The sequence below is a fragment of the Canis lupus genome, chromosome 35, assembly GCF_003254725.2.
Source record: "Canis lupus dingo isolate Sandy chromosome 35, ASM325472v2, whole genome shotgun sequence".
Lineage (NCBI taxonomy): Eukaryota > Metazoa > Chordata > Mammalia > Carnivora > Canidae > Canis > Canis lupus.
In genome coordinates, this window is record NC_064277.1 from 10,229,742 (window position 1) to 10,300,303 (window position 70,562).

The window sequence follows — 70,562 nt, forward strand, 5'->3', positions numbered from 1 at the left end:
GCAGCAAGATGGATTCAAGTTTGGGGTTAGGACTCGATGCGTGGGAAATACTGACTCGTCCCCACGCACAGGGCCCTGGGCCCACGCATCCCTCCACCGCCCGCACCAGCCCAGCAAGAAAGAGCGCGCCGGGGGGTCCCCGGGCCGGCAAGAGGCCGCTAAGCCTGCGCCCCGCACAGCTGTGCACCCCCTCTCTGCGAGCAGGAATTGCTGAGCCTCTTTTTTTTTTCTCTGCTACATATTTATAAAAGAGGGAGGGAGAAAAGGGAAGATTGAGAAAGAGATGGGTTAGAGTCTTGAGGACAGTGGGGGGGAAAAAAAGCACCAGAAAGGCAGAGGGATTGATTTAGAGAGTTGAGAGACCAAGGAGAGGAGGAGAGATGTTTATTTTCGAACGTTTCCTTCCTAGATTTAAAATGAGACACTGGAGGGTTCCCATTTCCCACTTATTTTACCGCGCCCTGCGCCGCTAAATCCCCAGCAGCACCAGCACCCAGCACCCAGCACCAGCACCCACACCAGCACACCAACACTAGCGCACCGCACTCGCGCCTCCCGCTCTGAGCCTGGCCAGCAGGGTCCACCCCCCCACCACCACCCTCCACCCGACGGGGCGACTTTCCGGTGGCCCGGAAAGTGCAAGAACAAAGAGCTGCCGCCTGGAGAGAGCGCCTCCAGCTCAGATCCAGCCTCCGGGCCCCCCGCCCTCAGAGTCGGACCTCGGGGCCGAGCCTGGCCGCGGAGGCCCCGGCCCCCTGGGCTGGGCGGGCGGGGGTTCAGGGCCGGGCGCCCCAGGACCGCCCCGCAGCCCTCTGCGGCCTGCTGGGCTTGCGGAGCGGTCAGCCCTGCGGAGCCTTTCCCAGGCCGGGAAGGGAGGTCCCCAGCCCAGGAAAGCGATCCATTTCCTCTAACCCTTTGCCCGGGAGCTGTCAGGTTAGCGCTGCCTCCTCGGCCACCCAGAGAAGAATGTGTTAAAAATCCTTTGCACGGGAGTCCTCCCCAGACCCAAATATAACCACCCTGTGGCATTCGCGGCGCCACCGCCCGTCCCTAACCTCGGCCACCTTCTCCCGTTGAAATATGCACATCGCTCTTCAATAATTTAGACACCTGGGAGACTGGACAAGTATAATTTTTTTTCCAAACACTGGAGCGTCCGGGTTGCCATCAATCATGCTTTTGTTTTATGTGAGATGGGCTTTGTGTGTTTAGCTGCCCGGCTCCCTCCGATTTGCATGCGGCTACTTAATGGGCATTTATGTTAGCTTTGAAGATCTGCTTAAAAATCTAAACCCAGAAAAGGGAGGGAGTGCACCCCCCCCCCTTGTGGTTCGGGTGAATTTGCCTCTGGGGCCCCTTCCTTTCAGGAGACCGGGCCCTGCGGGGCTCGATTACAGATGAATTTTGATTCCGAGGTGGGACCCGCAATGGAACGGAAAAGATATGCCCCCTTTCTCCCCTAAATCTCAAGGTTTCTTTCTAGCAAACAATGCTTCAGTCAGTATTTGCGTATGAGACAAGTAATTGTGCTCCAAATGCTTAAATAAATCATTGATGGGTGAAATTACACATGCTCACTTAAAGTGTAATGTGATTAAGAGATTATGAGATTGAAGCTAATATCTTGTCTCCCAGCTCCTGGCCCCAAATCTTGACATCAGAAATTCATCAACTACAACTGTCCTGAAATTTACAGATACAATAGGTGTCTCCGGACAGCGAGTCAAAAACCACCTCTTAAAAAAAAAAAAAATTAAAGAAATAAAAATAAAAAATAGGGACGCGTGTGCCTCCATATCCTACTGGTGGTGGTTTTGTAGTAAAAGGATGGAGAGAAAAAGACTGAGATGATGGGGCGGGGGGGGGGGGGCGCTTTTTTATCTCATTTTTAAAAAGTAAATGGCTGGGGTGTGGGGGGGCGGGGAGCACCGTGGCGGGCGCTACGTCTGCGAGCTGATTACCCCGTGTCTGGAAGCGGCTCCATTTCCCGCACGGTGGGTAAGTCCTTTATCGGGGGAAGCCCCGGCCTCGCCCGCAGCCATCCTCCGCCTCGAGGCGCGCGCTGGGCCGGGGCGCGGGAGCCGCTCGGCGACTCCGTAATGACCCGGGTTCGCCGCAGCTGCGCCCTGACCCTTTGTGATGGCGCAGATAGCGCTCGGATGAAATTATGTCCTTCTCCGGGTGTGAAATTACCATGTTTATTAATTGAGCCAGACATTAGCTTTACCTTTTCTTTTTAAGCCGTGCAAATTTGTGATTCAGGGCAAATGATTCCCCGACAGACGCTGCGCTGCGCACCCGACCCCTCCCGGCCCGCGCCCCCCTGCGCCCCCCCTGCACCCCCCGCCCCTGCGCCCGGGCGCCCCCCTCCCCCCAGCGTCCCGGGCAGTCGGGCGGGAGCTTCCGAGGTCCCCCAGCTGGAGAGCCCGGGGAGGCCGGGGAGCGAGCGGGCCTGAGTGCGAGAGCGCGCGTGTGCGCCAGTGCGCACGCGGGTTCTCTTTCCCTCCGCGGTTAGTGTTCTCCAACAATAATAATACCCCCGCCCCGAGTTGGACTGGAAGCCTTTCCCCCAGAATTCTTGATCAGTAAAACCCAAATCGTTTTCAAGACAAAGAGGCATCAATCAGCGACAAAGACAGATTTAACGTATTAAATCTTTATTAAAGTGAAGTCATTCTTATTGAAATGATGTATTGGGTGTTCAAAAAGATTGGACTCTTTTTTTTTTTTTTTTTTTTAATAATGGTGAAGATGGAGTTGGTGACGGAGAGCCGGCCCTGTGTCCCGCCCTCCTTGTGCTGGGCTGGGGTTGGGTGGGTTCCGGGGGGTTGGGGGGGCTCTGTCCGCGGTCTCACGCGCGGGGAACACCGCCTGGGGCCACCGACAGGGGCTGACAATGACTGGCCCTTCCTTCTGCCCGCCCCCACTCCGCTATCCCGCAGAACGAGTGCCCCCCACCCCCACCCAGGCCCCTCAAACTTCCTGCCTTTGTGACCACATTGGGGAAACTGAGGGAACGCACACACGGATGTCCCTAAGTTCTCAGAAGTGAGCGACCCCGGGGGCCTGGAGAGGAAGGTCCTAGGGTGTCCCCTGGTTCTTGAGAATAAGCCTCACGTCTCTTGCTAGCCTCAAGAAGGTCCTTGAGCCCCAAACCTGGAGGGGAAGGGGACCTGTGTTCGCGCAGCCCCTTCCCAGTGGGTCTCCACGTCCTTCCTTGCCTCTGGGCCGGGACCTCTTTCCCGCCTGGGCTGGACTCTCCGTTCAATCGGCCCTTCGGACCCCGGATCCCGTCAATGACTGGGGACCCCGGGACCAAAGGGAGTTCAGAGAGGAGTCCTCACTCCCCCAGGGAGAGCTGCCCTGAGTTTTGGGCGTTGCATGTGAAGTGGCTCAAATTCTTATCTCCCTAGGAGAGGTGGAAGGGGGAGGGGGATCTAAATAAAACCCAAGGCTGCTTCTCAGAAGGGCAGCCACAATTTTAACAAGATGTATTTGTGTCTCCACCTTCAGACACACAGACATCCACCCCACCGAAAATGCACTGTTGGAATCAATTTCCTTGGAATACTCCACTTTTTTTTTTTCTATCATATTTCAGCAATGGGCTGAATGCTATAGCCACTTGATTCAATTTAGTATTTGCATAACCAGGAGAAGAAGGTGCCTTTGCAGACTCAATGAATGGGCCTCTTGTTTGTTGTGTGTGTTGTGGGGTTGGACTTTTAAATACAGGTAGGGGAGGAGGGCAGTGGGAGGCCACATGTAGGACTGTGTCACTGCCCCCAAGGGTCAGAAACAGAGAAGTCACTGCTGGGATGGTAAGAGACTATTGTTCCCTGGCCCTCCCGATTTCCTCGCTCTTCCCTTATACCCACCCAGAGAATCCTCTACTTTCAAATATTCATGAATTGGATCTTTCTTTCGTTTGTTCCAAGCAGTCCTGCTTTTAAAGAGAAATTACTTTGGTAAACTGTTCGAAATAATTCAGTGGCAGGGAGAGATGGCAGTGCTGTTTTATACTCTGCACGTAGGAAAGGAACAAGCAGATTTTCAGGACAGTCTTCAGAAATAGAGCCAGTTTTAATAGGATCCCAACCAGCGCACTAATTAAATATTTCACAGGTTCCAAAGTTAATGTGCTAACATAAGGATTTTTTTTTCCCCACCAAGTCCTACAAATTGGCCTTCTGTAAAACCATCCCCCACCCCAAAGATCCCCTCCCATCCCCACCCACACACAAACACACTCCCTGCCACAAACTCCTACCCACCCGTTTTCTGAATGGCATTACAAAGAATTTTGTTAAAGAAAAGTCAGACTAATTGCTGCCAGAAGACCCGTCTCTTCGAGAAGTCTGGTTTTCATAAGCCAGATTCTGTAAGGGTTGTGGTTAAATCTAAGCCTAGTAGAAGGTTCTTAAGGTTTTCTCAGCAAAAGAGGAAAATACAAAGAAACACTAAGTTCAGCCAAAAAGCTCAGTGGGGAGAGGGGAGGAAGAAGATGGGGTGGGAGGGAAATTCAGGAGGGTCCCCTGAACTTTTGTTTCTTTCTAGATTCTTCTTGGAAGAGCTTTCTCCAAATGTACTAATACCCACTGAGACAGTTTTCCTAAGTAGCTCTAGCGGTGCATGGTCACACACCAGTGACTTGCCTCTCTTGATGTGGCTGGGAGTCATGCTAGAGAGTAGAACAAGGGACCTTCCAGCCCCAAGATTCTCGGAGGCAACCCCCTGCTCAGTCAGCTCCAGCCTTTCTCTCGAACCTCCTGACTCATTAGTAGCCAAAGACCCCTTCAGAAATATGCAGGTGGATCTCCCCCACTCTGCCTCCTAAGCCATGTTGCTGCAGGGGCAGTGCCAGTCCAGACATTCCTGCCAGCCCTCTCCCGGCTTCCCAGCAAGATGCTTCTCAGCCTTGAAACCGAGTTAGATGGCAGTGGTGTGTTGTAGGTGGGGTTTGGAGAGAGCAGTGTCTCTTTGAGTGTTTGAGAAAAGAAAACGCCCTCTAAGACTGGTCTCATTATCAACAAGCTGATTGAATTTTAGATTTTCCTCAACCTAACTCTCCTCTGTTCTGTTGTTCCGGAAGCTTTTATAGGCACAGCCCCAGGGATGGGAAGAAGCCCCCTGGAATTCATCATCAAAATGGTCCCCCCACCCCCAGGACACCTGGGTGGCTCAGCAGTTGGGCATCTGCCTTCAGCTCAGGGCGTGATCCCAGGATCCCAGATCTAGTCCCACAGCGAGCTCCTCCCAGGGAGCTTGCTTCTCCCTCTGTCTATGTCTCTGCCTCTCTCATGAATAAATCAATAAAAACTTTTTTAAAAAATGGGTCTCCCTCTAACAACCACCTTGATGCAGGTGACCCTGGAAACTAGAGGCACCAGCTTATGTCCTGCCATGCAGGAGGGAAACCCACTCAAATCCCAGCCTCCGAGAACTTCATGGGGTTCTCCAAGACCATTTTGGCTTGGAGAAATATCCTCAAAGCTCAGACTCATCACCCTCATGTTCCCTGATATTCCAGAAAACAGTTTCTTTCCCTGGAACCCATTACCTTGGGTCCTTCCAATTCAACTATTGAGAGTGTGCATGTGAGAAATAGAACATGCAAGAATGATGCTCATTGAGCACCAGTAGAGCGTCCCATCACTCCTTGCCATCCCTGTCTGTAGTATTTAACTTCTTTCTCCTCCCCAAGATTCCTTCTGAATTCCCTTCCCAACCCCCCATCTTACTGCAGGGATGACCAGAGGGGCTGAGGAGGTCTTGATGTTGGTGTCTTCTTTTGTTGTATAAATTACAAAAAGATCCTAATAGAAGTACACGAATGAAAACTTAAAAATCCCCTTTTGTCTCTTTCCCACTGACAATCCTCATGGTTTAGGTTTTGAAGGATTTTAAACATACTTTAGTGTTTCGTATAACCATAAGAAAGTAATTTCTTGCTCTCAAGATATAAAGCTACTTGGCTAAGAGATGTGTTTCATTTTCCAGTTTCCAGGATGAGTCAGGACAGCCTTGTCTCCAAAGTCCACCCCCCACAGCCTGACCATTTTAGAGGACACAAGGCAGCACGTTTCCGATCACCTATTAAAACTGTGCTCATGTAGGTCTGACAAAATAAACACCTGGACCTTGACATCAACAGCAAATTTGGCTCATCCACTTGGTTAATCCAGGAGACCGCAAGGATTTCATTTGACTTCAGCTATGGATCAAGGCTAGTGGGGTTGGCATGACTGGGTCCATATGAGTGGAAAGAACCTAACCTTTTCAAGCAGTTGATGGAGGGCTTCCTTCGCCTGGGCTTGTACAGAGCAAGGGGAAATCACCAGAAAGCCCCAGTGGTCTTTCATGCCATAAAGCCCACTGTATTTGAGACCATAGACCACATGGCCTGTCCATTAGCATTGCCTTTTTCCTCCTTGATCATCATGAAATAAATTGTTGCAAAGGGAAAACCACCTACGACCCTGAAATCAGTCTCAACATAGGGTGATTTGAGAGTTGAAGAACACTGTTCATTACTCTGACGTTCTCATTTTATAAACAAGCAGCAAAGCTGTGTTCCTATAATAGAACTACAATGTCTTCTGTTTGTGTATATTTGCATAATAATTGCTACACAAAATCAAACCTCAAGCTTCTCTTTTGCATTTGGCTTCATTATTATTTTTTTTTTCCTACAGCATCAAAGAAATTTTGTATATCTGCTTCTAAGGTCTTTTTTCCAGAGTTCATCTTTTCACTCCGTCGTTCCCTCTTTCTTTTTCTCCTAATCAATGAAAGCTTTTTCTCCCGGAGCTAGAAATCCAGTCAAACTATTAAACCAGGAGCGTGTGAGACTTCCATATTTCCCAAGAAGATATTACCATAAGGCAGAGATCTTCAGATTCAACTTTTATGTGTGCCTGTCCCTGGCAACAAAAGAGAGCTTCCATACACTTGTCCATGGGGACCGGTGCTGGGGGTCTTTCGCATAAAGAGACTAGCAGTAATATCCTTTAGACAGGGTGCTTCCCTGTTCTCTGCCCATTTCTGCTGAGCTTGTTTTTTGCCTTTTGCGCCCACTACGCTGCCCAAACACTCCACAGAGGCTGTCGATTTCTATAATTTCGAAGAAGAAAATAACTGAGATAAAACATGTTTTCTCTTTGAGTGTGACCTCTGACCTTTCCTTTCCAATACACCTGACACCAAGGCTTTAGGGAAAGACCTGTTTGGCTCTGGGATGCTGATGTTGCTTTTTTATGGGGGGGGGGGGTGTCCCTCTCTCTCTGTCTGTCTCTGTCTCTGTCTCTGTCTCCTCTCCCCCTTAGTCCCTCCCTCCCTCCCTCTTTTCCTCCCTCTCCCCCTCTCTGCCTTCTCTGAGGCCGAACTCAATGAAAAGTTGTTGCAATAATCGCAGCTCCCTGCCCCGCCAGGGCCGAGGCGGAACGCGCAGGGTGTTTTGTTAAATGCTCGCGTCGTTCGCAGGGGCTGGGACTTGATAAAAGGAGACAGTTTTCTGAAAAGATTTGATTGAAATGGCGTGTGCCAGGGCTGATGGGAGCCAGCGAGGGACAAAGCGCCGCGAATCCATGGACACTCGAGCAATTATGCCTCCACGCTGAAGGTGGATTAGCGCGCTGGAAAGAAGCATATGTTTGGCCCGGGGCGACACTTCCCCCCGGCTGAGCTTAGAGAATGAGAGCGCGGAGAGCGGCTGGACCCGGAATATCAACTATCTGCGAAGCCCCCCTCCCCAGCCCGGCCCAGCCAGTCTCCCCGCCCCCGCCCCGAAAAGTCGGAGCGCGTTTTTACAAAGGAGGAGGAGGAGGAGGAGGAGGAGGAGAGGGATGGGAGGAGGGAGGAGGGAGGAGGGGGGCAGGGGAGCTGAGAAGTGCAAATGGGCCTGGGATTGGCGAGAGGCGCCACCCAAGGCTTTTATCTAGGGTCATCCTAATGGGACTTCCAGGCTTGGGTGCTGGGACCCAGAGGAGGTCACTCAGAGTGCTCCCCCACGGAATTTCCCCCGCTAAGTAGTTCGGTCCGGGATGTTCGCTCCAACGGGTCTTGGAAGGTCAACCAAATTGTTGCAATAGAACAAGGTCCTAATGACTCCTTAAAGATGCGAGTGGCTAATGGTCAATGTCGCAGGCGGGCGGGAGGCGCTGGGCGGGCGACGTGGGTTCTCCGCGTCTGGGTGGGTCTAGGTGAAGGGAAGGCCCTCGGGAGAGGCGTCCGACACTGAGGTATTGGGTGAAATGGGTTGAGAGTGAGAAAAGCTGGGGAGGCCTGGTCCGAGAGAAAGGGGGCGGGTGCCGGGGTCGGAGTCCCACGCAGCTCTAGCAGCTTAGAGACCCAGGCCAAGGATGCTAACGCTGCGCGCTGCCTTGGGAGTCGTGGAGACCGAGAGAAAGTTTCCCAGATCCTGCCTCCAATCATTAATTAAAGCACCGCTCCCGTGAAAAAGGCCCTTAAAACTCTGACCCGGAGCCTCCCGGCTCCCGCTCGCTGCACCGACGAGCGCGCGCAGGGAGGCGGGAGGCGCAGGCAAGTCCCAACCCTCTTTCTCAGGGTTTTACTGCAGCTTAATTGGGTCTAACCCGATCGCGAACGCGGGTGGCCGCCGCCCAGGCCGCCCACAGCCCATTCCGGGGCTGCCCTCCCCGCCCCCTCGGGTCCCCACCCCCGCCTGCATCCAACCCCCGGCTGGGCTCGAACCTCCAGTCCCCGGTTCCACCGTCACCGCCCCCGCGTCCCACCTCCCACCTCCAACGCCAGACCTTCAAAATCATGTTGCCCATTGCTTCTGATCCCAAGAGGCGCACCAAGGCATTTGGGGGCGAATTTAGGTAGGAGGCGCCGGGGTCGGCGGGCGGGGTCCGAGGTGGACCCGGCGGGGCGCACCGAGGGGGTGCGGACCGTGCCGCCTCCTCCTGGGCGGGGGTCCTGGCGCCCGGAGCTGAGATCTGGCGCTGGGGACCGACTCCATGCTGTGGACAAAGGCGCAGCCCAGACTTGGGGGCTCCGAAAAAGACAGGGGGGGATCCTGAAATAGGATTCGGTAGCTGACAAAGCAGACGGAAATTTGATCCTAGCATTAACTCAGCGCCTTAGGGGGTTGGAAGAGAAAAGAAAAAAAAACCTCTTAAGCTATATTAGGTAAATTTAGTTTGGCCAAACAGTACAAATAAAAATATAAATAAATCTGTATACCTCGTTGTGTATATTTCCCCAGAACAGGCTGGATTCTGAAAGGGTGATGAGCGAGAACAATTCAAGAGAGAGCTCAGGAGCAGAAACGGGGGCCCAGGCTTCTTGACTTGAAAAAGTTGAGATTTGGGGTGGGCTACCGGGTGGGGCATGGTGGTACAGAGAGGCTGGACCACGGGACTCCACTTCAGTTTGAGGGCTTGGGTTTAGGATTGTTGTTGGAATTTAGCAGATATCATCTTAATTTCCATAGAAAAATCATCAGCAGAGAAAGCACAGCCTGGAATTGGGCCACTAAGGAAAAAAAATAAAAATAAAAAATAAAAAAAAAAGCCCCGTCCTGCTGTTGAAAATATTCCCACCTCTAAATGGAAGTTAGTATGGGAAGTCAAACTAATTCTGCGAAGTTTCCCCAAAGATGGTCATACTTGTTTTCACATCAAAGGCAGAGAGAAAAGGAAGGAAGAGGGAGTAAGAAAGATGGAAGGAAGGAAGGAAGGAAGGAAGGAAGGAAGGAAGGAAGGAAGGATGGAGGGAAGGAAGGAAGGAAAGGAAGGAAGGAAATCCATGTTACAAATATGCTCAAGTATATCCTCTATGGAAAGTTCATCTCACCTGCACTTGCTTCTCCTCTAACATAGATTTTTCCAGCAATATTCTAAGGGTTGCTTGTTTGGTTGAGAAAACATCTCTCTGTGAAAGCAAAGTTGGCTCTGTGCTGTCCTTTTCAGGCATCAAGGATGAAAAAGAAACAGTTTTACACATGAATCACTTTTAAAGTTAGTTGTAGGGCCCCTAGCTTCAGCCTACAGTCCCCTTCATTCTTCCTTTTCCTTTTGCAATCATGATCCTAAAGGGCAGAATTTTTTTTTTTTCAAACACAGGAGCCTCTCATGTATGTGACTTACATAGTTTCCCATCCCAATATCCTTCTCTCTTCCCAGTCTCGGTGGCCGTCCTGCTACCTCAATGGGGAACACCAGTTACTTCTTTGGAGGGAGCCTTCACTTGTGTTGGTGATTTGATTGAGAGTTTTTCTCATCTATGTCCACGTGGGCAAAGAGGAGTTTGGGCTACCACTTTTGTAGAAAGAAATCAATGTTACGTTCAATCATACAACCACTCTCTGTTTATAAATACTCCACCTCGAACTAATTCATCCCTGCCTTCAGAAACACAGTTGAGTAAACTGATCACTAATGGGGTTTTCCATCCTAACTCAGGGTTAACTTGGCAAATAAGGTTTCTAAAGACAGGCTTCTAAGAGGAACCCATAATAGAGTCAAACTTTTTCAGTTTCTCTCCCACAATATATCACAAGGAGGACAGTAGCGTGAAGGGTAGTAGTAACAATTGGAAACTGAGATGGAATGCCCGTGCAGCAATCAAGGTTATATTAAAAAAAGAAAAAGAATTGTTCATTGACATCCACAAGGAAAAATATCCCTGAGCACCCTAAGAGGTGACGCAGAGGTGTGAGAACTGCTATTACCTGGTGTGTTGTGTGGTTTCATTCTTCTGGGATGGGTGGTTGGGTGGTGTGAGGAGTTGACTTGGATTTGTCTGAGGTATGTGGGGCATTTTCTTCTTCTCCCCTCCTTGCATTTTAGATTTCTTTTTACCCCATGGCACTAAGCGATGGGGAAACATGGATGTGTTTCTTCAAATGCCCAACTTGGATAATCAAGTAAATTAAAGAACAAATTTCAGTACTCTTGCCTCAGGATCGCTGCCATCTCTGCACCTGTAACTCAAAGAAGGAAAATGCTGGTTATTTATGTTGTACTTTCTGCCTCTTGGATCTCTAGCGAGTTGACCTGGTTTTTATAGCCCTTTTACCCAAGCAATGAGGATTCTTCCCCTCACTTCACCTCCTCCATCCCTCCCCCCCACCCCAACCCTATAACTGAGTGGCTTAGGAGGAGATCTGTAACTGGGATGAGGCAGCTGTTGGCTTCATGCCGTCCTCTAACTTGATTATTCTTTGGACACGTTAGGCAAGCATTAGTGATTGATAATGACGCTAATTAACCCCTTTCCTTTCCAAACAGTAAACTGCTGCCAGCAGGATGCTACAAACAATAAATATAAAACACTGCATACATCAATATCTGTTTAAAGCACAACTTCATTTGGGCACATTTAACCATACTGTTTTCAGTTAACAATTTCGCTATTTATTCAAGCACTTCTCCAAAAGCCGGAGGGAGGAGGCAGGAGAGAGGGTTAAGGAAAGGAGCCTGCGGCTTTAAGACCACAAAATGCTGTCATACCTGTCAGCTGCAACAAAGTTAAGCTCTAATGAAAACCATGCGTAATTTTTTTTTTTAAATTTCAGGTCAATACTTTTTTAAAACTTAATTAATCCAGCTCTGTTCTTAACCTATTTAAACTTAACACAGGGCTGATGACCACATATGATTTTTTCTTTGTGGGGGAAGGCAGCCCTCCTACCTGACGTGGAATTATTACGAATTTACTTTTGATTGAGAAAGAAATGGGGAGACCCTGTTTCATAAAGCCTGGTGAAATTCAGATTTTTTCTTTTTTTTTGCAGGATTTGGGGAAACCAGGGCAAATTTGATCTGATTGTGCAGTCTAACATAACCTGAGTGGTAAAGAAATGTACATTAAATTTGGAATTTTGATAAATGAATATTCCTAGCAAGTGAATAAAATGTATTCAATTAACTAAAACCCTGTGCACTTCTGAACTGAAGTGGAATCGACTGTAATTGATTTATTTGAAACCAGAGGTTAAGGACTGAATTAGCTAAGTACAACTGGGTATTTCAAGCCACTGACTTCTCAAATGTCAAATCCCTTCTATTTTAAATATTATTTCAGCTGCGGGGCATTGCAGTCCTGATGGTAGTTCCATCAAGAACTCAAATTATATTAATATTCGATTTTGGGGAGGAATGGATTGGATTGTGATTTTTAAAGGGTGTTAGAGAATAGAAGCGGTAATAAAGGGGCATTGTGTTTTTATAAAAATTGGGTGTGGTAATTAGCATAGCCTAGCAAGCATCCTTATAATTCAAGTATGTATCCTAATTTGAGTTAATCCAAAGAGAATCGAGGTTGTTAGTATATAAACATGTGACCTGTCAAGTAACCACCATGTGCTTTTAAAAATACCCATGGCTCCCAACAGATCAAGTCAAAATCTACATAAGTCTCCAACTAGTCCCATAAACATTATTTTTTAATAAAAACCCCTCTACTCTTCTCACCCCTTAAAGATATATATAGCTTCTTTTACATTTTTGTAAAAAAGAAAGAGAGAAAAAGAAAGTCCCAATATCCTGATTCTCAAAACGTCCAACTACTCCGGCATAAAAATAAGTAATTCTGTGCATTTGGAAACCATTGTTTATTATGACCTTGTAATGTTCTAACCCACTATTTCCTTTCTATCTTTCTCAGGATGCAAGGATTATATTGGGTTCAGGTTTTCCAACATAACAAGCATCTGTAAATCCAGATATGAATGAATGGTATTTAATAAGATTGTTTTCGTTTTAAAATGAGTATTTATGTGTCGTTGGAGAAAGAGCAGCAATGTATGGCTGTTTATGAATGCTATTGTGCCTGAGGTTAGGATCCCCCACACAATCTGAGATGCAGCCAAGAAAAACAGCCCTGATAGACAATGCTTCACTTCACCTGCTACGATGCTGTGTGCATTTCATTTCTGTCAAGAGTATGTACAGTTAGGGTTCATTCGCCTCATTATTTTGTTACATCTACGTTACAGTTAACCAGTCTCTCTAGGAAATAATAAATAACCGCTTTAAAAAACAATTGCCGCGTGGCTTTCTGAGGATACACTTTCCATTTGAAATTTTTTTTTTTTTTTCAAAAACCCACCATTGTTATGAATTCTCTGGCTTTGGAAAATAGAATTTAGACTCCACCAACTCTCGTTCGTCTGTCGAGATTGATTTTACACAGCCTTCCAGAAGGAGATTAGAAAGCAAGAGGCTGCAAAATGGACACTGTCTAATGCTTTGCTTCCTTAGTCCTTCGGAATGTCAAACCGGATGAACAAATGTTAAATCTCCTCCAGTATGTACACCTAGACACTTTTTCTATGACCTTCCCTATAAACCTTCCAGTTAACTACCTCCATTCTCTTCTGAAAAAACCATTAGGAAGCCCCTTCACTTCCAAAGCAAAGTCTTTCCAAATCAGACTTTACAAAAGCTCTGAATTCGCCATTTTTATGTACAGGAAGTCCTCTCTGCTGTAAGAGCTAAGCATACGGCCCTGATACTGCAGAAGACATAGAGGAAAGGTCTGAGGAGGCAGGCTTCACAGCCCTCCCCCATCATCTCCACCCCACCTCAGAGGACACTTTATATTTCTGAAAGGTCCTAGGAGGAGCCCTGTGGTGATGGGAAAGGGTGGGTCGGCAGTTAGGGGGGTAGGCAGAAAAGATTCTGGGAATCAACAGAATTTCCCACTCACCTCTGCTACCTCAGGAGAGCCTAAGAACAGCACCTGTAGTGAACCCATCCCTAAATAAAATACTAAAAATAAGTGGGAGACAGTGTGCCCTCTCTTTCTCTGCTCCCCGTGCATTTCTGCCACCATTCCCTTTCTCCTCCCAGAAAACCAGTGCTAGATTTTGCTCATTTACAGGTCTTGGCCACTGAGAAGCCTGAGCTAGCAAGTGAAGGTTTAAGTGGGTATTTCCTTTGTGCTAATGAACTAACAATTCAAATTTCAGTTATCCTCTGAGACAGGTTCCAAAGTAGTTATGGGGGGCAGGGGTGGGGGTGGGGGACGTGTCTTCTGTTCTGTTCTCCATCTTCCTTGTCATCCTTAACGTTTGGTTCTGAAGGTTTTATACTGTGGTTTCCAAAACACAAACGAAAACCTAAAGGATCAACATAAATAAAATAAAACTTTATTTTTAATAATAAAATTAATGTTTCTAGTAAGGAAAAGATAGTATGTCATTCCTTTAGCAGTACAAACAATCTTTTATCCAAAAGAATACATTGGGTTTTATTGTGTCATTTGTCTGAATACAGACTCAGTGGAATATCTAAATGATACCCTGCTCTGAACTCCAAGTTGAAAGTAAGTTTTTATTATACTTGAGGGAAACAATGGGTTCAGCTGCTTATTGCAAGGAGCAATTGCCAAGGGAGAGTTAAACTCAATTACTGTAACCATACTGAATAAAAAATACTGCCAAGAACAAAAATACGCCTGGGTAAAGACAGCCACTGAATAAAAAAAAATCGACATAAAGCGTATCAAATATTTATTTATCTGGGTAACAAAGGACTATGATACATTGACAGGCATGGAAACTACTGCCAGCACAACTCAATACAATACAACTAGAACTGCTTCCAAAATGGCCAGTGAAAATACAGAATACCAGGTGGTCCCAAATGTTTGAAGTTCTTTGAACAAAAGAGAGAGAAAGAGAGAGACGAGTGGGGGGGGGATCCCTTACCCTTGGTTTAAAGACAATACTCATTTATTGCTCAAATGATGCTTTCAAGGGACGACAGTGGGATAAAATGAACTTTTTTTTTTTTTTCTCCCCACCATACATAGAAGGGTTATCAAACCACTCGAGTTTAAAAATCTTTCCGGGGTCCAAGATCACTTTTTTCTTTCACTTCAATGAAAAGCTAAATGTAATACTAATTATATATAAAATTTTATTTTACTTTTTTTTATTTTATTCGTTCAGCTGTTTCATTGTCGCCTTTAACATGCTACAACAGGGCTAAATTCATGAATCCCAGAGGGGAAAAAAAAATGAAAATCCCCCAAACCTTGAATTTCTAAAGAAGTACCATAAACCACATGAAGAACTAAGAGGGAAGATTCAAAACCCACTAAACAAGAGGTAAACGAGATCACCAGATAAATAAAAAAAAAAGAGGCTTAAAACAGACTCACCATATTTACAATTCCCATTAAATTACACATAAATAAATATATACAGAGACGTGAACACTGATTCCCTTATATAACTGTGAATCGTGTTGCCAGAGAAAGTTCAAGTTGGTCGCTTTACCTTGAAGAGGAAAAACTTCTACAACTGAAGACATGACATGGAGCTTCGTGTATTTGTGTTCAAGTTTATTCACAATACTGATAAAAATGTCATTTTTCCTTTTCGCCTTTTTTTTTTTTCTTTTTTAGTATGGCTACAATCTGAACTGAAGTGTGGAAGGGAAGGTGATGATTCAGTCCCATGAAGCTCATATAATCTTTTTTTAAAATTTTTATGTAATTTTTTTTTTTTTTTTTTTTAGAAAAAAAAAACCGTTTTCCATCTTTTTGTGGCGGTAGTCGTTGTGGAGTGGTCCTTGGGTTTTTTTTGTTTTGTTTTGTTTTCTTTAAAAAAAAAAAAAACTCGGTTCACAAACTTGGACAGAACTTTTCTTGGCTGGCTTCACGGCCTGTTCTGTTCTCTTAGGCTCCACAGGAGGGCAAAGGGGAGTCGGTGCCGACGGGGAGGTCGAGGCAGGGGCTGTCCCGCGGATGGTGGAGGGAGTCCCCCAGCGCTGGGGGACCGAGGGCTCGGTGGCGGCGGCGGCGGTGGCGGCGGCAGCAGCAGCAGCAGCGGGTGGGGAGGTGCCGACCCCGGGCTGTCACCTGCCTGCGCTGGTCGGTGGGTTGGAGGCCGGGCGGGTGGGCTCTGGCCGGGGCGGGGTGGAGGGGGGCGGCCTCACTTTCTGTGTTTCTCCTCTTTGTCACTGCTTTTGGCGCTGTTGTCCGTGTGGCTGTTAGGGTTGTTGCTGAGGTACATTTTGTCCATGGCTTTGAGGGCCTCGGTGAGATAGTTCTGCAGGGCCGTGACCGCGGCGCACACCGCGGGGCTGCCGAAGCCGTGCGAGATGAGGTTGAAATGGGTCAAGCAGCTCTGGATGCCCGGCTCCAGGATGGGGTTGGGCCTCGAGTTCCCCAGGGGGGATCGGTCCTGAGCCAGCAGGTCGGTGAACTCTTTGCATATCTGTCTGCAGCACAAGGGAGGCAGAGAGAGAGGAGGGGAGGGGGAGGAGGGGGGGCAGAGAGAGAGAGAGAGTTGAGGCTCCCCTGTGGGCAGCACCAGCAGCAAAGAGAAGAGCTTTCTCCCTGCAGTGGCCTACACCGGAACCGGGGAGCCCTGACCAGACCAGAGGCCCCAGACAGGGACTTGGGGGCTGGCCACATGTTGAAAGGCCCAGGCCCAGACACCCCTGGGGGCGGGGGGCACCGAGACATGGCTCTTTCCTTCCACGCAGGCCTTCCTACCTTCCCAAGTATCTCGCCCCACTCCTCACCGCTCAGCTACACCTAACTGCTAGCCCCCTCCTCTCTCACTCACACCAAACACCCCTGACACAGAAAAAGATTTCACACATTTAGAGGAGAAACAAAGGAGGAGAGGGAGAAGGAGTCAGAAACACCAGCATCTCGCCATGGCCAAAAGCATGCAGCCAGCAGCTGTCCTGTTCAAAGTGTTACAAAGACCCTCATCCTGCTCTCTTCTAGGGAGATCTCAGTTGGCGGGATGAAATCTCCGCTCATTCGCCTTCAAACCAGGTGGGATGCAGACAGAAAGGCAAACTCTTCTTGGGATTATTTTGCCTTTTAAAAAAAGGCACAAAAAACCTGTTACTTGGGGACAATTCAGATTGGGAGAGAGAGAGAGAGAGAGAGCTAGCAAGCAAGGGGCAGAGGGAGAGGGATCGAGGGAATCTTAAGCAGGCTCCAGGCCTCAGCCAGAAGCAGGGCTCGATCTCGATCTCAGGACCCGGAGATCTTAACCTAAGCTGAAAGACAGAGTGGGACACTTAACTGAGCTGCCCAGGCGCTCCTCAGGCTGATTTTTGAGAAGAAATACACACTTCAATGTCAATTTCCCATTCCAGCTCTTCTCTCTCTCTCTCTCTCTCTCTCCTAGGGAAACTGTGAATATGGGTGTGCTTAGGAAGCTAGGGGAAGAGGGAAAGTTGAAATCTCAGAAAAAGTCTTGAAAAGTCAGAAACACAGACAGGGGAGGCCTGTGCCCTGGAAGCTGTCTCAGAGTCTGGGAAGCAAGGACTGGCTGGGGCCTTCCTGAGGCAGGAGCAGCCTGGAGGGGGTGGGGGTGTTGGTATGAGGTGGGTAGGGAGGAGCGAGAGTGGGAGTACTGGCAGGCTGCCCACTGCAAGGCCAGCTGATGTCCCCAGGCCAGAAACTGTCCCGCCTAAGGCCTCAGCCTCTGCCCCTGGGTTCCAAGCCCTCCTGTGACATCGACTTTGATAATTAAGGGCTTCCAAACAAGCCTTTTAATTTCCAGAAAACATATCAAAACAGTCATTTTCTTTTCACACACCACCTGGAGAAGCCTATTCAGCCCAAGCACTGATGGGAATATAACTTGGGCCATTTTGAAACCTATTTGACATCTCGCCTGTAGGCTAAAACTTGTGGGCCGTGTGTGTGTGTGTGTGTGTGTGTGTGTGTGTGTGTATGACTTTCCAGGAGGGAGGGGAAAGGAAGGCAAGAAATGGGATAAGGGATTAAGGTTGAAACTAGGACAACTTCTGGCTTGCACATTTTGCAGGCCACTGCTTAATCCTTGCCCTCGAAGAACATATTGATAGGAGACAAAAAGTGATACAGGCAAGCCTGTTACCCACCTACGGACTCGATGATGGTCTTTCTAAAACAACATAGTCACCAATCCACACTCAGCACCAGATCCCCACAATACTCCACCCCCATGCACACTAATTTTTTTTTTTTTTTAACTGAGAAGGTGGAGCAGAAGAGAGGATAAGGGATGGAAACACACCACCAACCCCACCTCCACCTCTCCTTTAACATAGAGTGTGGATTCTAAAATTGTGTTGTTCACTTCGATTATTCACAACAAAGCTAATTAGCACCAAACGAAGAGGGGAGAAAAGTGAGACCAGAAATGATTTTGACTTTTGTTTCTCTTGACAGTAAGACACAGAGACCCCAGAGAGGTAAGGTAAATGCCTTACTTTGTAGCCAGGAGCATGTTTTTTCTTGTCACTTGCTCATTGGGATCGGAATGTTGTCGGTTGAGAAATTCAGCTACTGCTTTGGCAGGAAATTCGGTTTCGCACACGTACCCAAAGTCCCTGGCTAGGTGGACGGCTTCTCCTGGCAGGAGGCGAACGCAAGAGAATGAAAAGAGTTGAGGTCAGATTTTCCTCCCCACTCGCTTATTTTCTTAACCCAGATGTTGAAGAAAACACAAACTACTTGTTTTCTCGTTTCAGGCATTTTATTTCCTTTCCTGTAGAATCTGGCAGATGAATTTATCAAGGGAAAAAAAAAATGGTCACTTGTCCTAGAAGGCCAAGAAAATTTGAAAATGTAGATCCCATCCACCACCCTCCAGTCCCATCCCCCACCCAAGGACATTTCCCCAACTTCTCTTTTAAAACGTCCCTTGTATTCCAACCTCACACCTATCAACACGTTCATAAATGATATTCATAATTACTCGTTGAGCTTTTCTGCAAGGGAACCACTAAAGGTTTACATTTTAACTTGATCGCATATAATTATCTGTTCATCCAAACCGATTAACCAAGAGGATTTGAGGGTCACTCCACTGAGTCTGTCTGTGTTGTTGATTTTCGAATCTTTGGTTTTAATTTCCTGAACCAGTTGGTTTTTACTGCAGGGCTTCCTGCCATTAGCTCCAGCTCCGGAAAAACGCATGCGCCAATTAGAGCATCAAAGCCCTCTCTGCAGAGCTTGTTTCCATAAAATGGAGCGGATCACAAACAATAACAGTTCTCCAGAAACTGCCTCCCTGCTACAGGACTCAACCCCCAAGCTCATGCACACTCTCACACTACACCCGAAGCCACTACTACCGTTTCCTTTGCGCATAATTCTTTGGGGGCATGGAGAGTGGGTTCTGTATGCAACTGATGTGATTTTTGATGTAAAGCTACTGTAGTTGAGTTTCTGGCACCAAACAACTGCTTATTGTCTGACTGTTATGTTATCATCTTTAACATTTACACATGCCTCGTAGGATTCCTCCTCAAGTTTAGGGTTCTCAACTTTTTTTTTTTTTTTTTAGTTCTTTAGGAAGCTGGAACTCAAATCAGTTGTAGGGTATCTCCTCAAACGTAAGATGTAAATGAGATAAAACGCCTTCTCTAAATAGAAATGGTAGTTTTGACATCTACCTGATAATTTAAGTGTCTTTTTTTTTTTTTTAACCTATTGGCATAAGACATTTCCAACACAACACAAAGGAAAATGCAGGACAGCTTATACATTCGTTCCAACACATCTAAACTTCAGCTAATTTAGTATCAGAAAAAGTTAACAGGAATCTAGAGGAAGCAGGAATGTGACTGGATTCTGGTGACAGTGTATCTAGAGCATGGAGTGAGAACAGGGGTAGCTTTTGTTTTGAAGGATTGGGAAGCTTGTGTGTGTGTGTGTGTGTTAAAACTGCCATGAGAAACTTTTTGCAATGCTTCTATTTCTTTTTTTCTTTCCTGGCCAAACAATCCAAAATCTAAAATTGCTCACTTTTCTTCCCCTCCACTAGGGAAGCACAATTAAATAAGAGATAAGGGAGCATATGTTTGGAAAACAAAAAACCTAAAAGGGCATATAACCCTGAGCTTTCAGGACGGTCTTAAATCAGGATGCAGGTCAAAGATTCCCAAATTAATTCAGGAAGTAATGGTCACGCATTTCTCAAACGCAGATGTCAGAATAGCTTAAGTGATTTACTGCTGAGCTCTGTAGAGGAGACAGGAACTTGGAGAATATGCAGTTCTTAAATTTTCACTTTGTTTAGGTCAGGACTGGGCTAGGGAGTTGTAATTTTGTGGCAAAGGAGAAGAAGAAAGGAGGACAGGAGTAAGTGCAAATAGTTTTTTCACATGCAAGGATTCTGTTCACTTCCAGCTCTATTCTATGGAAAAAAATGAAACTGCCCAATCGACACAAAATACAACCAAACATCTAGCCACTAAGTATTATCCATTTTCCCAGAAGAAAGTTCCCTTCTAGTTAGCAAGTGGACTCGCTTACCCTCCACTAGTGATGTGAGCAGGGTGACATTGGCAGCTTTACGTCTCCCTGCTGGCAGATTTAATCCTATTTTGTCCAGTTTTTCTCTTAAAGATCTTCCTCCATTTTTAGACTTCGCCCTGTTTCACAAATATATGCAAGAAACGGATTTAGAAAACATTGGGTTGCTCTGTGTCACGTTATAGTCATTTTGACAACTTCCTAACATGTGCTTTTTAAAATTAAGAATCATAGCCCCGAGACACTTAAGGGAGGGAAACCTAGGAAGGAGCGGTACAGGAAGATCATAGGAGACAGATGCTAAACTGTAAAGCACCCCCTGTGCTCAGTTATTATTGCAGCTATTGGTGGCAGGTTGGAAGGTTTTGATTTCACAACTCTCTAAAGAAGAACCACAAACAAACAAACACAGTTCCCATCTCTAGGGTTTGAGGCATTTTTGAGTTCAACTGATTACTGTATATTTTCCCTGTTGTTACAATCACACAAATCCCAATGGGGTCTTTAAATTGTCTTTGCAAGAACCGCTGTTAGGTTGTTCAGAGTAACCAAAGTTATCATCGCTCTCACGTTTCTTGCTCTGGCTCTAGCCCCAATGGGAAATTCATTTTACCAACTGTTTACATGCCACGTCACTAGCCTAACTGGAAATGTCACACGCGGGTATCAGGCTTTAAAAATTCTCACTGACTTCAGAAACAATGGAGGTGGTTCTAAATAGATGTCTAAATAGGCTCCCATCATCAGAAAGTGGTTAAGATAAATTGTTTAAATAAAACAGCAAATTAATTAATTTCAGATTTTATTCCCAACCCAAGTGCTCTTTAATTGTGTGGATTAGATTATACTCCCCTAGGTAAACAGTCTCCAATATTGGGGATGGGGGAAGGGGAGGAAAAAGCAGAGGCCGCATTCAGATCCGTGCCAGAGAAAGATGACAAGAGGAAGCAAAATGACGGTGAAGGAGGAGAAAGAAGAGATCAGAAAAGCTGATGTTAAAGCCTTCCAAAAATAGTTTTACAGGCTTTGTGTGGGATGTGCCCATCAGAGCGGGACTGTGAGCCCATAGATGCATAGATGCACTGATGTGACGTTCTTGGTCTAGGTTCTTATTTTGGAAAAAAAAAAAAAGAAAAAAGAAAGAAAGAAAGAAAAGATCACCTGGGAAAGTTCAAGCCAACAGCCACCACTCGCAGCGCTGGGTGGAACCCCAGGTGGACGAAGTCCCAGGAAGGGAGAAACCTGCCCTGAGGGAAGGTGCTTCACCTAGCATCCCCTTATCAAATCTTATCGATGACACGGATCATTGCGACCTCACAGAGGTGAGCTGTGCATCCCTGGCCACGTATGGAACATGCACTCGTGGGGAACGGCCACACCGGGTGCACGTGAACGAGACCTGCGGGCCGCCCGGGGCACGGCGCCTCCGGCCAGGGCGACGCTGATGGGGCGGGGAGGACGGGGAGGACGGGGAGGGCGGCCGGCCGCACACTGAGCCACCGTCTTCCACCTACGCCCTGTTCCAGGGACGGTGGGGGGCCGCCGGAGAGCCGGGCAAAGTGAGGCACCTGAGACAAAGTTTCCCAGGGCTTGCAAGGTGCGCGCCAGAAGCAAAAAGGCGGCTGCACGGCGCCCCGCCGCTGCAGCAGCCGGGACTGAACCCGCGGCGCGGTGAGCTGCGCGTGCGCGCGGGGAGTCTGGCGCGGGGGGGGGGCGAGGGGCGGGGGGGGCGCGGAGGGCTCCGGGCGCGTGCGCGCGCGGCGGCGGCCCCGGGCGCGCGCGGGGCGGTACGGAGAGCGCAGGCGCGCGCCGCCTGACCCCGCCCCCAGCTCCCACCCCGGCTCTACGCCCTCGGCCCCGCCCCTTTTCTCCTCCCGCGAAGGGAGGGCGGCGGCGCGGCGCGAGGCCCGTGGCGCGGCCGCCCAGGCGCAGGCGCAGTGTGTCCCCGGGAGGGGCGGGGCGGGGCGGGGCGCGGAGGGCAGGGCGAGCGGGGCGAGCGGGGCGGCGCCGGGCCTCACCTCCGCAGCACTCCGCCCAGCAGCGAAGCGTTGAGACACTCGGGCGGCGAGAGGCGCCGCTGCACTTCCGCCACCGTGACCTTGTACTTCGAGGTGGAGCTGAGCAGCGAGAGGCGACCCGGAACTGAACAGAAGACCTCGTTGGGGTTCACGACGCCGCCGAAGAGGTTGTCCTTGTTTATGGGGATGGCGGAGACGGCGTTGCTGTTGGACTTGGACAGGGACACGGGGCCTGCGGAGACACACGGGGCAGCGGCGCGTGGGCGTCGGGGTCCCGCCCCCGCCCCCCGCCAGGCCCGCAGGGGTGCTGTCCGGAGCCGGCGCTGGACTCGTGACCCTCCGGGCTCTCCTCCGAGCAGAGCGGGCCCAGGCGAGGTGCTGCAGCTCGGGCTCCGGGGGCAGCGCTGCGCACTGCGGTTGCACCCCGAGAGCAGGCTCCGCGTACCGGGGAGTCTGGGGGGCGGGGCGGGCGGGGTTAGTGCCGGGGACCAGCCGCCCCCAGGCCTCTAGTAAACGGCTCCGAGGTCACAGGGCCCCGCGGCCTGTCCGGGAGCCCAAGGCAGCCCACCCGGAGGCGGTGGCTTCTCCTGCCACACCCCACACGCGCCCCATCCTCTGGACAAACCGGCCCTGCCCTGCGCTTAGTCTTAAAAAAAAAAAAAAAAAAAGAAAGGATCCCGACTTTTCGGAAATCCATTCCAAAGCCCCATCTTGGACTGGGAGAGGAAAAAGGACAAACAGGCTCAGCGTGGGTACTAGCAAGACGCCCTTTTGTTGAGCAAATAGTTAATACCCTTGTCTTACTTAAGCGGCTTCAATGGGAAAGGGAGAGGATATATATTTTTGCTAGTTAAAATCCTCCAGCTCGTCATTGTCGCGCCCCCCCCCCCACCCCCCGCCCCGTGCGCAGGGAAAAAAGAAAAAAAAAATTCCAGGCCCAGCAGAAAGTGCACTACCTACCATGTTGCATTTCTCAACAACCCAACGTAATTCAGATGCATTCACAACCATTTAAGGGACTGGATGCATTTGTATTTTTAAAATTCCACAAGGAGACATATATAATAATATGCATACATTCTCCTCAGTACTCCTCCCTCCTTAATGGGGGATATTCTAGACGTATGGGGAGGTGGGGGGGCTCTAGGTTTTGGATAGATCACTTGTGACATTAATAGCTCTGGGGAGGCTAATAGAGACAATAGGAGTTAAACGAACTCTTGAGAGATTACTAATAAAAGAGCCAATTATCATGTCGACTTGGAAAGAGCATCTCTTAAGATTTATCCCTCGCACATCCAATTTGACGTGACAAAGACTTCACAGATGCAAAAACGAAACTTTAAACTAACAATATACTGATTGGGGTTAGAAATGAGAACAGTTTTATATAGCATCGTCCCTCTGGTGGTGCCTAGAATCCTGAAATGTAACATTGCCACCATAACAACAACAAAAAAAGCTGCTGTGAATAGCATTTAATCCAGTGAACTTTATTTCTACTCACTAGACACAATACAAATGACAAATCCATCCAAATTACTTGACACTCTTCAGAAACAATTTCGGCTCCCGAACAATTACGCTAACAATGCTGACAATCTTCAAGATGCTAATTTTAACCAAAAGCCAAATTTTTGTTAACCTAATTCACAAAGTTTAAAAACCCTTAAACGGCTAATGAGAAATTAAATTGAGGAACACGAAAGTTTTTTTTTTCCTCTCTTCCTCTGCTAAGGCATGTTAATAAAAGACACAACTGCTCTTAGAGTAATGTTGAATTATTTGCACTGTTGTAGCGTTATACACTTCTTAACACTCATACAACGGATTAGCTAAACTATTAAAACCATTACAAAATTGAAATGCCACTTCCGAATCAGTTCAGCTATTACACATTGCATGTGTTTGTCCAGAAACTAAACTAAATTCAATGGTCAAATCATGAACAAAGCTAGCCTGTTGCCATTACTAGCATACTGAAAGCCGATCATTTAAGCATTGCTGTTCCATGCCATCTATTTGCTAATTCTGAGCCTTTAGGAAATCCTATTTGAAAAAAATAAATACAGCTCTGCAAGTTCTTTTTAAATAGCACTATGCCTGTAAGGACATGCCTGGAATGTAGAAGGAAATGGCTTACCTTTCTTAATTACAGTTTGATCTGGGATGTTAATACCCGGGTCTTCTACGTGCTGCAACAAAAGGATACACATGGATGTAAGTGTATAATCAAAACAAAAGGAAATGAATATTCCATGCAAGATTGGGGGAGGGGAAGGTGTAGAGTCCAAATCTCCCCCTCCCGGTATAGTGACATTTATATATAAACATCTCATCTTGGCTTATTGGAATTTGAGGCTTTGGAACTCAAGAGGTTTCACTGCACACCCACGGCCAATTTCTCCTCCCCCAGCAAATAATCCATGTTTGAAGGAGCTGGGGGTGGGGAATAAAACTTTCTTTGGAAATTAAACCAAGTTTTGGAGCACCTAATCTTTCTCACAAAGTCAGTTCAACCTTTAAAAATGCACCTAGCTTTAGTTTGGCGCCTCGGCGGCTTCGGACTTTAGCGATTCCCAGTGTTCAGGCAGCAAAAGCCAGGGAAACACAATAGAAATGACAGAGGCGGGAGTAGCAGGGGAGGGTTGTAAACGTTTTGGGTAATGCGATAAAAAGCAAATGCATATACACACCCTCACTTATGGAAAACTAAAAATAAATTTTAAAGAAGACTACTGCCTAAACTGGGTTATCAGAAAGGAATATGAAAACGATGAAAAACCAAAACAAAACAAAAAACCATTGAGGGTTTTTTTTTCCCCCCTGTTGTCCAGCAGCGGATTTGTTGGTGTGTTTTTTTTTTTCTTTTTTTCTTCTCCCCCCTCAACCTTTTTTTTTTTTTTTTTTTTTTACAGATGGGTGGGTATACGTGTGTGCTAGAGTCAAAACGTGATTAGAAAGTAAAATGAAATCATGTTTTCTAATGCAGAAACTGACAGGCAATATAATGTCTGGCTGTGTTTACAAATTAGCACCAGGGCTGCTGAGATAGAAGATTTCGCAATCGTTACCAAACACAGGCATTACCATTTAAAAAACTATTACTTCCTTCTCTAGTCTTTGTCCAACAATAATACTGATTCGAACATTTTCCATTCTGTCTTGGATTTATGCTCCTGTTAATTGTGCCTGATTGCAATGATTCCGGGTGGATGGTACTAAGTTGCTTTATTACAGGTTTTATTATACTCAATGCTCTCATTTGTAACTTGCCTAAAGTGCTTCTGGATTTAAGTATAATTAAATTGAGAAATGTTCAGAAATGACTACTGCTGCAGTTCTTGTGTTTTAACTATATGGGGAAATATGATCCCTTTATGCATGCACCCTAAACCCATAAAGTAAATGTAGTGTGGCATAATACTTTTATTTGTGTTATTTCTAGACCTTGTCCATACAGAGAAGACTGTTAAGTTTAAAACCCCACTGAGATATTAATGATTAAATAATTTTCACCATCAGTTTGATTTTCTTAAATATTTAGCAGTCATTCTTATTAAAGGTTAACTGTTGCAGCAATGGGAAAATTGAAAACAACCCTTTTCCTGACCCAAATTCCTTTGAAAGAATTTTTTTTCTTAATAGGTGGGGGAGGGTGGGGAAGAGCAGCAACTGGGTTTCCCTGTTTTTATTTGATCTTTTGGTTAATTTCTCCTACTGACTAGTTTCGCCACAAAGAGGGACTATACAGGTGTTAAGAATTCACACCAGCCACTTTGGAATTTTTGCAAAGTAGACCAATTCTAATTCACAGTGATTCCAAAAGGCTGCAATGCATTTTGCAATTCAAATATTTCCAAAGAGCAGGCTAGGAAAAAGGATTCAGAGACTCCTTGGGAAGGGGAAATGATCACAACTTCCAGGTTTGCCTTTTAATTTCTTTTTCTCAACTACTGCTCCTCCCATTTTACTTCCCAAGAAATGCCCTGTTTAGTATCAGTTTCCAAAAACATTTATGAACACACACACACACACACACACACACACACACAATGCTTACTAAACCCCACAATGGATCAAGTGCCTACTTTCCTGCTTTCCATGCAAGGCTGCTAAACATAACCAACAAATTTCCATGATTAACTGGGCCAAATGAGCGCCGTAATAAATTTTCTATTTTCCTATGTAACTTAAATAATGTTTTAAATTCACCAAGCGAGCAGGTAAGTTCATCTGACCATTTTCTTTGCAATCTAATGCAGTAATCATTAAACTGTCAACGGACATATTGCTGCAATATTTGATGCACTAATTTGAAATAGCATTTTAGTAAAAATCACATCCAGATACATTTCCTCTCCAAAGAAAAGCAGCATTAACAGAGCCTTTACAGCTTTAATAAAATTATTGGCTCATTCTAATTCCATTTCAGGAAGGTTGTGAGGAAATCATAAATACGTAGAACTGAAACAGAGATGCTGGTTTAAATTTAATTTCAGAAAGTATTTTCAAATTATCAATAGCCTGGTTTACATTGTAAATAGTACATGTGCTAATACCATGCTTATTCAGAAATCGTTTTAAACTGCATTTATTGATAACTGAATTAGAACTCAAATAATGTATTGCCCAATAGTCTCAAAACATTTAATTTAATATGGGGTGTAGCAGGTTCTGATAGGAGTTGGGAACCCAGCTAATGATTTATGAGGTCAGCACTTAGCACCCCTAGGAGGAGAAGGAGGCTGCATTTTAATGTCCCTCTGCTCCGATTTGCTGCTCACTATTCTTTAATCAGGGTAGGGTACACACATTAACTTTTTAGATAATCACTAGTGCTTATGAAATCCGGTAAAAAAAAAAAAACATTTTTACGTATGTCGTTCACACTTTATTTTAAACTGCTAGGGTGTCCAATGAGCTCTTTTGGTGGAATTTAACATCTTTTTCAGGACAGGCAGGAATCCCCACGCCAGACTCGGCGGTGGAATCAGATCCTCTCCCAATCGAAACAGTTTACTGTCGTGGCGAGGGGCAGATATTGTTAATGGTGACATTCGTCTGATTTATTTCTATGCCGGTGGAAATGGTAATGCAGGCATTGTTCGAAGGAGCTGCAGGAACCATTGTTCTAGGGCTATAACTCTCAACTACTTTTTGATTTTTTTTTTTTTAAATTCGGTCTCTTATGTGGATCCTCAAAGTGTCCGCCCCCCACCCCCACCCCCCCAAAACAAGATAATGAAAATGAGATTTCGAACAGGTAGATGCCACGGAGGGAAACCCGGCCCCGCAGGCTGTGCGTCCCGATTATCCGCTCCCGGGTGGGTGCGCAGGGGCCGCGTCCCCCCTGGCACCGCCCGCGCGGCCTCTTACCGGGACGTCCTCGATGGCGTGAGGTAAGGAGTGGATCGGGAGGTCTCCGAGCCCTGAGCTAAGCCCGTGTGGGCCGTGCAGGAGGTCTTCGTGTCGCCGGTAGTCCCTGCGAGGATCCAGGCCCGAAAGCTGGTGGGGCAGCCCCCGGTGAGTGTGCAGGAGCCCAGACTCCTGGCTCTGCCTCTGGCCGGGCCAGCCCGGGTGCTGCGGCTGCGGCTGGGCGTGCAGGGGGTTCAGGCTGTAGGGGTCGTTGACGTGGGAGTAAGGATCTTGCGACTGGGGGTAGATAGGCTGGTAGGGCGGGGGGAAGTAAGGGGGCTGGAAGTCAGCATTGGGGGTGTGGGACAGCGGCGGGGCGCTCGTGTAGGGAGATTGACCTACAGTGCCCAGCTGGGGCAACCGCGCCGTCCCGTTGCTGGTGCCGTCGTGGCGGTCCTAAGAGAGAGAGGGACAGACAGAGAGGGAGAAAGGGGGGGAAGAACAAGAAATCAGGCGTCGAGTTACAGCTGTCCACTCCAAACCCACTCCCCAGGACTGCGTGGGAAACCGCTCATTCCCGTCGGCAGGCCGCCGAAAGACACCAGCTCTAAGTTACTCATTTCCGAAAACACCCCACAAATGCATCGGGGCTCTTCCAAAAACGCAGGGAATCAGATCGTGCAAACGTAAGGGCGCAAGAAGCTCGGGCTTAGGCGTTTCTTTCAAAGTGTGTGTGTGTGTTGGGGGGGGGGGGGAGAGATAGAAAAAGGCCTCCCAGAACACAGCCCGTTAAAAGCAGCGTGAAACCTCCCTTTAGCAAAATTAAAATTCCTGCTAAATATTAAACAGCAGAAGCGGCCTTTTCTTTCTCCCCTGGATTTGAACCTGCCAGCAACTGCGTTATTGTTTACCCTTGTTCCATTTATTTGGAGGTGGGGGGGGGGGTAAAAAAGCACACACGTTCAAAGACTATTACCATTTCATGACTATTTAAATAGAAACATTTCGTAGAGGGGCTGTAACGAAAGCACGCGTTTAAATTACCAGCTTAGAGAAGGTTTTAAGTGCAGGATGGGGTTCTGTGTTTTTCGCTTCCTCAGTTAGGAGCCTGTTCTCGACAGGGTCGATTTATGGTACGGATGGGGAGAGGGGAGGACCGCAAGGCAAGGTTTAAAATAGAAAGATTCAGCCTTATTGGGTTTAAAAGGGAGAGGGGCACCCCCGGGGCGGAGGCTCCCGCCCCTTGCACCCCAGCCCCAAAGGGCAGAAGAAAACGCCTCACTTTAGGTGCCTCTACTGCAATTCGCTTGCAAAACAAGCGAACCGAGTGGATTCCAGGGAGTGCGAACCCTCGGAGGTTCAGCCCCGGCCCCGAGGGTAAGGGACACCCCGGGCCGCATTTTCCCCTCCCCCGCGGATGGATTAAGCATCAAACCTTGAGAACATCTCAGGAACAAGTGAAGACGCAAGGAAATAAGGATGAACGTGGCGAGGAACACGCCTGGGGAAGTAGCGGCGAGGTAAGGTCTGCGCGCCGGGAGAGAGAGGTCGAGCGGGGGCGGGGGGTGGGGGTGGGGGTGGGGGTAATGCATTCGATTTAAGAATGAAAAAAGCGAAAGAAAAGAGGCAAGAGAGAAATGCACATTGAAAGGGGGGGTGCCCTAAAGGAAACCTGGGCGCGAAACCCGAGGTTGCGGGCAGCTCCGCTGCACCAGGTTTCCGGAAGAGAATTCCTAAGGAAACGGGGATAGGGGTGGGGGTGGGACTCACCATAGCTGAAAAACTGTGAACTAACATCTGCGAAGAGTCTGGGGTAACGAGTCAGGGTGGAAAAAAAACAAGCAAGCCTGGAGAGCCCGGCTGCCCCGCCGCCCGAGCGCGCCCCACACAAAAGGCGCCGAGAGCCCCGCGCCACCCAGGACTCCGGTCACGGCGCAGACGCTCCCCCGAGCGCTGGAGCCCCGCTCTGGTCCATCCGAACTTGAACCACCGATTCGAGCGGCGCCTTCAGCTGGTCGAACCCACGGTCTCTATCCTGCCGTGGTGGCTTAGGATTCAAAGTTCCTTAAAAAAAAAAAAAAAAAAAAAAGACCCCCCCCCCAAAAAAAGGAAAAAAGAAAAAAAAAGTGTGTGTGTGTCTGTGTGTGTGTGCGCGCGCGTGTTCCTTATTCCGTGTCTCCCCTCTTTTCTTAGCGGCGGCTTCGCTTGAGCTTCTAATAACCGCGCTGGGCAGCGTTCCTGGAGCCTCCTAATAGCAGATATTCATGACTATTAATATTACACGAATACTTAATAAGGGAAGAATGCCTGGAAATCGAGCGTGAAGCGGAGAGGCAACTCGCGCCGGAGCCGGCTCTCAATGCAGTCCATTGACGGGAGCCTCAGTGTAGCAAATCGGAGGTGGGGAGAGGGAGCGCGAGAGACAAAAAGCGGGCGAGAGAGGGAGCGGGCGAGCGCGCGGGGGGCCGCGGCGCGGCGTCTGGCGAATCACAGGGAAGGGGCAACATTTTAAAAGGTTGCAGGGCATGCAAAAGTGAAAGAGAAAGAGGGAGAGAGGGAAACCGAGGGAGAGAGCGCAGAGAGGGAGAATGTGTGTGCGTGCGCGTGTGAGAAAGAAAGTGTGGGTGAGAGAGAGGAGCCCGGAGTGGGGAGAGGGGAGGGAGGGAAGGAGGGAGAGCCCGAGAGGAGGAAGGGAGGGAGGGAAAGAGGGAGGGAGGGAGGGAGGGAGGGGGAGGGGGCCGAGCCGGAGCGCACGCAGGGGGAGGCCGCGGGGGAGGGGCGGGGGAGGGGGAGAGGAAGCGAGCGAGGACAATCAGACCTAAAAGGCTGGGGCAGACCTCGGGATGCCGTGGGGGCCGCGCGTCGCGCGCAGGAGCCGCCGGGGCCCGCGTCCGGGCATTCATCGGGCTCTCGGCGCGGGCGGTGCTGCCCTGCCCGCTGCGGCCGCGGGCTCCTGCGCTGCGCAGCCGGGCCTGGGGCTCGGGGTTCGGCTGCCCGCCGCCGCGCCGCTCCTCCATGGCCCGGCGCCCCCCCGCCCCCCTCCAGCCCCGGACCGCCCGGGCCGTCCGCTCCGCGGCAGCTGCCGCCCCGCCCTGGGCTCTCGGGGGCAGGGGCTCGGGGAGGGGGAGCCGGGACGCGGCCCGGGGCGCGCGGAGACGCTCGGAGGCCCAGCCCGGGCGCCGCTGGCACGGGCTCCCGGCTCCCGGCTCCCGGCTCCCGGCGCAAACCCGTCCGACTGGCTGGGCCACTCCCGCCCGACGCCCCCCCCACCCCCCCACCCCCGTGACACGGCTCGCTCTCTCCCTGCGCCGCTGGGCTCCGCCGCTGCCGGTCCGCCTGCTGGGTTGTCAGGACACGCGGCACCTCGCCTCCTGCGTGTCCCTGCAGAGCCCCGGCGTAATTAGACAGCCCCGAGCCGGCTCGGAAACCCGAAATCCCTGCTCCGGCGCTCGCCGCCGCAAAGTTGTTGAAACAGCCCTCCCTCTGTTCCCTCTCTCCGCCTCGCTTACACACACATTCACACGCGCCCCCACAGGGCCCCTCGAGTTCCTCACCTCCCACCTAGGTCTCCCAGGCGCCCCGAGCCGCGCGGAGGTCGGGACCCCGCCCGCCCAGGGCTCGGCGCCCGCAGCTGGGTTCCAGCCTCCGCGAGGGTGACGTGCCCGAGCCTCGGGCCACAGCGCCGGCGGGGACAGTGCGCCCTCCGAGACGGAGGAGCTCCCTCGGACCCGTTCGCAGAGCCCTCCCACCCCACCCCCACCCCCACCCCTCGCCCCCGCCACGGGCCTCAAAACAAAGCGGCTGGTGCGCCCTGGGGTCCCTGCGCCCCGCACCGCGCACGCGGGAGGAGCCCCCAGGGCAGCGTCGGTCCCCGCGGGGTGTCACCCCGTGCCCCTTGGGGTGAGGGGAGGGCGGAAAGGAAGAGCCCGGGAAAGGAGAAAGATTTAAAATAGTCGGCGGAGAGGAGAGGGGGCAGGGAACCGGGGACACAGCGTTCGCACAAACCCCGGTTCTGATTTCAAGTGAAGACAAGACCCACGCTGCTGCGCCCGCGCAGACCTCTGCTCCACACATTGCCAGCTCCAAAGGCCAAATTCAAAGAAAAGAACGGAAAAAGAAAAAAAAAATAGCGAAAGCCGGGACTACCACCTATGTAGGTAACCCTCGGCCGCGGGCCCCCTCCCCCTCCCGTGACTCCGCGGCTCATTTCAGCGGGGGCTGCGAGGGAGCCCGGGGCCGCGGCTGCCAGGCCGGCTCCCAGCGCCTCCCGCGGGCGGGCCGGCGGTGCTGGGGCTTCCCCGGCGTGCCCCCGAGAAGCCGGGCTCCGGAGACCCCGGGTTTGCAAATGGGCTCCAACGAGGCGCGCTCCATCCGCGCGCCCGAGGTCGTGTGCCGCCCGGCCAGGATTCCCACGGTCACGCAGCCGACCGCCGGGCGCCTGCAGGGGCTGAAGCCCGGGGACCCGGCGGGCAGGCGGCTCCACGCGGTGCAGCCCTCCCACCTCCGCTCCAGGGGATGCTCTCGGAGTGTCCCTCAGAGGGAGACGCTGCTCAGAACTTCCTCAGTAGCACAGAGCGAGCCCCGCAGCAATTTGGGAGAGGGGTGCCTCCAAACTGAACCCGAACACTGGGAGGTGCGACCCAGCTCAGACTGAAGTGTGCGAGGGGGGGCCCTTCTCCAAACGGAAAAGAGCCTCCCTTTTTAGGAAGAGGGGAGGGGGACGATAGGAAGCAAAGAATGAATAAATGAAGGAATAGTAAAGATCGGAAGTTACGGAGGAAAAAAAGGGGGTCTTCTCTTTGCTTTCTCTTCCTGGTGATTCGCCCCCCCCCCCCCAATCTCGCTGGAGAGACACGCAGGGTGCACAGACGCGTGCCCAATTGCCAGCAACTGCTTCCAAACCCCATGCTCGTGTCTTCGCTTCACTCTTAGGCAGACCCCCAAACTGGCCAGAAAAAAAAAGGGGGGGGGTAGTGGGACACGAGCTTCGAAGGAGAGAAATGAAAGAAGACAGCGTCCACATCCTTCCTCTCCAGCTTCTCCCCTGCGTTCTTCGGGCAAATTGGAGAGGCGGGCGCTGCGCTGGGGAAAGTTTGTCCCACCCGCATTTCGCAGCTGGCTGCGAGCGGAGGAGGAGGAGGAGCGGGAAAGCAGAGCTCGGAGCCTGCGGCCGCAGGGAGAGCCAGCGCCGCGCTTACCTCGCAGTCCTCGTACTTGATATTATCCGTCAGTTTCCAAAGCATTTTCATGGATCGGCGTGAACGGATTTGCCCCCTTCTCCGCCTCGCACCCAAGTGGAGCTACTCTCTGGGTAAGCGCAAAGTGCGGGCTGCCGGCGGTGAGCGCAGGAGGAGGAGGAGGAGGGCGAGGAGGAGGAGGAGGAGGAGGAGGGCGAGGAGGAGGAGGAGGAGGGCAAAGAGGAGGAGGAGGAGGAGGAGGGCGAGGAGGAGGAGGGTGAGGAGGAGGAGGCGAGAAGGGAAAGAGCTCCTGTGTGCGCTCGGAGATCTCCCTCTAATGGTAGAAACTTTTCCCTTTTCCAGCTCTTTACCAACAGCCTAATCGCCTCATTAGCATATCAACAATAGTCCAATTGCTCGCCAGCACTGCAGTCTGCGGCCGGCCGCTCCGACCCAGGTATAAAGGCCTCTCCGAGCCGCGAACTTGCTCCTAGAGCGCACGCCCGCCTGCGAGCCGACGAAATCTCCCCTGAGACCTGCCGTGCGCCCGGGCCCCGGCCACCCCCGGTCCCCGCCGCCGCGCCATTCCACCCCAGTCCTCTCCCCCTCCGTCTCCTCCTCCAGGGAGATGCCATCCGCAAGGGCCCGGCGCTGTGCAGGGTCCGCGCCGCTGCGCCTGGGGCCCGCCTTTCAGCACCTCTCCCTCACCCCTGCCCGCGCTAACCGCGCTGTCCTTTCGGCCCCGTCCAATTTTATTAGAAATTATTATCCCTTTCGCAATTAAATATAATCATCAAACCGAGACCGGCAAAGTCACTCCAGGATTTTTGCCCAACAAGAGATCGCCTCCGCTCGCTGCAGCCACCACCTCGGGCCGCAGCGCCTTGGGAGTTTTATTGGCTTTGCTCTTCCCACCCCCCCCACCCCAATCCACCCCCCCTCCCAGGTTGAAGATTTTGCCAAACGGCTCCAGTCGCTCGGCTGGGGTTTGCGATCCTTTAATTGGCCGCGTGTAAAATAAAAATTGTACCCTAAAGAGGTTAGTTGACAGCTCCAGGGGTTAAGTGATTTTCCTCTCGTTTGTATGAAGCCAGGGCTGACTGATAATTCAACGTGGTGTTTGGGCTAAGGGTTTCCTAGGTGCGATGTGGACAAAATACAGAACTCCTGTGGAGACTCACAGCCGCTCCTGGAGTTGTGCCGAAGTAACCGACATGTGTGCTCCGTGTCATGCATGCATCAAAATAAATCGCTGGGAACCAACTCTTCGCTGCGCTAATCTGCTCCAGTTTTCCCAAGATCCCCCTTTTTAATTAAAGCAGGGAGAGTTCCTTCATGATTTGGTGATGTTACTAAAGCGGGCGCGCTGGCGGCGCAGTGCCCGGCTGAGGCGGAACCGGAGGCCCCGGGGCCACCTCCTAGTCCAGATTGGCCAGTCCAGGCTTTTCCGCTCCACGCAGGGACCTGCTCGCCCCAGCGGGGATTGATATATATATATATTTTTTTCCTTCTTTTAGTGAATTGTTTTAAAGAAGAAATTATAAAGAAAGACGAGGTGTAATCCTTTGAAATACAGAGTAATTAATTTATCTGGCTGAGCTGCTCATTTGTACTCCGTATAAAAGTTTTTGTGTGGCTTTCTCCCTCCTGAATACTGCAAACGCACCAACGTGGGTCTGCCTCAGAGCTGCTCTGGTAACGACTTTTAGTTCCATCTAGGCCTGGTTTTGTTTTTTTTTGTTGTTTTTTTTTTGGGGGTTTTTTTTTTTGCAAATCTCCAGGCCTCCCAGGTCTCCATAGCATGTCCTTGCAGAAGGGTAAAGGCTGTTGCAAACCCGAGCATTTCTTAACAGGTGGAAGGAAGGCAAGATGAGGGAGAACCACCTTCCCTCACCCCCCACTCACCCCCCATTTGCAGAAGGGCAATTCTCCTTCCGGACGACCACAGCCAATTCTCCCAGCCAGGCAGAGTAGGCCAGAGGCCCTCCCAAAAGTTAGGAAAAGGACTGGAGCTAGAAGGGGGACTTAGAGCATAAGGGACACCCTCCCTGGGGCACTCCCTACACTCCTTTTTCCCCACCTGAACACTAACACAGTTCTTTGGCTGAACACAGCCCGGGGGTTAGGCACCCCGCTCTACCCGGAAAACAGTCAACTTCCAGTGCTCTCACCACTCACCCTGAAGGGCAGCCCCGGGGCCCTCCGCCCAACACAGTGGCTTGAAGTCCGGAGATGGGCCGCCGCGAGCATTTACACCTTCGCAGCCAGCGGCCACAGCCGCAGAGCGTGATCTGTAGGCCAAATCCCAGGCCTGGGAGCATGGGATTTTTGCACCCTCAGACGTCGCCACAGTGTGCTTAAGGGAACTTCGAGTTTCGCTTTCTTTCAGCTTGTGGGCTGGGAAAGGCATTCAAGGCTCATCATCTTCTCCACCCACCCCCATCCCCCTTGCTGACCAGCACCCTGCAGATTTCTGGCTCCACACCCACCAGGGCCGCTAAACTGTTGTTGTATTCCTGCCGAGGGTGCCTTTGAGGTGCAGATTGCGGCCTGCGGGCTCTGCGCCATAGTCCGGAGTTCTGGGCATTGAAGAAAGGCCCAGGCGAGCAGACCCCAGAGCCAGCCAGGCTGCGTTTCTGGGAATGTCATTACCACGACAAGTCTCTTCATTGCATGTCAATGCTCTGTCCCCACCAGCACCCCGGGACGGTAGCGCCAGGCCTGGGGATAGAGGTCGGGGGTCCAGGCCTGAAGTGGGGGCGTGGAGAGGGCGTTGGAGGGAAAAATGTATATCAGTGTGAGACAGAGACACAGAGAGAAACAAAGAGACAGTAAGAGGCCTGAATGACTATTTTCTCTGGTTGTCACCACTCAGTGGGACCCAAGAGCCCCACAGGCCAAGCCTGAAGGATCCAGTCCCTCTAGGCCCCAAATCCACATGCCCCACCCGAGAGGCAGGCTTCCCACCGCTTGCCAAACTGTGAGCCCTCAGGAGCCAGGCCCAGGGTTCACTCCTTTCCCCCTTGGGCCAGAATCTCACTGCTTCCCAACTGTAGGCCCTTGGGAGGCTCAGACCCAGTACGATCCTGTGCTGCTGGTGCCTTCTCAGACCCAAGGAGTTCTGCTGCGACGTCCACTCAGTTTGTGGAGATAACTGCAAAGATCTAAGCCAAAGACCTTACCCAGTCTACACTTTCCAGAGACCAGAGGGGAGAAGGGCCCTGAGGCTGACCAGGGCGGTGGAGGGGAAAGGTACAGATCCCCGACATCTGTGGTTGGTGTGGGATCTGCATCCTTAAACCACAAAGTCACTCTGACTTTGGGGGTGAAGTTGTATTTTAGTGAGGTTTCACCGGGAGGAGAGGTATAAAAGAACTTAGGGCTAATAAAAATAAGAAGTACAAGGAGAGAAATAAAAACTGCAAGATGATTTCCTTTCCCCGACTCCAAAGAACGTAGTGAGGACCAGCCTTCTCGGAACTTTACTTCTAATGGCACAAGAGACAAGAAAAAGAACCCCCACCCAGAAAGAGCAGAGCCTCAACTTCTCCCCGTATTCAGTTCAAATCGCCCTGCAGGCTTTTAGGCTCACAGAATCTCACCCTAACCAGGCCTCACTTGGCCAGGGGTGTGGGGGGAAAAGAGGGCCCAGCCATTCCCATTATACAATCAGCCACCCAGGAGAGGCTCTTCCCCTCACCGGCCTTGCCAGAGCTTCCCTGGTTTCCGCAGGGAAAATGTCTGGAAGCTACGAGAGGGCCAGGAGAATGCTCCCGGGGCCCGGGTGGGCCCAGGACTCCAGGAAGGCAGGATCAAGGGCCCAGTTGGCCTTGTGGTACCCGCGGCCTAAGCAAGGCCGAGTAGGGCAGACGTCGGTTTCTGCGAATTTCGGACCTGCCCTATCAACCGGCCGTTCACCCCTCATCCAGTCACCCCAACCTACAGCCCAAGCGGCGAAAACTGGCTTCACGACTCGCGCGGACCGAGCGAGACGCTAAACTTTGTGCAAACTCCTGTAAGTATTTCCCCCAGAGAACATTCTCGCGCGGGCGCGACCCGTCCATCCGGACCCCTTTCCGTTCTCCAAACCTCGGAGACAGCGAGGGAGACAGGTGCACCAGAAGCCCACCCCCCGCGTCGCCCCGGGGTCGAGGGCCAGAACCGAGGCGTGCGCAGCCGAGCGCCTTCCTTACCGCGCCCCGCGCCCTTCCCCCTCCCGAATTAGTCATCCACCCGGTTTCCACTGGGGGCGGGGGGACTGGAGGGCCGCAGCGCCAGCCGCAGGTGACCCCCGGGGCCACCTGTGGAGCGTGCGCCGGCCTTTCCGCAGCTCGGGCCGCCGGCCGCGCCGGGTGTCCCTGCCCTCCTCCTCCCCGGGGAACACTCCGGGCGCTGCCAGGCGCGCCGCGCTACGACTCTCCTGCCCCGGGCCAAGGCTCTCCCTCTCCGCCTCCCCCTCCCGGCCCCCTCCCCCGCTCCACCCCCGCCCACTTCACCCCAGCCGAGGCAAACCCCCGTACCTGCCAGTCCCCCATTTTGGCAAGTATGGACATCGCTGCTCGGCGCTCCTGGCGACGGGTCCCCGCCGGGCATGGGCTGTAGGGCTCGGCCGGGCCCGCTCCCTGGAATCGCTTAGGCAAATCCTCCTTTTTTACCTGCTCACCAACATCTCACCTGGTCATAAAGAGCTGGGTTGCTACCTGCCGACGCATGCGCGCTGGCCCAGGAATTCGCTCCGCCAGCCCTAGTCCCAGCGCCTCGCGGAGCTGACCTGGGAAGTGATGGATTTATAGCCGCGGCAATCTCGCCATCAGCTCCGGCTTTTCCCAACAGCCCCAACCCGCTTTCCCGGTCAGTCCCTGACCGGAGAACCGAGGCAGACCGCCTGCCGGGGTGTGCAGGGCGCGATGCGAGTGTGAGTGGGTGTATTTTCTCACTCGAGCAATGGGGGCATCTAGGCGCTCTGCCCTGGACTCTCCTCCCTCCTCGGAACTTTGGGGCTGGGAGAGTCTCCACCCCGAGGTGGGGAGGACGGGGCGGGGGTGGGGGTGGGGTGGGGGAAGAGAGCAGGGCCGGGAGATTGGGCCCGACCCCGTAGGTCCCGCACACCTGGATGCAGGCGGTAGCGCCAGGTCGTGGTCCTGGCCTCCCCACTGGCCCACGGGGCTCAGGACACCCCGGCCCCCGCGGATCCGAGTCTGCACCCCCCAGGGCTGCTTCAGCGTCCGAGCCCAGACCAAAGTGTTTCTCAGTAGGTGAAAACGTTCGCGATTCTGTTTCATTTCTGGCTTCTAGGTTTTTAGTCTCCTCCCACCGCGCGCGCACACACACACACACTCTTGCACACTCGTACACTTACACTTCTATTTAAGGTGAGCCCCTCCCCCACTCCTCTCTGGCTTCCCAGCTTTATCTTTATCTTTTCCAATAACAACTTTTTAAGGGAGAATGGGGGCGTTGGTGGTTCTGGGATGGGCAACCGAGGTTCGGGCTGGGGTTTGCTTTCCCATGACAGATAAAATCACTCAAGTGATTTCACCGCTGCTTCTAATTAGAAGGGAGATTTAAAAGAAGCCACAGGATTTGGGGCTCCCGAGGAGCTCACCTCCCCGGCAGGAACCACACCTGGTCGGGAGGGAGGCCCAGGTGAGCAGCTTAGCCTCGGGCCGCGCTCCTCGGCGACCGTGCCAGCCCCATTCCCGCAGCCACCAGATCCGGGGATCCAGGGCTTGGGCCTGTAACTCCTGGGACAGGCCCGGGTTACCCTCCCTGGCTGCCGTCGCGAGGACTAACACGAACAAAGACCCGGCTTCCAGTCGTCTAGGACACGTCAGGGAAAATGCGTAAAAGGTCAGCTCCGAAGCTGAGGCATCAAGACTTGTCCCCATTCCACATCGGCCCCGTTCTAACCCGGCGCTCGAGCCCCCATCCCTGGTGGACGACCCGCCGGCCTCGCACCCTCCCGGCCTCTGCGCAGCGATGATGGTGCGGTTGGGGACACTCAAGGAGTCCCCGTGTCGTCTGGGCATTTAAAGTCCTCCCTGGGCTGCGGGACTTCCCTCACGGTGTCCTTTCTCTTGTGGATTTGAAACTTTCTTGGACTTGCCTTAGAACCTTGCTCCACGAGTTTGGGGTTTTGTTTGTGGGTGCGCTTTTTTTCTTTTTCTTTTTCTTTCTTCTTCTTTTTTTTTTTTTTTTTTTTTTTTTGCCTTGCGAGAATTTTGAGTAATGAAAATTACAGCGTTTGTAAACCGTAGTGTCTCCACTCCACTTCGCCGACTTTCTCCACGCTGTCCAAGCGGGATGGTGAAAATCGAATTCTTTTAGGTCCCAAGACGAGGCGTCTTGGAGATGCCGGCGGGGGGCGCTGTGCTCTCTTAAAAAGGAGCTGGGGCTCGCTCGCGCGCCCCGGTGAAGCCAGGGCTGCAGGGACCCGGGGCCGGCGGGCTGGGCCAGGCCGAGCCCACGAAGGACCGGAGGCCTAGGCGAGGGCTGGGGCGGGGCGCGGACTCCGGCCAGGTGCCATCTCCGACTTTGGTACTTTTTGGGGGGGGTCGGGGGGGCAGGGCGTGCGCGGGAAGGAGAAGGCAAAGCGGCCCCCGCGGCTGCGCTGGGTGGGATGGCCGGGCCGGGAAGGCTTGGGAGGGAAGCAGCCCAGGCCTTGGGCACGAGGGCCTCTGCCCAGGGGACTGGGACTGGGGTCCGGGTGCCCTGAGGGCAGAGAAGGAGGAGTCCGGAAGCAGCGGCGAGCTGGTCTGGAGCTCTGGGGTCCGGCCACTTGGGGTCCAAACTCAGCTCAGTCATTTACATTTACAGGCGAGGGACCTGAGCTCGTTTGAAGCCCCATTTTTACTCATTTGTAAAATGGGGGATTTGTTGTGAGGCCCTAGAGGAAGGTGCGCTAGACATCCCGAGGCCAGTGGCCGACCGGCTCCTGCACCCCATGTTCCCCCTGCTCAGGATACCCAAGACGGGTTCAATTCGAGATGCGGTCAACTCCATCGCTCCTTCCTTGGGCACATTCCGCAGACACCGGGTCCACTGCACCTCCGGGGACTCCCGCCTTACAACCCTCCTCTTCCCCAGAGGTGGGCGCCCCCCCCCCTTGCTCCCCTGACGCCCGATTTTTGCCTCCCGGCCTTTCCCTACCTCGACCTCCTCCCTGGCTCAGCACCACCCTGACTCGGCTTCCAGAAGGAGCCCTGGAGGGGTGGGCAGGGGTGACCCCTCCCAGCTTCACCTCGCACCCAAACTCGGGTCAGCCACCCTAGTGTCTCAGCTGCACCCAGTACCAGGGCGGTTCCAAGGCCACTAACTGCCCTTGGGAACAGCACCCTAGTCTCAGCACCTAGCGGTCTCTGGAACTGTGGCCTCAAGCCTCCAGCGAACCAGAGAAAAGTGGGACTTTTTTTTTTTCCTTACTGGGTCAAGGGAAGGGACCTCCTCTCCTCTCCCACCTCTCCCACCCAAAAGCAGGTTCTGCAGCTAACAGGTCCTGGGACTCCCAACCCTACCGCCAGCGTTTCTCTGGGCAGCTCAATGCAGGTGACCAGCTGCAGGAACGGGCTGCAAGACTTGGTGTCACATGGTGCCAACCTCCCAGCTTCAGGTAATGCTCAGCCAGGCTCTCCGAGGCCCCTGGTGTCTGGGGAGAACCAGGTGGAATCTATTCGCATCCTGTAACCTGCCTCCCAGCTCCATGAGTCCCAAAGTTGCAGCAGGAATTATCTTTCCCTTAGGGTAAAGCTCTGCTTGAACTGCATTCCTCCCCACCCCAGAACTTTCAGGACTCTTACATCACTTTTTTTTTTCCACTCACCATCAAGTACCACCCCCCAGCATCCCCCTCCACTCCACCGTTGGAGGATCTTTAAGGCGCTTGGAAATTTAAACTTAAATCTGAGCAATGGGTTAATTCAGAATTTCACACCTGTGGTGGCCTTGCCTTGCTTTTTTTCCCTTAGAGGAGTCCGGGATTCCTGGGACAGTTTGAGTGACTGCTCACTGTGCCTGGCGCCTCTCCCCCTGTAGGAACTCCTCTTTCTGGCCCTTGGGCCTGACACAGCCTGTCAACTTTGGGTCATTCTTGGGCCCCTCTGAGCAGTAAACTGGCCCCCAGGACCAGAGCAGGGAAGGGAGAAGGTGTGACAATTCAGGGAAAAAGTTAGAGGAGTGGAGGGGTGATTGCCTTGCCGGGGACCCTCCAGGGATTCCTTCAGCACACAAAAGCCCTCTCCACTCTCCCACTGGGTTAGGGCAAAGGAAGAGGGTAACCCGTAACCATAGAAGAAGCCTAACCTCTTATGGAAGGCGCCCCGGGAGAGTGCAGAAGGGAGGCAGGGCCCCTCTGAGCAACGCTCACCTGGGCGCCTCCCCGTGCACTTTAGCTGGGAGTTCTTGGAGCAGCGGGCTACCGAGGCCCGAGGGGTGCGGAAAGACTGAAGGCCCAGAGGCCAAAGACTTAGAGACGCCCTGGAGGCCACAGGACTGTGACCCCTCCACGCGTGGCCCGGGTTCCTCCAGGCCCCAGGCGACAGGTGCAGCCGCAGCCTCCACCGCCCGCTGTGCCAGGGCGGCCGCCGCTCACTGGTGCGGAACCACTATCGGAACGAGTTTGCGCTTCTGTTTACAAAGCAATCCTGCCATCAAAAGAGGAACAAAATCACCACTTATCACACCCTGTCATAAAGTAATCTGCCCCGGAGGGAAACCCTTGCGAAGAACCGCGAGGTGTGTGTGTGTGTGTGTGTGTGTGCGCGGCCGCGCGCGCCTGCCCGCGTGGTGCAGGGGAGCGAGGACAGCAAAGGAAAGGAGAACTCTCCCAACTCTTCCAGAGTAAATCACTTGGACAGCCAGAGAGTCCCTCCAGGCGGGGAAAGACAGAGGGTGGACCCAGCGCTGGCGCCGGAGTGTGACAGGGGAGCCCAGCCCAGGACTGGGTAGGGCACAGTGCCTAATGGCTCTCTTCGCTCTTTGGAATCTGCTCATTTGCAGCTCTCCGTCCTGGATGCCTACTTTTCTAGGGTCTTCTAAGATGCTTCAGCCCACCCCACCCCCCAGAGATGGGCAGAGAGGGAAAAGAGTGAGTTTTTGGGAACTGCCAGTTCCCTCTTGATCTCCTTCCCTGTAGGGGACACCGCAGGACTCACAGGACAGTCTTCGGTAATCTCTAACCAGTGGGGGACAGTTTTGCTCCCTTTAACTCCCATGGTGCCTCCACCCCCCAATACTGGTTGCTAAGGAGGCTGTGGTTAAGGCTGCTCTGGCAATACAGACCAACTGGTCTGGAAATTGGGGGAGGGGTGCAAAAGTATTGGGAAGGTATAATCAACCCCAGTGGGTGTCCAGTCCCTTTGGGATATCTCCATCCTTGGCTGGCCTAGAATGAGGTGATAAATCCCTCAGGCAACCAAATCTATGCCGGGCAGAGTACCTCTGGGGGCTTCCTCTGGGGTGCAGGTGGGTGCTCCCTGCCCCTTGTGTCGCTGTTGGAAGGGCAAAGAGGGCAGGCTTTCCCACCCTCACCCACCCTCCCGTTTCCCTTCCACTGTGAAGGCTTTTCTAGTCTCGCTGTCGGTAATTCACGACTTCACCATAGAACCAGAGTTTGGGCTTAGCACAGGTGATCCTCCAAATCCAGTAACACCCACTCCCCACCCCGGCCTCAGCCAAGGGTGCAATTTCCCCTGCAACCAACATTAACGTAGCAGGACAGCATCTGGTCAATTTATATCCAAGTGCCTGTGATCTAGCTTAGATCTGGGATTCTTGGGCTCCATGGTGCGAGCAATCACTAACCCGGAGAGATGACTTTGGCTCCTAGTGGGATATCCTGAACTGGGGGAAGCAGAATTATCAGTGTTAAGCTGTCATGTGTATCTTGAAGGCCTTGGGGGAAATTGTTTCATCCTTTTTAATTCCTGTATATTTCATGAAAACAGAGAGTCAACATCGTGCTTGCATCACTGTGCAAAACATCTGTAAGGTGAAGGACTTACTCTTTCCTAAGACGTGGGAGCTAGGTCCAATGCTAGCAGAAGAGCAGGGAAGGAGAAAGTCCTTGTCCCCTCCCCGCCCCACAAATCGTCTTGGGGCAGTAAATGACTTAGGGCAGTGTTGTTCAACCTTTGCTCTATACTAGAATCACCTAAAGGGTCTGAAGATCCTGATGCCCAAGTGGCGCCCCAAATCAATGGAATCAGAATTTTGGAGGTTAGGACCCAAGTGTCAATATTTTTTAAAGTATCCCAGGTGATGGCACTGTGCAGCCAAATCTGAGAACCAGTGGCTTAGGGCAGTGGTTCTCAAAGGGTGGTCTGGAGGACAGCAAGATGAACATCATCCGGGAACTTATTAGAAATGCAGATTCCTAGGCACCGCTTCAGCTGTGCTGAAACCCCTGAAGGTGAGGCCCAGCAATCAGTACTGGAACCAGCCCTCCCGGCCGACAGGAGCAGGCGCTCAAATATCTGGGAACCACTCACCTAGGGAACTTTGTGCCTGCATTCGAGGCGGAGTGGGGGTGGGGGTGCTGACTTGCCAGTCCGCAGCTATTCCTCTTTGTCTTTGTGCAAAGCTGCCCCCGCCCCCGGCTTTTACCTGCCCATCCTTTGGGAACACAGGGGGTGTCTCGGTTTTAGGTGCGGAGAGGTGTAAAGCTCGCAAGCAACCTGCCCTGCATCGGAATCAACCAACTTAAGAACAAGTTCAACATCGCTGCGAGAGACAAGAGCCTGCAAACTCAACGTCCCCCCCCCCACCCCCCTGCGCCTGCGTCTCTCGGTGGCGGCGGCCGCTTCGGTGGGGTACAGTTTAGAACCACACCTGGGTTTCGCTTGGGGCCAGATGGAACTTGATAGCTCAACCTCTGAGCTTCTTTTTTTCTTTGGAGTCTTTCCTTCTCTATCTACCTTTTTTTCTCTCTCCTTCCCGCCCCAGCGCCTGGGACACTGCTAGGCACCTGCCCCAGCGCCTGGGACACTGCTAGGCACCTCGCCCCAGCTCCAGGGACACTGCTAGGAGCCTCGGTCTCCGTGGCTCAGGCCACGTCTCTGGAACTCGTCCTGGGAATCTGACCGCGACTACCCTCCATCCGGAGACTTCTTCCTGCATTGGGGGAGTGCAAGCTCCCCCCTCTCCATCCTGCCCCCAAACCCATCGGGTGAAGTCTGCTGAACGGGTGCGCACCAGTCGCCGCGGCCCTCGGACCCCCCACCTCCCTCCCACCCCACCCCACCCCCCGCCGGCCCGGTCCTAGGGCAAGCTGCCCGGATCTGGACCTAAAGGGCGCTAGCTCGGCTGGGTGCAGCGGCTCGGCGCCCTTCCCTGCGGCGGGCGGCGGGCGCGCCCGGGTCCCGGTGGCAGCTGGCACCGCGGGTTAGCGCGCCCTGCCCTCGGGGCTCCCCACGCGGCTGCCCCTCGGGCCGCGAATCTAGAGAAGGGTGCACGCCCGGGTGCCCTGCCGCGCCTCGGCTGGGGCCTGGTCACCCTTCGGGCCACCGGCGTCTTTCCTTAGGAAAGGCGGTTTCTGGGCCAACAGGTGGGCGGCGCGGAGGGGCGCGCGGGGGCCACCGCGAGCAGGGCGCCCGGGTTCCCCGCCGCCCCCATTACTTGGGGCTGCGGAAAGGGAAAGGTCCTGCTCCAGGGAAGCGGGGCCGGGGCCGGGGGCGCCCCGGGGGCTCGGGGACCGCGGGAGGGGGGGGATGGCGCCAAACCCAGGCGGCCCAGGGGGCGGGGTGGGGGGAGCTGATAGGGCTCCTTCCCATTCAGAATCTAGGGGCTGGTGGAGACAGAGAGTCTCCTAAACTGGTGCAAGCCTCCAGAAAGTCTGGGGAGGAAGCCTCAAAAGTTCCCGCGTGCAGAGCCGGGGCGGTGCGAGGGCTCGGCCGCCCACATGCGCTCCCCCTGCGCGCTGCCCCGGGGCTCCGCGGTCCCGGGGGACTCCGACCGGGCCGCGGGGCCGTTCAGGTTGTTTTAGTCGCCTAATGGCACAACGGGCTGTACTGTTCTCAAGGATTTGTCCCTTTAATTTAGAAATAGGAGTTTAAGGCCTCATTTTATTTTTTAAAAAAGATTTTATTTATTTATTCATATGAAAGACACAGAGAGAGGCAGAGGGAGAAGCAGGCTCCATGCTGGGAGCCCAATGTGGGACTCGATCCCCGGTCTCCAGGATCACCTCCTGAGCCAAAGGCAGGCGCCAAACCGCTGAGGCACCCAGGGATCCCCAAAGCCTCATTTTAGAAAGTGGAGATCGCTAAGCTTGGCCTTTCTGCCTTCCTAAAGGAAGTTCCCGGTGATGGGCTCAGCCACTAGATTCCACTGCTGTTTTTCCCACACGACCACAGACTTTAAAAGAGCAAAATTTGGTTGCCATTAAAACCCATCAGGCTTCCATGTATTAATCTCTTACGATTTCCTAATAATAGGGCCTTACTGCTTCTCCCGTGTGGCTGGAAGCTTTGCAAGCCCGGGGAGGGTGCTCTGCTGTGCGTGTTCTGAGACTGTACAAGGCTGCCTCTCAGGGATCTCCAAATAACAGGCCAGCTACCTCTGGATTTCCAATGGCATATTCCAGAATCAAAGATGTGTGTATCTTGCTTCTTGAGTCTAAGGAAAAGAAATATTTTTGGAAATCATGCTTTTTTTTTTTTTTCTTTGCAAAATACTTCACATGGCTCTGGAAACTTGGAGGGAGGCGTCGTTCAAATGGCATTGTCTTTTCCTGTATTTATTTCTACATGGCAAGTAGTGTTGGGAATTTAGGTTGATAACTTAGCAAGGCCGGATCAAGTGTATGAGGTTTTTAAGAAAATTGATGTGGTACCCGTCTCTTCATCTGTTTCCAAACTCAAAATGTATTTTTTCTCAATCTTACAATGTGAATGGTACGACCTTTCTAATTGGATCATTTCAGCCCTGTGTTGTGGATGTAAGAATTATGCAGTTTTCCTTTGAAGTGTGGTGCTGAGAAAAATGGAGAGGAAGTTTTTTCTTGGGAAGCGATTGCAAACAAACACCAGAACCTGACAATTTATACACAGCTATATACACATAGTTTATATAGTTATACACATAACTTTATACACATAGTTATGTGTATAAATTGTCCCTTTCTGACTTGACCCTCCTCTTTGAGAATTGCTATTTAAAATCCCAAAGTTATGGGATACTAAGTTAACTGTGGTCTTCAGTTTAAATATTTTATTTCTCATTTTGGAAAACTCGTTTTCATTTGCTTCAGGAATTTTTAAAAACAAAATCGTCTAAGACACTTTTTTGAACCAAGAGTCAGACAATAGCAGTTGGCTGGTTTTAATTTCCAGTTATCGTACAATTTTTTAATTTAAAAACTACAGCTGGAGGTACCTCTCAAGTGTATGAATAAAGGAATAAAACCTAAAAACTCTTTGAATACGTATTCTCTCCCTTCATTGTTGGAGCACTTAAGCAACTTTGTATAAAATTCGGGTTAAGTAAAACATGTAAGAAAATACATACCTAGCTTACACATTCTTATTGTGTTCAAATATTTACACACACAAAAAAACCCAGGATATTGACAAGATTTTCAGCACCTTTTTCTTTTCTTTTTCTTTTACTGCTAGAAAGAGAAGCTAACAAAGCAAAACTTCTTTAAACAATAGGATTTCCTTGGCTTTGGCAGTTCTGGTGTGTCTCAATGCCAACAGTAGATAGGAACAATCTGACTGGTGATTTTCAACAGCAGCCTGGCTCAAACCTCCCAAAGAGAGGGGATTCAAGATGCTTTCCACAGTTTTATCCCAAGGGAGGAAACCAACCAAATCAAAGAATTTTAGATCCTTTTAAAAGCTCTCCTCATAATGCCCTTCACCACAGGTGTGTGTATTCTGAGTCCAGTACTGGTATGAGTACTGAGCCCAACACCATTCAGCTTGTTGGGAGCCAAGGGAGTCAGGACTAGATGTCCAGACTCCTGGCCTTTCCCTCACCACACCTGTTCCCTACTGAGTAAGTCCATGATACTGTGTCCTAGACTGTGCTCCAGATTCAAGGTCTGATTCAAATACCTTTTTGACTAAATGTTTGTAAACCTAAGTATTGAGCCTGCTTTAAAGGCATTGGGATTAAATATGACCAATGTATCCATTGTTAATTGCAGGTAAGGAATGTCTGGTGTTGATAGAAATGACCTTCAAGGCCCTGATTCTGGTGGTGCTAGAGAGACGTCTCTTGGATCTAATGTTGATGTTTTGTTGGTGACTGTTTCCCACAAATGAGCTCAACCTCCACTGAAACCTAGAAGAAAACCAAAAAAACGTAAGAAACTTCTAGTCTGACAATGTCTGCAGTTACCTGTCTCATCAGTGTGTCTTGAACCTTGTCCAGACACATGCTTCATATCCTATAGCACACAAATCTAGCATTTGAACCCCACAGCTAGTAACAAGGGATGGCAGGAAAGCAAGACTAATCGCTCTGGAACCACTATTTGGGAATTATTGGAGAGTGACAAGAGACAGGTGAAAATTGAAAGAAAACATCAAATGAGCAGGAAAGTAAAAAAATAAAAATAGAAGTACCTGCCAATAGGGCATGTTTGTTTCATCAGTGATCATCACAATGAAAATGGGTTATGATAGCAGCTGGAGGAGATCTTCACCAGTAAATTCAACTAATTAAAGTTCATGTGACATCAAATTTCATGAATGTCTTTAAAGAAGGTATGGTTCAATATTAAACTTTCTGAAGAAGACACATTCCACTTATAAGGGGTGCTTTTGATAATCTCTTGGCAGTGGCACACTTGGAAGCAAAATCGAATCATGGTGACCACCACTTTCTCTGAAATCCCCAGTACCATGTGGAAACACAGGAACAGAAGCAACTTCAACGCCATCAAATAAACCAACGCCCTCCCCAGAAAAATCTCTCTTCCAAACATTTTCCAAATGTATGTATAGCCTGCATGGTAGAGAGAGCTGGAAGTTTTTCCTAAACATTTGCTGCCCCCCTGTGTTCCTTTAGAAAACTGAGTGTTAAGGAGAAATCCGGTTTATTTAGCACCGACAGCAGGGCATTCAGTTTAGACACACAGAACTGCAATCAGAGAAATGCTGAAATCATGGTAAGAGGAAGCACCAAAAACAGGACTGGAGAAAAGTGGAGAAAAGAACTTACTTTTGCCACAGGCTCCCTATATAATCTCCAGTAATTACATAACTTCTCTGTACCTCTGCTTTTAAAAATCTTAACGTGGGTGGCAGGTTGGCAGGATGGGGAAGGATGGGAGCCGTATTCTCTCTAAGGACCCATCGGGTCTCATATTTGGTCATTCTCATTGAGGATAATGAAACAGAAGTAGGGAAATGGAGTTATTCCTTTTCTGGCTACGCAGACAACTTGGAGGTGTGCCCAAAACTCATGAATAAACTTCCTGTTTCATCACTGGAATCCATTACCTTGGTCCTCTGTCATCTTGATAAACCTGCTTCTCAATGTCTGAGTAGCTCTGAGCCTAACGAGACAAGAAAGAATTCATTTTCTTTAACGACCAATAATTATGCAGCAGACCGCTTGTGACTTGAAAACTGAAAATCATCTTCGGTGTTTATAGTGTGGATCAGCAACAGGTGTTTCTACAGCTCCAGCTAGTTCTTCAATCTTCTATGCAACTCCATAGTCAACTTAACAAAACTATTCTTTCCCTACTTCCTTGATAACAGAACTCTGATTTTGTTTAGTTATCAGGCAACATGTTTCAAGAAAGGCTGAATCCCTCCCTTACCCAAGGGGATGAGGATTGGTTCCTCTAAGAACTAGACTTCTCACTGATTCTCCCTGCCTTCTTTTTTCATTCAAGAGTTTTTTTTTTTTTATCTTGAGGTATAATAGACACAATAGGTGCACAACATACTGATTTGATCATCGTATGTATTGCGAAGTGATGGCCACCATGAGTCTAGCTAATATTCATCATCATGCATACACATTTTTTTTCTTGTGATGACAGCTTTTAAGATCTACACTCCTAGGGATTTTCAAAATATGCAATAGAGCATATTTAAGGCAATATATATTTTTAAGCTTTTATTTATTTATTTATTCATGAAAGACACAGAGAGAGGCAGAGACACAGGCAGAGGGAGAAGCAGGCTCCTCGCAAGGAGTCCCAAGCGAGACTCGATTCTGGATCCCAGGATCATAGCCTGAGCCCAAGGCAGATGCTCAACCACTGAGCCACCCAGTGATGAGAGCCTGCTTCTCCCTCTGCCTGTGTCTCTGCCTTTCTCTCTGTGTCTCTCATGAATAAAAATAAAATTCTTAAAAAATATATGCAATAGAGTGTTAACTAATGATTGTTGCCATGTTGTACATCTTATCACCATGACTTCTTTCTTTTATAAATTATAACTTTTATAATTTTGTACCTTTTGACACCTTCACCCATTTTCCCAACTCCCAAACCCACCTCTGGCAACCACCAATCTGTTCTATCTAGGGGCTTTTTGTTTTTAGTTGCTTTTTTTTTTTTTTTCCAGATTCCACATATAAGTGGGATTCGATGGTATTTGTCTTTCTCTGATTTATGTCACTTAACACGTGTTCTCAAGGCCCGGCCATGTTGTCACAGATGGCAAGATTTCCTCCTTTTTATGGCTGACTAATATTCCTGTGTGTGTATACGTATACATACACCACAATTTCTTTATCCATTCATCAACTGATGAATACCAGATTGTTTTCATATCGTGTCTATTGTAAAAAATGCTGTAATGAACATAGGGGTACATATACCTTCTTGAGCTGACATCATTTTTTTTTGGATAAATATTGAGGAGTGGAATTGCTTAGGATCATATGGTAGTTCTATTTTTAATTTTTTGAGGAACCTCCATACTGTTTTCCATGGTGGCTGTGCCAAGTTACGTTCCCACCAGCAGCGCATGAGGGTACCCTTTTCTCCGTATCCTTGCCAACACTTGTTATTTTCTGTCTTTCTGATAGTAGCCACTCTAACAGGTGTCATTACCGTTAATCGGAATCTTCTGAGGAGCTCTGTAAAAATACTGATGCTCAGGGTCCCCTCCAGAGATTCTGGTTACTTGGTCTAGAGCTTGACTGTTTCTGAAAACTCTCCAAGTGATGCTAGTGTTAGAATCACCTATTTAAGCCAGTGATGATCATTCTGCTCCCCTCTCTGGCAGTTAGTTTAGGAGTGAACACACAATGCAATTTTTCAGCTCTATAAAGGGAAGTGATTGGAGTGAAGCATCTGGGATAGTTTTCCTCACTCTTAGAAAGGAACAGAAGATGAGATTTCATCTTTGTTTTCTCTTCTAGGTTTCAGTTGTTATTGTCTGAGGATAGAAGGAATGTGATGTCTGGAGCTGCTGCAGCCACCTTGTGACCGTGGAGGAAGCTCCTACATGCAAGGAACAGCTGAGTGGAAAGATGGAAATAATTCTAGTCTTTGATGATCTTATTAAGCTGCCAGATTCAATGACTCTATAGCTTTTCCTACCTCAGGACTTAATATGTATGTGAGTAGAGCACATTTAATTTAGTTGGAGCCAAAAAAAATTTTTAGTTGGAGCTATAATCATCCTGATAAATTGGTAATTCCAGAAATAAAAGTAGGCACACATATATTATATGGGATTCCTTGAACCATGTGCATGGAAATCCTGGGATCCCATGGAATTCTGCTAGTATTCTATAGGGCTGATAGAAATAGGATTCTGTAATGGGTATGTATGTGTTTACATTGGAAAGTGTGTGAAGATATAATTTCAGAATGTTACTCCTTTCACTTTTGTCTTCAAACTAAAGCAGTCCATCCATTTGCAAATATAAAACAAAGGCTGGGGCAGAGATAACCTACAAGTGGAAAATTTCTTATTTGACCTGAATAAGATTAAACCTAAAGACGACATTTTTCTTACAATTCATACAAAATCCCTAAACTGTCATAATATATACAATTGTAATTTTTTAAAGAATTTCTTTTTTGTTTTAAGATTTTTAAAAAATGTATTTATTCATGAGAGACACAGAAGTAGAGGCATAGGCAGAGGGAGAAGCAAGCTCCCTCCAGGGGGCCTGATGTGGGACTCAATTCCAGGACCCCAGGATCACAACCAAGCCAAAGGCAGATGCTCAACCGCGGAGCCACCCTCAACTGCTGAGCCACCCAGGCGTCCCTGTACAATTGTAATTTATCACTGTCCTCTTCCAAGTGATTATTAGTGGTATAGACTTCATTACCATTGCCTTGAAAATGTAAATCATTAAACTGTTACCATCATATCAAGATTTGCAGGTTGTTTCCTTTTGTATTTTTTAAGATTTATTTATTTTATTTATTTTTAAAGATTTTATTTATTTATTCATGAGAGACACAGAGAGAGGCAGAGACACAGGAAGAGGGAGAAGCAGGCTCCATGCAGGGACCCCGATGTGGGACTCGATCCCGGGTCTCCAGGATCACGCCCTGGGCTGAAGACCGCGCTAAACCGCTGAGCCATCCCGGCTGCCCTATTTAGTTATTTTAGAGAAAAAAGAAAAGCAAGTATGAGTGGAGGACAGGGCAGAGAGAAAGGGGGAGAGAATCTCAAGTAGACTCCCCACTGAGCCCCGGTCTAGGGCTCATCTCACCACCCCGAGATCATGACCTGTGCTGAAATCAAGAGTCAGAGGCTGCCCCACGGTTGCTGATCGTTTCTTAACAATTGCTTAGCTTTTAGTGACCAAAGCGTTTGAAAACTCTTGTACTCAAATCTGTTTTTCCTTTAAAGAATCCAGCTGTCTTTTTTACTTCCAGCTTTTGTTTTCATTTTCATCACTAACGTGCACATTACCACTTGATGTCCAATGACGCCCTTTAACATTTTGGTGTGCCTTCCTTGCACACATGAAACATTAATGCAATAGCTATGCATCTAGTGTACAGGATTCTAAGTCATATTCAGATTTATGAGCCCTCCTTTGAATATCATTTATTAGTGCTAGAATATTCATGTGCTGGCATACATGCCTGACAAAACAATGCGGTAAGTGATTGTACCCTCAGTTGCTCGAAGGAACTTGATTCTGGTCTCGCATTCTTGTGTTCCCGAAGCATTACCAGCATGTTAGCAAAGCACGTGTCTTGCTATGTGAATTATATGCGTGTGTACCCTGACTTCAAAATGTGCAGACGTATAAGAGAGGTATTACTTTTACCCTGATCGCCATGTATTATAATGTGAAATTAAAAAATTCGAAGCCCCAAAGGCATTAAATGCAACATTTCGAATTAATTTAGGCGAATTTTCAAACATTCTCTCTGTTACCAGATGGCTTAATATATAACTGAACAGAAAACAGACTTATGGTGTAGGAAACATTCACGTGTTCTTATCTAAAGAATGATTCTGTTATTCGACTTCTTCCTCTGTGCCAAGAAACCAATAAAATTTGTAGGTGTTATTACCCATTGTAACCAGAAGTGTCTTCTGAGAGCCACAGATGTTAATATGTGTGTTCAGAGCAAGAGTCAGAGTGACAGGTGTGAGGCAATGACTTTTAGAGTCACAGTTCGGTTCAATGGAGGAGCAACGTGCCAGGTCTAATTGCAGTCCGCTCTTCATGATGAGGATGATGAGGGTTTGGTCACTTTTGCAATGCTTCTCAAATGCCAGTCCTCATTCCAGTGCTGTGTCCATTGTTTCCCAAAGCCGTATGATCTGTTTAAATACAGTGCAGTGTCTTCTAAGAAATGGTACTGTCACAGGTAGGGCCATGCTCATTTCGTGATGGGTTGGAGTGTGGATGGGTTCCCCTGGCAGCACGGGACAAGGGAAAGAGACTCAGACTAGTCTAACTCAGACCAGTCTGAGTCTGGAAGAATGAGATGCTAATGTCAGCCTCGCCACAAGCTAACCTGTAGGTCATGGGTCAAGTTGCTCTGTGTCTTAAGGTCACATCTCCTGACTTGGAAAGCTGGGTGATCTCTGAGGCCCCTTCCAGGTCTAAGAGTACTGTGAGTCAGATTCATGTATCTGTCACCTGAGTTTCCAAACAGCAGCCTAGAGATCATGGTTCTGGAAGTGAAATGTATGACTGAGAAGCCACTAGCATCGTTTAACACATTCAGCCCCCCTGCAGAGGAAACTGAAGTTAATCATTCTGGACACATGAGAGCCAATCTTATTTTATTTTATTTTATTTTATTTTATTTTATTTTATTTTAATTTTTTAAGGAGGTGCCTCACCCAAGCATGGAGCCCAACTCAAGGCTCAATCCCACAACCCTGAGATCAAGAACTGAGCTGAGATCAAGAGTCAGATGCTTAACTGATTGAGCCACCTAGGCGCCCCTGGAGTCAATCCTAACTTAGATTCCTCCGTTACTAGGCAAAACATTTTCACCTATGGTATCTCACTCTATATCTTAACTTACAAAATCCAGGTAAGTACTGCCTCTTCATCCCATCATTAGCTCCGCTGAAGAGAGCTATATAAACACATGTCAGTAATATTCAGAGACATAATAAAAATTATGACATTTCCCCAAGGGAGCTGATTCACGCCAGCCTATGAATGTATTACGTATAATAATCTTTATAGGCAACTCTGCTGTATTTAAAAAATATTTATTTATTTATTCATGAGAGACACAAAGAGAAAAGCAGAGACACAGACAGAGGGAGAAGCAGGCTCCATGCAGGGAGCCCGATGTGGGACTCAATCCCGGGATCCCAGGATCATGCCCTGAGCCGAAGGCAGATGCTCAACCGCTGAGCCACCCAGGCATCCCTCTGCTGTATTTTTTTATAAAAACAGAAATAGGGTGTCTGGTTGGCTCAGTTGGTAGAACATGTGGTTCTTGATCTCAGGGTTGTGAGTTTGAGCCCCATGCTGGGTGTAGAGATTGCTTACATAAACTTAAAAAAATCTGTAATAAAAAAATAAAAACAGAATTGGTCTTATGAAGCTATTTGTTGTCTATAAAATCCTCCATGCATGTAAGAATGCTTTGTTTGAATATTTAGAGGCACGAAGGTCAGATAAAGAATATATTTCTCTTGGGATCCATGGGTTCCCACGTCGGGCTCCCTGCATGGAGCCTCCTTCTCCCTCTGCCTGTGTCTCTGCCTCTCTCTCTTTGTGTGTCTCTCATGAATAAATAAATAAAATCTTAAAAAAAAAAAAAAGGAATATATTTCTCTTGGTTGTAGGTGTGTGGGCCTGGAAGACCAGGAGAAGCCAGTCGATCCTTCCTCTTGCCTTTACACACAGCAGTGGGAAATATCAGCAAATCTAGAAACTATTCTATGTTCTAAGGTCTTCAGGGATTTGGCTGGTTTTCTTGAGAGCTTATTGCAATAGTTAAGAATCTACGATATCTGTTATTTTTTAAAATTTCATTTAATCCTCTATGTTAGTGGTTTATGGTAAATTTTTGTTGTTTCTGTGTGAGATGTAGGCAGTTGTTGGGATTCTTCGTACAAAACCTTTCTCATTCTTAGCAATTATCTCTGGGTGAGGCAACATGGTCTGGTTCTTTCAATTATTCAGCATATACTCATTGAGTGTCTTCTATGTGCCCCACCCTAGTCTAGATTTTGGGGGTAGAAGAGTGAAAATAAAGGACAGACATCCTTGTCCTTGTGGAGTTTATATTCTAAAGGGAAGAAAAGGGCAATACAGCAGATAAATAAGTAAAATATATGGTATGTTAGGCAACAGTATGGGCTAAAGGAAATCTAAATGAAGAAAGGGAGTTAGGAAGTACTGGAAGAGTGCATGATCCGCAGTTTAGATAAGGATGCCCCCAAGGATAAGGTAACATCTGCATCACCAGGGAAATCATCAAGTGCAAAGACCCTGAGGCAGAAACGTGACTGGCTTATGTAGTTGGAGTGAGTGGGCAAAAGAAAGAGTAGTGACCGATCAGGCCAGAGAGAAATTGCGAAACGATGGAGGCCTAGGAGCTAGAGGTGCTCACAGCAAAGGGCCTTCTGAGCCACTATAAAGACCTTAGCTTTTCCTTTGAGGTGGAGGAGAGTCTTTGAAGGGGTTTGTGTGAAAGAATGACATGATCTGACTCCTATTTTAACAGAGATGCCTTAGCTGGTGTGTCACCTTAGTGGGACAAGTGTGGAAGCAGGAAAACCAGTTTGGAGGCTGTAGCAATTACCATGAGCCTGGTTGAGATCACCTGGGCAGTGTTTTCAGATAAACAGGAAGACTGAGCCCTGGGATTCTCCAAAGTGTAGTGTCAAGGAGATGCAGAGACACCAGTAAACACACCTGAGAAAGGAACCATCAAAGAAGTAGGACCAACACCATCGAGTACTGACTGTGAAGCCAGATTTTCAGGAGAGGGAGTGAATTCCTGTATCAAATGCTGCTGATAGTTTGAGCACGATGAAGATGGAAAGTATAGACCCCTGGCTGTAGTCATAGAGAGGTCACTGCCTGTGGAGGACCCAGCAGACACCACAATCAGAAAGGCCCACAGGTTTAGCCACATTCACCACGTAATACCTGGATACTGTTAAGCTATTTGTTTATCCCTTGGTGTTCTCACTGGTAAAGAGATATAACAATTCCTTCCTTAGAGTGGCAAGAACCTAAAAGATCATGTTAAGGAAGCATGTATTCATGTGCTCTGGCTGTTACGCCACACACTAGGGCAGGACAGAGTCTGGAGGGGAAGAAAATACCACAGTCTGTGGCTTAAATAACAAAAACTGGGGGGCACGTGGGTGGCTCAGTGGTTGAGCATCTGCCTTTGGCTCAGGGTCCTGGATCCCTGGGTCCTGGGATCAAGTCCCACATCGGGCTCCCCGCAAGGAGCCTGCTTTTCCCTCTGTCTATGTCTCTGCCTTTGTCTCCATGTCTCTCATGAATTTTTTTTTAAATTACTTTCTCATAATTCCAGAGGCTGGAAGTCCAGGGTCATGGGGCTGTCATGGTTGATTTCTGGTATTATGCCCTCTTGCTGTATCTTCAAATGGCCTTTTCTCCTTGTTCCTGCAGAAAGAGATCTCTGGTGTCTCTTCCTCTTCTTCTAGGGACATCAGTCCTAGTGGATTAAGGTCCATCCTCATGACTTCCTTTAACCTTAATCATCTCCCTCCAGGTCCTATCTCCAAATGCAGTCATATTGGGGTAAGAACTGTCAACATATGCATTGGGGTAGGGGCAGACACATTTCAGTCCATTACAAAGCCTTTGACCCTTGCTAGTACTCAAAAATGTTAATTCCTGGGGCGCCTGGCTGGCTCAGTCAGAAAAGCATGCAACCCTTGATCTTGGGGGTCATGAGCTCAAGCCCCACATTGAGTGTAGAGATGACTTAAAAACAAACTTAAAAAAAAAGTTAATTCATATCTCACTTACCATAGTATTGTTGTTTATGTTATTAACACTCCAAGGTTTTTCTTATTTTTAATTCACTCTTATTTGATTTATTTCTTATTTAGAAATTTAAAAAATAATCAAACTAGCTCAAACAAGGTTCAAATAGTGGCCTGAAAAACCGTACTTAAAGAAAAAAGTTGGCCAATACTGCCATCTACTGGAATTTTGTTCAAAGCTCATTTGTCGGACTTCATTTATTCATACATTATAGGGTGCCTTGCTCATTTTTTTCTATAATGAGTGTAAAATTGGATGATTTTGTTCTCAGTTTAATCCCCCTAAAAGTATTCTATGAAATACATAAAGACTGTAACATAGTAAATTTGGTCTTTTCCTACTTCCAGGATCCATTCTGAACGTGACAAAGGTAAGCTGTGGACAGGAAGGTATCGATGGAAAAATCTTTGCTTTTGGAGACAACTAAATACTAGCTTTAGTTTTATCTGTAAATTATAATATGTCTGATGTTCTGGCTCACTTAGTCCACGAACAAAGAAAGCTAGATAGTCTTAGGAGTCCAGTAGTGGACAATGAGTTTTCAGATTTTGAGTTGACAAACGTTCAGTCGCTGATTCTGAGGACCAAGTTCCAATATTGCAGAGTTAGTTTAGAAAGGCTGTATGAAAAAAAAATAGAAAGGCTGTATGGCAAGGGAAGGGGTGAGCAGCCCCTTGAGAGAAAGGCAACTGGCGTGATAACACAGTACCTTCGCAGTACCATTGTGGAAGGTGAGCGTAAATCAGCATTCTTTGCCTTTGCCGGGGAGAAAGTAAGATGACATGGCTTTCATGTGAATTTATCCAAACAAATATGTACATACCCATTGACTCAGTGATTCCACTTTTAGGAGTTTATCATATATCTGTAGCTCCAAGCATGTGAAATGGTGGGTAGATAATAGTGTATCGTGTTTTCTTATAGCAAGATTGAAAACAATTTAAATGCAACCAGTAAGATGCTTTAAGTAAATTATAGTACAGTCGTATAAAGGAATACCATTATGTTACCAGGATGGGGCAGTTCTCTGTGATGAAATGGATGGACCTCCAAGATCACATTGTCAAGGAAAAAAGTCAAAGATGGAGCGCTGCGAAGGGTACACCCATCTGTTAAGAATTATATTTTGCTGCAAGTAATCACAATCTCATAACAATGGTTTGAGCAGTTTCTCTTGCTGATACAAGAAAATCCAGACATAAGCAGGTCATGGCTTGTAAGAGTCAGTGAGCCTCATGATGAGTTTTCTTTATTGCCTTGATCTGGCATCCTGAATGGGCTGTTTCATGGTGCAAGAAGGCTGCTCAAGCTCTAGCCATCAAGTACATGATCCAGCCGACAGAAAAAACTTTTGAGGAGTCTAACATACACCTGGGCTTCCATTCCAGGGTCTAGAATTCAGTTAAGTAGCCAACATAATTAGCTAGAAGAAAGGCTGATAGATGTAGTTTTTTAGCTGTACTGTAATGAGCTGCTCCAGGTAAATTTGGGGAGCTGTTGTAAGAAGAGTGGGAGAATGGCTGCTGGGCCAGGCACTGGCAGGCTCTTCCCTGGTATGGTAAGGTTTATATGTGGGGAAGGGGCATAAATAATATGGATATGCATTTGCTTGGAAACAGAATATCTACATATATGCAAAAACCTAGTACTAATACTGTCTTTGCAAAGACCTGAACTGACTGAGAGAAAAGCCAGGAACAGAGACCATTTTTGCAACTCACCATTTTTGCATCTTTTGGATTTTATAATCCGTCCATTTCTCCTACAAGAAAATTTTGGTGGCAAAGAGGTGTCAGTTAATGCTGCATCGTACTCTTATCCCAATATACAAATCTGTCAAGCCAGCTCATTGCACACCTCAAAGGTACACAATGTTATATGTCAATTGTATCTCAATGAAAACAGAAGCACTTGGCTTTGAGATTTTTACCTTGAACCTGCTTTGCTAGCTAGAATATTCCCAGGAGGGATAAAGTGGAGAGGAGAGATGAAATCCCTCTAGTGGAAGAAAAGACTGAGAGAAATATGATTGTGCTTTCATTACGCCCACTGGGAAGAAAAGAGCTCGAGTCCGGTTTCAAGTTGACTCACATCACCGTTCATATGACTATCTGGCTGTGCACGTGTTTCTCAGCGGAGATGAGGTTTGATAAAGAGTTTGCAAGAATGGAGACAAATACCAACTCAGTGAAAGAAAATGAAATCATTGTTCCTTAGCACCACTGTCTTTTCCTTTATGATATACCTGTACGCTGACATATATGCCAATACATTTATAAATGAAAAATACACACTCAAACTTTGGAATCAGATAACCTGCACGGAATGCTCAGATCAGAGCATTGGAATGCTGACATTTTCTTTCCTCGAAGAGGAGGATTTAGGGAGCTTGACGGGTTTGCCCAATGCATCAGCTCACTGCCTGGACTGGCCCTTTACCCCTCTTGCTTGCTGATGCTTGAAATTCTTTAACATGAGATAAACCCTCTCATTCCACAATTTGGAGATAAATCTTAAAATCTGAGGGCAAGTCACGTGAAAAATGGAGCTGAAATGACAAGCCATAGAATGCCGGAGAAGCTGACAAGGGACAGCTAGCATGCTGCCCTCCCCACTGAGAGAGAGAGAGAGAGAGAGAGAGAGAGATTGAGCATGGTGTATGGAGTGGGGAGCACAGAATGTTATCACAGAGAGGGGTTATCTCTGGGTTCATGGGGAAGACAGTCTAAGGCCCTGAGATAGAAAGAAAGACATTCTCTTGGGGCGCCTGGGTGGCTCAGTCAGTTAAGTGTCCCACTCGTGATTTTGGCTTAGGTCATGATCTCACCGGTGGTGAGATACAGCCCCAGTCTGGCTCCGCATGAGTCTGCTCGGGATTCTCTTCCTCTGCCCCTCTCCCTACTTATGCTGTCTGTTTCTCTCTCCTCTCTGTGTCTCAAATCAATCAATCAATCAATCAATCAATCTGAAAAGGAAGGAAGGAAGGAAGGAAGGAAGGAAGGAAGGAAGGAAGGAAGGAAGGAAGGAAGACACGCTCTTAAGGGAAGAGATAGACACCCTCTATCACCTAGAGCCAAGAGGCATATAGGAAGAAAAGTAGGAAAAAATAGAACTGCATTCCATTCCTAGAGGAATATCCATTGGCACTGGGTAACAGGTTTAACAATTTATGTAGTCAAAAGATACAGTCTCCCAATTTTAAAATAAACAAGTTCTGGGGATTTAATGTAGAGCATGATGACTATAGCTGATAATACTGTATTGAATATTTGGAAGTTGCTAAGAGAATAGATTTTAAAAGTTCTCACCACAGTGAAAAACCATCTGTAACTATGTATGGTGATAGATATTAACTGGATTTATTGTGGTGATCGCTATATATACAAATACTGAATTATTATGTTATATCCTTGAACCTAATGTTATGTCAATTATTTGTCAAAAAAAAATGATGCAGGGTTAGTAATGAAGGTGTCCTCTAGCAGTGGGCAGTGGCTAAGGGCTTCCATTACCAATATAACTCTTTTCCCCCATTATTTTATGTAGAGAAATATTCACCCAAAAAGTAGAGAACGTTGAGATGTTTCGTATTGATATATTTCTATCTTAATGTTTTTCTTATATCGAATTTATCATAATTTAGTGTTTTATCAATTTAAAATGTTTCTTGAAAAGGAATGGCAGTGTCTTATAAAACCCAACATTTATCTACATTATAGCCCAGTAATCCCACTCCTGAGTGTTCACTCAAGAGAAACAAAGGCATATGTCTTCACAAAGAATTCCTGAAAAAAATATCATCGCTTTATTCAAAATAGCCCCAAACTGAAAACAGCCCAGCTGTTGATCAATAGAGGAATAGATAAACCCACTCTGGTAAACTCATAAATGGAATATTACTTAGCTTAAAAAGAGATGAACTGCCAATAAATACAATGTGGATGAACTTCAAAAATACTGTGCTGGATGAAAGAGGCCTTATGCAAAACAGTACATGTGGTCTTGTTGTGGGACAAGCAAAACTGGTCTATAGTGGGAGCAAGGGAATCCACACAGGGGCTGCCTCTGGGAGGTGGGAGTTGGGAGGTGGGAGTAAGGGGTAAGTGGGTCTGCAAAACCTTCAAGTGATCCTAATCTGTTGTATCTTGACAGGAGTTTGCATTGCACAGATGTACGGCATTCCTTGTAGCTCACTGAATGGCATGTTTAAGAATTGTGCAGTTCATTGTACACGAATTTTATCTCAAAGGAGAAAGATAGTAAGCCAAAACTAAGCTCTAATAAATGATATGCACACTGGAGCTGATGGGGAGAAGTGTATTTCTGCATGAGACTTATGTTGAGATGCATCAAAAAAAAAAAAGATGGATTGGCAGGTGGGTAAATAGATGGATAAATACTTAATAAAGGAAGCATTAGTAGAATGTTAATTGTTGAATCTGGTTGGAGAATACATGGGTGTTCATTGTAAAATTCCTTTATTTTTTTGGTATGTTTAAAAGCTATTATAATAAAACATCGACAAATTGGTCTTGAATTTGGAGTTCTAGTAAAGAGCTTGAGCTGTGATCTTACCTATCACAGGGAGGTATTTTTGTGAGATCGGGGACAGGCTGCAAGGAGATCCGTTGGCAACTTTCGTTGTGCTTTTCTGTTTCTCCAAAGTTGGCACATAATAGAGCCTCAAAAGGCTTTTTGAATGAATGAATGAAAAAGAATGAATGAATGAATGAATGAACGAAGCATTTCTAAACAGGTGAGTGTGTAAATTACAAAGGAAGGATGATCCTAACATGAATTTTACAGAAAACCCTGTGAGGAAAAACACACTTAAACCAAAGAATAAGTAAATGTCTGAAATTGTTGGATCTCTCTATTTTTTTTAAGATTTTGTTTATTTATTCATGAGACACACACAAAGAGAGAGAGAGAGAGAGAGGCAGAGACACAGGCAGAGGGAGAAGCAGGCTCCATGCAGGGAGCCCGACGTGGGACTCGATCCCGGGACTCCAGGATCACACCCTGGGCTGAAGGCGGCGCTAAACTGCTGAGCCACCCGGGCTGCCCTCAAATGGTTGGATCTCAATATTCATTTCAACAAATGTCTTTAAGGAGGAAGGGGACCAAAAAGAGAAATATGAAGTGATATCTAAGACTAGCTATTTTCCTTAACAGTTTAGACATCTATATTCAATCATGAGGCGCACAGTAAAGAATCTCAAGAAAACATATGTTACATCTTCTTCTGAAAAAGTACATTACACCAGAGGTTTGGGGCATGGTTATAATTGATTCTGCTAAAAACTGGTATATCCTACTTTAAGGGCCCCTCAATATACAAAGGATTTGGGAGAGAGAGTGATCCATTAAGAGGCCCTGCTAAGAGAGCTGTCATTCTAGAATTTGCTTCAGGCTCAGGTGGTCCTGGGGATTTGAAAATCCCAGAGAGGGACTGGGTGTGTTCCTACAAAGTTCATTCTTCTTTCCAAGAGGTCAGGGCACAGGAAAGTGCCTAATCCAGGGATTCCAGACTTTGGTTGCACATGGGAAACGTTAGGAAAGTTTTATTTTATTTCTTTTAAAGATTTTATTTATTTATTCAGGACAGGCCCAGAGAGAGAGGCAGACGCATAGGCAGAGGGAGAAGCAGGCTCCCTGTGGGGAACCTGATGCAGGACTCGATCCCAGGACCCTTGGGTCATGACCTGAGCTGAAGACATATGCTCAACCATGGGGCCAGCCAGGTGCCCCTAGAAGAGTTTTATGTAGTATTGATGGAAAAAAAAAAAAGTATTAATGGTGAAGCTCTCCACCTAACCAATACTATCAGGATCTGTGGGATTGGGACTGTGATGAAGCCAACTGTGTAACCAGGATTGAGAACCAATAGGCCAACACACTCAAGACATATGGAGAGATGTCATAGCTAGAGCCCTTGAGGCATATGCTGAACTGGGGTGGAGCCCCTGGCTTATGGTGATCAAAGGCAGGGAGGGGCTCATTCTAAAATGTGGAAGTTGGGGTACCTGGCTGGCTCAGTCAGAAGACTGTGTGACTCTTGATCTTGGGGTTATGAGTTCAAGCCCCATGTTGGGTGTAGAGATCACTTAAATTAAAAAAAAATAATAAAATAGAGGTGACTGAGTGGCTCAGTCCATTAAGAGTCTGACTCTTGATTTCAGTTCAGGTCATGAACTCAGGGTCCTGGAATAGAGCCCCTGCATCAGGCTCCATGCTCAACGAGGAGTCTTCTTGAGATCCTCTCCCTGTGTTCTTCCCCCATTGCACGTTCTCTTTCTCTCTCTCTCTCTAAAATGAATAAGTAAATAAAATCTTAAAATTTTTTTTAAATATTTAAATTTAAAAAAATAATAAAATGAAATGAAATGTGGAAATTTGTCCAGGCAACAAATGGTTGACATCTTGGAAAATAGAAAATAAGAATAACAATGCTTTATCCATCTTTTTAAGAAAATTATATATTTTCCTCTCAACTCACCTAGGTGTTCTGTGTTAGTCCTCCAAATGAACTACTTCCCTGGGGTTAAGAAAGCCCCTCTTTTAGGCTTTACTTACAGGCCTTTGAGTTAAAATTGTTCTACTTCTTGGGCTTTCCTCCTCAGATGTCTGTCCTCACATCTATGCTACGTTTTTATCACCACTAAAGTCTCTGAAATTAACCTGGGAATGGATCTGGGAAAGAAAAAGTCTGTGTTATCCCTAGAGGATGGAGCAAACAGGCATTAATCGTCCCCTAAATGCGTTAATTCTCAAAAGCTTGAAGGTCTATTATCTTTTATAGATTTCTGCATAAGTAGCGGCAAGATTGTCAAGCAGTTAGAGACGCCTGGGTGGCTCAGTGGTTGAGCATCGGCCTTCAGCTCAGGCTGTGACCCCGGGATCCTAGGATCAAGTCCTGCATCAAGCTCCTTGCAGGGAGCCTGCTTTTCCCTCTGCCTCTCTCCCTCTCTGTGTTTCTCATGAAAAAATAAATAAAATCTTAAAAAAAAAAAAAAGACTGCCAAGCAGTTAAAGTTCCTTTATTGTTCAGTGTCTGGGGTTCTTCCTTGGTTTTGCAAAAGCTTAGGGGTTGTTTCTTTAATAACAGAGTGGAATTCTACTGTATGCGAGATCTTAGAGGCCAAGGGGGTGAATAGGTGTACCCGTGGACAGTAGACTGGGGTGACTCAGAAAATCAAGGCGAGATTTTCTCTCCCAGAAGTCTCAAATGTTTCTTTATTTTAACTGACTTCTGGTTTAAATTTGACACCCCACAAATTAAATCACACTGTTAAGAGCCCTTCTTCCCTTCCCTCTTTCCTTCTCTCCCTCCATCCCACCTTCTCTCTCTCTCTCTCTTTTTCTTTCTGACAAATAAAGGAACTTCTTAAATTTAAAAATGATTTATTAGCACTGACTACGCACCAAGCACTTGTGATACATTAATTAATACATTAACACAGACTCTAGACTCAGCACTTTCTTTTCTGTCCCCATACCCAATCAAGGCAATGTATTTTTCCCCCGACTTTGAAAAAATAAACTCAAATCATCGGAAAAGCTGGAAAATGGTATACAAAGACCCAGATACCCCTCATCTGGACTTAATGATTGTTATCACCTTATCATTTTTGCTCATTTTTCAGATGGATAGATGATATACGATAGATACATAAATAATACACAGATAATGGATGATTTGTGCGTGTGTATGTGCATGTGTGAAAGAGAGAGATTATAATTTTTCTAAGTCATTTGAAAGTGAATTGTAGAAACTATAATACATCACCTCAATATTCTTTAGAATGTATCTCCTCAAAATAATCCACCAAGGCTAGATCTTTTTTTTTTTTTTTTTTTTGCGATTTCATTTATTTGAGTGAGAAAGAGAGAGAGAGCGAGAGAGCGTGAGCGGGGTAGGGGCAGAGGGAGAAGCAGACTACCCGGAGAGCAGGGGGCCCAAAGCAGGGCTCAAGTCCAGGACCCCACAATCATGACCTGAGCTGAAGGCAGATGCTTAGCCAACTGATCCACCCAAGTGTCCCAAGGTTAGATCTTGAGAAGAAAAAATACAATGCTTTTTTTTTTAGCTAGGCTGGATCATTGAGGGAGACTGAGTTTTGAGCATTGAATTGCAAGGAGATTGTGGGCTGGAGTTGTGGATTGTGGGCTGTGGAGCATGCAATTTTGACCTGGACTGGATTTTGTTAGTGGCCCAACCAAATGGCACCCCTGTTCCTAATGGACCAACAGCTCATTTCTGAGTGAAGTCTTTTCAGGCGTAAGCATTCCTTGTCAAGTTAGATTTGTCAAATAAAATAAATACCTCTAACTAGCTGTCTCCATGTAGCTTGTATCCCACCCCTCTTTAGTTTCTCATGCATCAAGAATAATTTTGCACACCAGACAACTGGCTAAGCATGTGTCATTTGAGCATCTAAAATACTGTATTGAAACATTGTCATGATATAAAGAAAATTTCCTCGCTCCTTTCCTTGTCTCCACCATTACATCTTTAGGAAGTAACAGGGATTAGCAATATGCTTATGAGCACCCTGTTTGATGTAGGCTCATTTCAAGACATTAATTTGACGCAAATTATAATTCTGTCCTCAGTTCAAAACATTGGTTCTCCAGGGCAGTTTTATTGTAGTTATAACACTTCTGGATCAAATATCGCCAATTATTTCTGTTTAATGTATGGTATGACGATATCAAAATTGGTTCTAGATTTGGCCCAACATTTTAAAATGTATTTTTTGATATAAGATTTCAGAAAAAAATAGTATTTTGAGATAAAAAAAACATCTTTTAGGGGATCCCTGGGTGGCGCAGCTGTTTGGCGCCTGCCTTTGGCCCAGGGCGCGATCTTGGAGACCCGGGATCGAGTCCCACGTTGGGCTCCGTGCATGGAGCCTGCTTCTCCCTCTGCCTGTGTCTCTGCCTCTCTCTCTCTGTGTGACTATCATAAATAAATAAAAATTAAAAAAAAATCTTTTAGTTACACTGACACAGATTTTTAGTCACATTTATGTTTTCTTAATGTTCACTTTGTATAGTCACTACATTAGAAACTCAAGGAATAAATACAGTTGGTTTGTTTACAACCACAATAAGCAATATGGAACATTAAAAATAATATGTATTCATAAACAAGAGCAAAGATGCTATGGCACTCCGAAATTAGGAAGGACATTACAACTGGGCTGCACGGGAAGAGCCTGACTAGTTCTTCCAAGCAATGCATTTTCATCAAAACTCATACACATTCAGCAAAACAAAGAGCACGCCGATGAATTCAGTGAGCTGCCTACTGAAACCAAAACATCTATTTCCTAGCATCTGTTTGTGGGAATTCTGGAAAATACTTAATGCAGTGTGTTTTCACTGCAACCCTATTTTTGTTTCCCAACCTGTGAATTTTCATTTAAATCAATACGTTTAAAAAAACAAAACAAAACAAAACAAAACAAAAAATAAATCAATACGTTTACCTGAGACCCATGTGCATGCATTCATTGGAACTGAAATGCACTTATATGTATAGGCGACACGTTGGTGGCCAAACCAATGCATTTTGATGTAACTCAGCCAATTTCCTACGGCGTGTGTTCTGTGTCTCTAGGAATAGGGAGGCCCAGATAATGCTAAGTGCTCTGGATTGCAAGGGAGGGCAAGAGCAATTGATGTCCTGGACCGTAGGGAGAGGCCACAAGAGCAACAGCGCTCTTAACCCCCCCCCAAAAAAACCAACCCCCCAAACCCCCCAAAAAAAAACCCTTGCTACCCAAAGTGTGCCCTGTGGACCAGTAGCATCGGCTCCCTGGGAGCTTGTTAGGCCGAATGTCGGGCCCCAGCCCAAACCTCCAGGTCTGGAATCTGCATCCTAATAAGATCCCCAGGGAATATGTTTGCATGGTAAAAATTGAGAAGTACTGTTTCAAAATAAACTCTTCCAGATGCCCTGGGTGGTGTAGTCAGTAAAGCATCAGACTGTGGGTTTTACTTCCAGTTATGCTCTCAGGGGTGTGAGATCAAGCCCCACGTCAGTTCCCCACTCAGTGCAGAGTCTGCTTGCGATCCTCTCTCCCTCTGCCCCTCCCACTCATGCTCTCTCTCTCTCTCTCTCTCTAAAATCAATCTTTTAAAAAATAAATGAAATAAATGAATGTCTTAAATGCATACCATTAGCTTTAGGGTGATGCTCAAAGTTCTAGGGCAAGCACTTTTTCTGCTGGACAGACAGCTTGGCGAAACCAGCTTGCTTTACACACAAAGGCGTCCCCACCCCCTTTTTCTTTTTATTGCACACGCTATACATGAATGTTTTTTCTTTGTCGAGACTCAACCCAGAAGTCTGAAGAGCAGTCTTCTTTCACCAGAGTTAACCACCATCACTAGTTTCGCTTCCTTTTACTTTCTCTCCTGTGAATTTACGTGCATTTATATGTGTAAACACATTTTAAAACCACGAGCAAGATATTTATTTGTTATCCATAATGCATGCTTTTTCACTTGCCTGTGTGTTCTAGCATTTTCCCTTGTCTGTGTACGTTGGATGGGTTCAATCTTTTGAATAGCCATTGTGCACAACCGCATCGTGCCGAGACCCATGGCAAAGGCCAGGAGGAGCCAGGTACTGCCCCCCAGGGGTCCTCCAGCGCCCCCACAAGCTCATCTGAGCACGGATGCCCTTGATGGCAAGGCCTGCCACGTTCCAAGGAACATTTCCTGCCAGAGCCAGATTAAGTGCTTGCTCTCCAGCATGAGTCAGGAGTGCAATGTCTCTCGTGTCCCTTGCCTCATCTCTGGGAGCATCCACACTTTACTTCTACTCCCTCTCTTTCCACCTGGGGCATTTGCTCCAAGAGGCAGACATGGACATTGACAAGTCACCTGAGCTGGGCAGAGCAGACATGGATTATAGTTCCTGCCATGCCCTGGGTCCTTTTTAAAAAAAAATTTTTTTTTAATTTATTTTTTTGCAAAAGAGAGAGAGCGAGAGTACACCAGCATGAGCTGGGGCAGGGGAGAGGCAGAGGGAGAAGCAGACTCCCCACTGAGTGGAGGGCCCAACGCAGGGCTCAGTCCCAGGACTTCGAGACCATGACCTGAGCCAAAGGCAGACTCTTAAGCCACTGAGTCACCCCGGGCCCTGCCATGGGCACTTCTGATGAGAAGAGGGTCCCTTTCAGGCCCTGACTTCTGGGACATTCGGAAGCAGCTGTGACAGGGGTGGCACCTCAGCTGGGTCGTTGGGGGGGGATGGGAAGATAAGACCCAACACGATCCCTTTCTGGGTAGAGGACCCTGTGTAGTCAGACAGGAGAGCAGCTCCAGAAAGCTGTTTTGATGGCAAAATGTTCAGTGAGCCTTGGCCATGTCACTAATGGCCTGTTATTGTGAAACAGGCCCGCATGCCTCAGAAATGCCCTTGTGTCCTGGTAACCCTGTCCAGGATCTCCTGACTTATTTGGCAGTTTGGAATTCTAGACTGAGTCCATAATTCTAAGCCAAGGCAAGGGTGTGCAGGAGCGGAGACGCCAACGCTAGCCCAAGAGGGAGGTGAGAGTGTGCCTGGCGCTGGTACAAAGGAGCCAGAGAAGGGGCCACGGCTGAGGGTAGCATGGAGGGTGGAGCTCAAGACCTGCTCAAGACCTGCTGAAGCAACTCCTTTGCTCCCGGGATTTTGGTCCAGGTGACATCGGATGAAAATGAATCCTCAGGGCCCTCCTCAAAGCCAAAAGAAACCTCCAGCACACAGGTATAAAAGCGTGGCCATGTGTGGAGGGTGGGGAAGGTCAGTTGCAACCATTTGCTTTCATATTAATGGCAGTGGAGTGAGCATGGGTGTGTGGCAGGTGTGCATGCCTGTTGCTGAAATTTAAGGTAGTGGCAGGTGTTCTTTGCTCCTACTCCATCCAGTTGTGCCTCTGAGGTTGTCGTAAACTTTCTCAAACTATCATTTGAGTGTATGACGTAGGCCTGCTTAATGGTAACCAGTGCAATGAATTCTTAAATGTCATTAACCTTGGTGTTGCTGGCCATTGGGGAAATACAAATCAAAGCCACAATGAGATACCAACTCACCCCGGTGAGAGTGGGGAAAATTAGCAAGACAGGAAACAACCAATGTTGGAGAGGATGTGGAGAAAGGGGAACCCTCCTGCACTGTTGGTGGGAATGTGAACTGGGGCAGCCAGTCTGGAAAACTGTGTGGAGGTTCCTCAAAGAGTTAAAAATAGACCTGCCCTACGACCCAGCAATTGCACTGCTGGGGATTTACCCCAAAGATGCAGATGCAGTGAAACACTGGGACACCTGCACCCCGACGTTTCTAGCAGCAATGGCCACAATAGCCAAACTGTGGAAGGAGCCTCGGTGTCCATCGAAAAATGATGAATAAAGAAGATGTGGTTTATGTATACAATGGAATATTCCTCAGCCATTAGAAACGACAAATACCCACTATTTGCTTCGACGTGGATGGAACTGGAGGGTATGATGCTGAGTGAAGTAAGTCAATTGGAAAAGGACAAACATTATATGCTCTCATTCATTTGGGGAATATAAAAAATAGTGAAAGGGAATAAAGGGAAAGGAGAGAAAATGAGTGAAAATATCAGTGAGGGTGACAGAGCATTAGAGACTCCTAACTCTGGGAAACGAACAAGGGGTAGTGGAAGGGGAGGAGGGCAGGGGGTTGGGGTGACTGGGTGACAGGCACTGAGGGGGGCACTTGGCGGGATGAGCACTGGGTGATATTTTTTAAATATTTTATGTATTTATTCATAATATATATAGAGAGAAGCAGTGACACAGGCAGAGGGAGAAGCAGGCTCCATGCAGGGAGCCTGACGTGGGACTCGATCTGGGGAGTCCAGGATCGCACCCTGGGCCAAAGGCAGATGCTCAACCACTGAGCCACCCAGGAGCCCCTATATTCACTATGTATTTTATTAATTATATCTACCATATTCATAATATTTAAACAAATACTTTTAGCCTTATTAAAAGGTAACACTTCTGGGAAACAAGTGGGAATTATTTTGTACGAATCATAAGGAACAGGAAAGGGTTATGGGCAGCAATGGAGACCAAGAGCCCATGGTGTCTACCTTTCCTGAGCAGGTGACTTGTATCCTGTCCTTTGCTAAGTAGCTGCCTTGTCTCCAACCTTTGCAGAGTCAAGAGCTGAAAAGCAAACATGCCTCTTTACAGTAGTTGACAAAAATGTGTTTCATATACAACTGCACTTGTTTTAAAGAGTGGATTTTACCACCGCTAGATAGGAATTACTGTGTCCTTGAATGTTTCTTAGAAGTTCTTCTGGCCATTTCCTCACGTTGTAGGCAGCAAGCAGGCACAGGCAAGGTGACTGGCAGCTCTGAACTCTTGCTGTGGGATGAACTAGCTTTAGATCCCTGGCTGGATCCGGGGTGCCACGTGGGGATGCAGTCCCCGAGGGCCCCGTGTTGCCCCACTCCCTTGAAGAGGATTTTGAGGCCATAGGCTGTGGTTCATCCTGATAAATGACCAGATGTCAGGGCAGGAGTAAGCTCGGGGGCCTAATGTCTCCTCCTTTCCCCTCCTTCAGGACAGATAATCCAGAAGTTGGACCAGCTTGCTTAAAACAGGACATTCAGTCACCTGTGTGCATGACCTTCTTGGACATATTTGTGTCCACATCTGTTGCTGAGGGTAATGCTGGTCAAGGTTGCCACTGATTTCTTTTTTTTTTTTTTAAGATTTATTTATTTATTTATTCATTATAGACATAGAGAGAGAGAAAGGCAGAGACACAGGCAGAGGGAGAAGCAGGCTCCATGCCGGGAGCCCGACGTGGGACTCGATCCTGGGTCTCCAGGATCAGGCCCTGGGCTGAAGGTGGCACTAACACTGAGCCACTTGGGCTGCACCCCCCCCTTTTTTTTTAAGATTTTATTTCTTTATCCATGAGACACACACACACACACACACACACAGAGAGAGAGAGAGAGACAAAACACCTTTCTATGTTTCTGATTTATACTTTCTAATAGCTAGGCTGGGAGATAAGTTGTACACATTATTGCTGAAGTAGCAATACCCCATGCCTCTATTGCTAAAACAAGTGTACATATCAATTTTTCAAACTGTGGTAAGATAGAGATAGTTCATGGCTGATGTGCTACTGACACATACGTGTTATTAATTTTCAGCACGCCGCTAAAGTGAGTATAATACAGTTATTTTTAATGTTTGTTGTGCATTGCTTTATGCTACAGTATGAACCATGTTTTATATGCTCCCTGCGATCTGTTACAGAGGTTTCTCATTACAAAGTGCTTTTCCATCAGGAAAGCGGGGTGGTTAAGGCTACACGGGC

The 70,562-nt window shown here is 48.3% G+C and overlaps 1 protein-coding gene and 2 long non-coding RNA genes across 10 annotated transcripts; 1 reads left to right on the plus strand and 2 right to left on the minus strand.

Annotated features, from left to right (window-relative positions):
• Positions 1-8,766: 8,766 nt before the first annotated feature.
• On the minus strand, positions 8,767-13,988 carry LOC112659863 (uncharacterized). Its single transcript, XR_003136552.3, has 4 exons — positions 13,678-13,988; positions 10,697-10,948; positions 9,820-9,927; positions 8,767-9,498 (listed from the first exon to the last, which is right to left on the minus strand). It is a non-coding gene; the product is annotated as an uncharacterized LOC112659863 (long non-coding RNA).
• A 477-nt stretch (positions 13,989-14,465) lies between these two features.
• TFAP2A (transcription factor AP-2 alpha) lies at positions 14,466-37,559 on the minus strand. 8 transcript variants are annotated; one of them, XM_025444719.3, is made up of 8 exons: positions 37,324-37,559; positions 28,025-28,082; positions 27,648-27,885; positions 24,412-24,463; positions 22,269-22,500; positions 20,251-20,369; positions 18,201-18,342; positions 14,466-16,199 (listed from the first exon to the last, which is right to left on the minus strand). In XM_025444719.3, exons 1-8 carry the CDS (start codon positions 37,394-37,396, stop codon positions 15,911-15,913), a joined length of 1,203 nt encoding a protein of 400 aa, XP_025300504.1. In that variant the 5' UTR covers positions 37,397-37,559; the 3' UTR covers positions 14,466-15,910. The 8 variants fall into 8 exon arrangements, with proteins under 8 accessions (XP_025300504.1, XP_048961909.1, XP_025300495.1 ...); XM_049105952.1 differs by lacking the exon at positions 37,324-37,559 and adding an exon at positions 29,062-29,087 and having other exon boundaries at positions 28,029-28,082; XM_025444710.3 differs by having other exon boundaries at positions 27,648-28,082; positions 37,324-37,558.
• On the plus strand, positions 30,900-34,392 carry LOC112658501 (uncharacterized). Its single transcript, XR_003135747.3, has 3 exons — positions 30,900-31,779; positions 32,663-32,937; positions 33,167-34,392. It is a non-coding gene; the product is annotated as an uncharacterized LOC112658501 (long non-coding RNA).
• Positions 37,560-70,562: the final 33,003 nt, after the last annotated feature.

What these genes read in the sequence shown, in the direction of transcription:
- TFAP2A (XM_025444703.3), bottom strand. Translation starts at nt 32,875, where the DNA reads ATGAAAATGCTTTGGAAACTGACGGATAATATCAAGTACGAGGACTGC. An exon ending in TCAAGTACGAGGACTGCGAG is followed by an intron (nt 28,083 to 32,824) that starts GTAAGCGCGGCG and finishes TCTCTCTCTTAG; the next exon opens with GACCGCCACGACGGCACCAG. An exon ending in ACGCCATCGAGGACGTCCCG is followed by an intron (nt 24,464 to 27,647) that starts GTAAGAGGCCGC and finishes CTTTTGTTGCAG; the next exon opens with CACGTAGAAGACCCGGGTAT.